We start from the raw sequence: 55,062 nt of genomic DNA on the forward strand, positions 1-55,062 counted from the left end.
TAAGTAGTTGTTAATAAGAGATGGGGTTGGATTGATCTGATCCTATTCCATTCCTAGGCTATTTCTTGCAAAAGAAATAAAAATCATTTATGAAATTTTTACAAAGGATCCACCAAAGTTTCTAAAAATCATTCATTTAGTCCACCAATGAAGATGGAATCATCTTCTTCTCGCTGATAATTTTTTTTTCTTTTCTAAAAGTCGAAACAAACCAGCTTGAAATTGTATGATAATAATTAAAAATTAAATAGATGTTGAGTCATAACTTAACCTTAAGATTTTGACCGTAGGAATACCATTGATATATAATTTAAAACATGAAAAATGTAAACATAAAAAGAAAAAAAAAATACACATTAATTTGCAAACTAAGGAATATATATGTAATTTATTTTCAAAGAATAATTAGTGGGGGTTGGATTCACCAAAATGTCCACAAAAATTGTCTTAACATTTTTATTTTTCCCGATAATGTCAATGAATCATAAAGAGGTGGGGGTTGGATTCGACCATTCTTGTTCCTTAATGCTGATTGCCGCCGCCCCCTCCCAAAAAAACAAACAAAAAAAGAGAGGGTGAAATCCATGTGTGAAATAATCTATAAAGAATCTGATAAATACTAAAGTCTAATATACACGTGAATTAATTAGCCAAAAACAAAAAAAATAAAAAATAAAAAATAATAATAATAAAAAGAAAAAGAAAAAGAAGAAGAAGAAGAAAAACGAGTGATTGAGAACGATTCTTGATTACCACTTTGATCCCCGACAGCTCAGTGCTGCCCAAGTTGAGCCCAAGTTTCTAACGGGAAGAAATTTGGTACCGTTCATGTGGTGACGTGAGCTTCACCAAACGAAAAATAAGTTAAATATGTAAGCGTTCCAGATTCATCGTCACAGAATATTCTGGAAATGGAAATTTCCCTTCACGTCAGCCACAGTGATATATCTTCCGCTTCGTTGATGCATGCACAGAAATGCCACAAAAATACAAAATGAAATCTAGGAATTCCTGAAATAAGGGTAGTTTTGATAGTTTGATTCTTCATAGAATGATCGGTTGGCAACTTGCCATGCATGCAACGCAAGCCGTGCACGCGAAGAAGAATTGAAGAAGAAGTGATGAAGATTGAAGGGCAGATAGAAGTTGATGAAGAAGGGTCGTTGAGCATCCCCTGTTGTCTACCGAAACTTCAGAGCTAGCTAGCTGTTTCCCAGAATGACCCTTCTGGGGATGAAAATACCCAGTACGTTATCAGATTTTGACAATTCTCAGAACCCTCTGTGATGCCAACATGTATTGGCTATTATTCCTCGTGAGGTACAGTAGATCGCTTATGGTTTAAAAGGGTCATGAAGTTATCTCATGTTACATGTAGACGTAGTGCACCATCATCTGAGCCTCTGGTTTCCCTCTTCACCTGGGGGTTAAAATCCCAGAGAAAAGAGGGAATTCAAGGGAGATGGGCAGAGCACCTTGTTGTTCTAAAGTTGGTTTACGCAGAGGTCCATGGACTGCTAGGGAAGATACATTGCTTACTAACTATATCCAAGCTCATGGTGAAGGCAACTGGAGATCTCTGCCTAAAGAAGCAGGTATCTATATATTTTAGTTGATTTCCCTGATCTCAAGACCTCAAATCATTTTATCACTCGTCATGATTTCTTCCCTTTGGCCCCCAGTAATCACAATCTGACCACAAACTTACTCTTGCTCTCTCAAATTCAACTAACAATCATAATCCCTGCCTTTATTATTACCGTTAGTGTCGATCATTGGTGAAGAAAGAAGAAAATGTTGGATAAATGGTGGAACTGCATCTGGGTTACTGTTAGTTTCTTGATTCCTTCATATTCAGAAAACGAATCTTACTTGTTTTGCTTGTTTGTGATTTGGGTGTCCAACAAAGGGCTCCTTAGGTGTGGGAAAAGTTGCAGGTTAAGATGGATGAATTACCTGAGACCTGATATCAAGAGAGGGAACATCAGCCCAGATGAAGAAGATCTGATCATCAGACTCCATTCACTTCTGGGCAACAAGTGGTCTTTGATCGCAGGAAGATTGCCCCATCGAACTGATAATGAGATCAAGAACTACTGGAACACCCATCTCAGCAAAAAGCTTAGGAGCCAGGGAACAGATCCTGATGCCCACCAACACAAAACCAAACGTGGGCCCAGAAAGAGAAAGACCAACAACAATGGCAGCAACAAAAAGCAAAAACAGAACAAAAATGTGGTGGGTTCAAATATTGGAGGAGATCAGATTCATCAGACACAAATGAAGATCTATCTCCCAAAACCCATCAGGTTGAAATCTCTCTCAATGACAAGGAACAACAGTTTCGACTACAACACTACTCTGAGTGGATCTTCCAGTGGCTATAATGGAGTAGTTGAAGGTGAAAATGGAGCTGTTGGTACAGAAGCAGTAGAATTTCCGTTTCCATTACCACCTATTGATCTCAATGACATTGTGAATGGTTGTCATGTTGGATGCGAATCTGATCAAGTGCCCACAAGGGAAAACATGTTTGAGAACCTGTACGAGGATTATCTACAACTCGTCAACACAAAAAAGGAAGAAGAACAACAACAAGAAGAAGATCAATTGCAGTTAGATTCCTTCGCAGAATCCTTATGGGTTTGATGATAGAAATAGCCGTCTAAACTGAATCTGGAGAGAAGTGGAGTCAGATTAGTGGAAGAATTTAGAACAGTATATAGAAGAAACCCATGATTGAGACTTAATTTTCCTTCACATAACTATCATGCCCTGCTCTCTCGCGTTCACCTTCTCTTCCCTGCAACAAAAACTGGAATTTTTTTTATGTTTCTCTTGTCTTTATTTTCATGCCAATATGTACAAGTTTGTATCTGCACATAACTAGTAGTCAATTCTCAGTATGGAATTATAACTATCAAGTTTAGTCAATATTCTGGACAGAGTTGGTATTATTATAATATATTCAGCCTCACACACAATTGAGTCTCGATCGCTTTTTTATCACGCGTTTTATTTCGTACGAGAATTACGCTTGTTATTAATAAAATAATTCAGAGGTAGGACCTCTAGTCAAAGTTCGAAAAGTCGATTTAAAGTCGGGTGCGTGGTGCCACCCAAATTGATCCTTTAAGGTTAAGTTAAACTTAATGGTGTTCTCTTGTTCTGGGGCGGGGACGTCGGTGTTTGACGTTTTGTTTTCAGAGAGAAAATGCATCGCTTTTCTTTTTAGAAAATCTCTTTTGGTTTTTCCGCTCCAGGGGAGACTCTTCCCGACGGAGCTAGGGCTTCCCGGAGAGGCGGTGAGCATACCGAGATTCTTCCCCGAGGACAACAATACATCCTCAAAGGAACCGAAATCATCTCTCGTATTTCTTCAACGGTAATTAATGGAATCCCGAACGAAATCATCTCTTTGCCTTTCATGCATCCAAACATTTCTTTAACGGACGTAGGTAACAAATGCCAATCCATAAAATTACGCTTGGATTGAATTGAATTGAGTTGAATTCCTACGTCGGGTTTCTTAGATGTGGAAAGAAAACTTCACCACCGAGAATTCGGATTCGGAAACATTGTAAAACCACAAAAGCAAATGCGGTGATGGAAAAGTTTTCCACATGGAGATCGAAGATGCTTCAATGGGAGATGTCAAAAGCCATGGGTAGAAGAATATTACTCATCAACGAATTGAAACCAGCGAAGGCGAAAATAAAAACAAGAAGAAGCGGTGAACCTAATTTTGGGGTTTCTCTTCCCCCGATGTGGTTCTGGGGTTTTCACAAAAGAGAACCGTGCTCGGTCATGTCCCGGGAGCATGGAACTACTCGCCGGAAAATGCGGGGTCCGCGATTATTGTCGACATTTCGAGTCGGCGATATTGTGATTTCGCACCGAAATTTTCGGCGACTTTTGGTATATGTCGTTTCGTACATGGGTTTCGTGTCGCCCTCTAGCGACTCAACGATTTTCGCCGACAAATCGCAAAATGTCGGCGACATTTTGTTCCATGCCTCTAGTAGGTCTCTCGTGGGCCTCACACAAAACTTACAGTAAAAAAATGTCCGATGGAGAAGTGATCCAGACTTAGCAGAATTTCGAAATAAACACGGCTATTTCTTAATCCAGCAACTATTAACATTGCACCAGGGCCCATTTGGAGATTTTTCTTTTGTAAGAAATCATCAAAAGATAAATTATTAGAATTTGAATATGAACTTTCACACATTCGCAAAAAAAAAAAAGAAGAAAAAAAGAAAAAGAAATTCCACACATGATCAATTAATCATATCTTACATATTCAATGTGCAAATTGTCTAAAAAAAACCTTAACCTGAAAAGAAAATTGTTAAATAATTTACATGGTATTGTGAATGTGTTGGTCGATGCAACAATGCAACTGATAAATATTGGTCTTGAAGATCAGGGGAAAAGTTTTACCTTATAAAATAAAATAAAATATTAAGCTCAGTCAATCCGTACTAACATATACCCAATTCAAGCATATCTATAACAAAATCAACTGATGCTGTTCCAGATTGGAACAATTATTTCACTCAAATTATGGGGTTACGATTCCTAATTGGATTAGAATTCATCTGGACTGGTTTGATATATTGAAATTGTAATTTTTTTAAACCTTGGTTTAGGTTGAATCAAAATTGGCAACAAACCCGACATCATAGTGGCCCTAAAAGGTTTTGTATTTGGCTCATCTCTTTGGAGGAAATTATACAATGAGTATTCAATAAGTTCTAAGATTGAACCATGTATAATATTCTAATCCAAGAAAATACAATTTGATTAGGTTCAGATCGTAATATGATTTAACCACAAATAGTTATCTGGGTAATAGACGTGTAGGACCTCCACCATTTGGTCAAATACACGAGTCCCATTGAAATCCAGATCTTGGCGGGCCATTCGCCCATCCCCCTCCCCTCTAGATGGATGTCACATGGCCTACCCATGGTACACTGATGGGCAGATGCCTGGCACAGGCGGAGAGGATTTGGACTCGTCCCATTCCCTTCAATCATGTCATCTTTTTGATGGGGCAAACTTGAATATTGCTCATTATATGCGCAACACTTGAATGGTAGAGATTGAAATCTCAACCGAGATTTCGATCTCGACCGTCTATCTCACAGATGGTTGAAAGTGAGACGAACGGTCCAGATAGAAATCTTGATCGAAATTTCAATCTTCACAGTTGGTAGCACAATACTGCACATTAAATGCGCAGCACTGAAGTTGAACCCCTTTTTGACAGGTTGGGTGCACATGCATTTAAGATGTAGGGTTTCAATGGACCTTTTCTTCACTTAATCCGGCCCAACTGGTCAGGACAACCATCCAATCCTATGGACCATTCGTTCAATGTTTTCTCTCTCTCCTCTCCCAATATGGAGCAGAAATTTCATCTCAATGGATCATTAAATTGAAAATTTATGATTGTTTTCTTTGTTGATAGTGTTTGAATTGGGAATCCTTTTACCCAAAGAGGTCAAAAGAATTGGGAATCCAAAGCATGCAATTAGATCCAATCTGAAATCTCCAATTTGACATCTTTAATTTTATGGTAACGATTCTGGCACACTTATTTTGTGCCATTTGCCCACTTTGGCACAGAAATCAGCAAAAACATGTATGGTAAATCGGTTCAACTTTTCTGTGCTGGTTCAGCAAAACTGTACTGAACCAGGCAATTGGCACACTTATGCTGCGCATTAAATGAGCAGCATGTGCAGCGCACGGTCGAGATTTCGATCTCGACCGTGATTTCGATCTCGACCGTCTGTCCCTAAAAACCCTAAATTGGAGCTTCTTGGGCAAAGAAGCAATTCTGTCAAAAATGCGGGGCACAACCTTGTCGTTGACGGTACTTAGGGTTATCGATGTAATTTCATCGATAACCCTAAACTCCTCATCACTCTCTCATCTCTCTGCACTCTCGTCTCTCTGCAATCGACTTCTGCACTCTTGTCTCTCTCAACGGTCATCTTTCAACGGTCATCTCTCAACGGTCATCTCTCGCAGCCTAGATAACCTCTCGTATCTCTCTCGTCTCCCTCATCTCTCACAACTCTCCCAAGTCTTGCAACTCTCTCTCTCGTCTCTCTCATCTCTCCCAACTCTCTCAATCTCTCGACTCCAAAACGAGTCTCTCCAACCGATCGTGTTTGGAAGCATTTCTGCAATCGATCCTCTATTTGGAAGCATCTCTGCAGCCAATCTCTCTGTTTGGAAGCGTCTATGCAACCGATCTATTTGTTTGGAAGCGTATCTGCAACCTATCTCTCTGTCAGAAGTTGAAGCCCTCTTGTGCAAGCAAAGCCCTGTCTATGCATCTGATCGCTCTTCAACCGAAGCCGTCTGCAACCCACTTCTTCATCTTCGTTCAATGTGAGTGGAGGTTATCGATGTTTGCCCTGTCTCTGCAACTGTTCATAGTTTTTTTTTTTTTTGCACATAGTTGTTCTGAATAAGAAAACCTGATTCTTTCTTATTTTTCTGATATTGCTAAATTCATTTACTGTTTACATCGGAGCACAAGGGTGTCATTCCTTTTGACTGAAATGGAATTTTTTTTGCAAGATTTTATGTTCTTGGACTTTACTTTGATTGTTCAATTCTATTGGTTTTGTTTCTGAGAGTAATATGTTGGGATATTGAGACCTAATTGTTTGGTATATGATACTTGGATTTTTCATTTTTATGTGTGTGGCAATTGATTGTTAGATTACAAACAGAGTTATGGAAGGTCTGATGCGTGCGAGACTGAGACACAATTACTTCATGGGATATTGAGATCTCATTGTTTAGTACATGATACTTGGATTCTTCATTTTTGTGTGTGTTGAGATCTTGTGGGTGGCAATTGATTGATGATTAACAGAATTATGGTTCTAAACTAAAAAGATTTCATTTTTATCTTTGTGTTCTTAAAGTTGGTTTTTAATTCTCTTTTTTCCCCTTTTGTTTTACTTTAGGTCAGTTTGGATCTTGGGTATCATTTTTGGGATTTGGTACAAGGTTTGGTTTCATTTGACTCAATGTTCCCATGCATCAGTTTTGTTTTGAAGTTTTGGAAAAAGGACTCAGTTGATGTTTTGGTTGAGTATCCAAATGGGAAGTGAGGAGTATTTATTCAGCTGTTGAAAGCCCGATTCAACAGTCTGATGAGAGCTCTGGTAATCAGCCTTAAAAGCATTAAAAGTGAGAGCTCTGCTAATCAGCCTTAAAAGCATTAGTCTGATGTCATCAGTCTGATGAGAGCTCTGCTAATCAGCCTTAAAAGCATTAGGATTGAGAGAATACCTTGTCTTTTTCCATACTCAACAAAACTTCCTCCATCCCAGAATTTCCTTCTCTATGGTCTAATCTAACCTAAGACCCTTGATGCCATTCGACTTAGGAAAATTAATCCCTTGTTCCTATTTTTGGAGAATCATTGAGCATCCAGTTTGTACTCAGAAAAACAGAGCCCTGATGCAGTAAATGCAGTAAATTTTTATTGAGTCCAAGCTGCTATTAAATTCTCTATTTGTAGAGTTAGGTATCTGTTTATTCCTTGGCAGTGATAGTTTCTATTTTGATGAGAGCTCTGCTAATCAGCCTTAAAAGCATTAGGATTGAGAGAATACCTTTGGTTCATATTTCCTTTCTCTGCTGTATTGTCTTTTTCCACACTCAACAAAACTTCCTCCATCCCAGAATTTCCTTCTCTATGGTCTAATCTAACCTAAGACCCTTGATGCCATTCGACTTAGGAAAATTAATCCCTTGTTCCTATTTTTGGAGAATCATTGAGCATCCAGTTTGTACTCAGAAAAACAGAGCCCTGATGCAGTAAATGCAGTAAATTTTTATTGAGTCCAAGTTGCTATTAAATTCTCTATTTGTAGAGTTAGGTATCTGTTTATTCCTTGGCAGTGATAGTTTCTATTTTGATATTCGAGCATGTGACTGAATTATAAAGCCTGGTGGTTCCTAAAAGTTAGTTTCTACAAAATGTGAGAACTAAAATCAAGGGATAAGTTAAATTAAGAAAACAGCATGAACGATGTTTGTTACCTACGGGGTCTTGTTTCTAAATGGGTCTGAAATCCTTTTAGTGCATAGAACTTAATCCAACAGAGTTAAGTTAACTTTGTCTTGTTTCACCTTTATCTATTAATCCTCTTGTTCAAGTAGTATATTTTACATATCAGATTTCCAGTCTACGATTGCTTCCTTCTTTTCTAATCCCCACTAGATCCATCTAATCGAGGATTGGGTTTTGTGATAAGGATTGGAACTTAATTTGGGTGCTTATTTCTTAACTGGAGCTGTGCTTGATGCAGACCAGAAATCTGTGTGATGGTTATGGTCCTTGTGGGCATCTAAGAGTTTTTATTTCACCATCAATGGAGTGGATAGAAACCACTCTGGCTTTCTGTTGGAAGTATCTTCAAATTCCAACACTTTCTTATGCTGTTATTTTATATGTGGAGAATTACCTAATGAAAAGATACAATATGCCTTTTCTATAACAAAAGAACTCATAGATTATGCTGACTAGCCTACTAATTGTTGCAAAATTATGGAAATTTAGAAGATGAGGGAAAGCTGAAGGACTAAGTTGAAGTGTGGTCAGAAACACATTCTCTGCTTATGAGGGTATCATATGAAGTAGGATAACAGATCAAGATTTGTTTAGCAGTTGATATCTAGAGGGTTCTTTATTGGTTTGATCTCACTCTTGTTTCCTGTTTTAAATGCTGGTACATTGTTTTGAAGAAAAACTTTTGCTCAGTTGTATGCATGTTAAACAGATGATCTTAGTTCTCTCCACCCACCCCCACCCCCACCCCCACCCCCACCCTCTTATTTGATTGTTTCTTCTCATAGTATGTTGCCTTATTTGTGACAGCCAACACAATGCAGTTAACTGCTTTCTCCATTCTTTATTTTGTTACCTCAAGGAGTTGATTAAGGAACAATATGGATGATTGCTTCTCACAAGAAATGCCCAACCTACCTACTAGTATGAATAATATTTATATACTTCATGTCTGGAAAGTTTCCAGTTCATTATGCCTATTCTTTAAGTTAATGATTGTGGATTAGAACCTGAATTATTTTCTGTTCCAAAATTTAAGTCAAGATAAATGACTTGAGTCCTAACGAGGTGACTTTCTTGGGTCTTCTAAATGCTTGCAGCCATGGAGGTTTGGTTATGAAGGAATTGTGTTTTACAGTAAAATGGTTAGAAGATGTAGAGAACATGGTGATGCAGATACCCAAAGAGATTGTTAATGTGATTGTTTGGAGGACTCTTTTGGGTGCTTGTAGCTTCCATGGGAACATGGAGATGGAGAAAGGGTATAGCAGAGATTATGTTCTGTTGTGAGCTTTCTGGAAAAATATTCGAGTCCTCAGCTTTCTCTCCTAATTCAATACTTAATATTTCTGTTTCACATTGACTTTAGGCTCTAGACAGTTTAACAAATGTAAAAATCCCTTTACTGTATATACTTGTAGTTCAAGTTTTTTAAAACATGTATTACCTATCAATGTGTATGAAAATGAGGAATGGAAGAGCTTCGATTGTGTTCTCTTTCCTCCCCCACCGCTCTCTTTCAATGGGTCTGCCTAATTCAAATATTATTCACCTTAATATCCTGTTTCCATCCAAACACTTGGCACTTTAGGACTCTAGACAGTTTAACAAATGTAAAAATCCATTTACTGTATATACTTGTAGTTCAAGTTTTTTAAAACATGTATTACCTATCAATGTGTATGAAAATGAGGAATGGAAGAGCTTCATTGTGTTACTCTTTCCTCCCCCACCGTCATTCTCTCTCAATATATAGAAGTTGGTTGCTCTATCAAATATTATTCACCTTAATATCTGTTTCCAAACACTGTGCAAATTAGAAAAAGACACTAATCACTTAAAAACATTATAATCTCACTTGATGTATGTGACTACCTGTATGAATTGAATCAGCATATTTACGTATTTTTAATTATTTTATATATAAAAAGTGATTAGTCTTTCCTCCATAGTTGTGGGAGTTTTTAATTGTGCTCTTGGTTTTTGCATGAGTAATAAATTCTCTGACCCAAAAAAAAAAAAAATGGTCTTCTTCCACTCCATAGTTGTGGGAGTTTTTAATTGTGCTCTTGGTTTTTGCTTGAGTAATAAATTCTCTGACCCAAAAAAAAAAAGGGCCTTGGGCTTAGACGGCTTTGTTTTATGAGGAAAATGTTCGGTTAAATGACTTTACTTGGTTGTTAGACCAATTTGGTTCACCTCCCACATGCTATCCTCCGCCTCTTCCACCACATACATTTAATTGGAGATCCCACATTCGAAGCTCATGTTCACTAAGAGAGCAGGGGTCTCACTGCCCTAACCCCTCATTCTCAAGTTTGGTGGTTCTATTTTTCATGGTAGAGAATTTATGATTTCTTCATATTTTTCCATCACATAATAGAAATGAGGTCCACTTCTAAATGTTAACAAAATAGATCAGAGATGAGACCCCCAGTAAACCACATATGAATTCCACTCTTATTATGTGATGGAGATCTAGCTAGACTCCTCCCTCCTTCCTCGATCTTTCTATCTAAAAAACAACAAATTGGGAATAAAAGTAATCACAAGAGAAACCGTGAGGAAAGACAAGCATGACTACTTGTAGAGCCTATTGGAAGGCAAAGGTTCATGTAGCAAACCCCATATACTTGAGATTCTCCTAACTTGTGGGTTGCCTATAAGCTATAAACAAATAATCAAAATTTGCTTATGAATAAACATTGTATCCATAAAAATGAATCAAAATCTATCCAATTACCAATAGGATGTAAACATAAAGAGTTGTTCCCACTTGAATATTGGATGCTAGAATTACTGTCTCCGCAATCCACACGTAGTCAAATTTGAATGGTTCGGGTCAAATCTAGATGTGGATGTCAATTCACTCAACTTTGCCAATTTGCCTTGGAACGACGAACACAACCTAATAAATGGGCATCATGATTGCTTAATTGGTAAAACACCTATGCTAAAACCAAACTTGCAGATGTCTCTGCCTTTCCAATTTTTTTTTTAAATTCTTGGTTTTTCCTTTAGTTGTCCTTCTCACCCAGTAACTAGCAGGTCCTTTTTTTTTCCTTTTTCTTTTTTTTAAGGGGGTGTGTGTGGAAAGCATGCAGGTTTGACGATAGAGAGTAAATATGTATTATATGTATTAGTAGAAGGAGAGAAGATAGAGAAGATTGTCAATATAGTCGTTCAAATATTAGGTTGGGTACCTTATTTAGAGCATCTGCTCAAACTGATATCTGTCACTTTAGAGTCAATGTTGTGGTCTGCCCAATAAGAGAAACAGCCAATTTGGGAACCACACTATGCTGAATTTTTCATTTTTTTTTTCTTCTTTCAATTATTTCCTGAGATTTTGGATGTGTATCGTCTGTGGATTTCAAAGGCATAATTCTTATACACAAACAATTCATTTTTTTCCTACTTAATACATGGTTTATCATCAAGACTAGACCTTTCAGTTTCCCTCTCCGACTAATGAATCGGTTGGATTTACTTAGCCAATTTGGCATACCCTTTTATAAAATGCCAATAGTAGCTTGTAAGGCCCAAGAGGCCTCTAATGTCTAGAACACTTTTTGGTGTGGGCGACTGCAAAAGATATGGATTATTTTACCTGGATTCACTGCAAGCCCTTTACTCGAAACCTTATTCCCAAGGTAGTCATAGTGAGCTGCCCAAATGAACACTTGGCCCTTTTGGCAAATAATTGATGGACCTGTAGAGTATCAAACACCTATGTTAAGTGGGAAATGTGAGTGGACCAAGATGGGCTATAGACCAAGAGGTCATCAAAGAAAACTAAAACAAAGTGGCAGAGGTAGGGGCGAAAAACGTTGTTCATCATGGATTGAAAGGTCGAGGGGGTGTTAGTGAGCCCAAATGGCATGAACAATAACTCATAATGACCCTCATGAGTTTGGGATGCCGTTTTGTGGATATCTTCCACCCGTACGTGAACTTGATGATAACTCGATTGAAGGTCCAACTTAGAAAAATAACGGGCTCTCGTGCAATTCATCAAATAACTCATCGATCGTTGGGATGAGAAACCGGTCCTTAATAATAATAGCATTTAGGGACCGATAGTTGACACAGAACCTCCAAGTACCATCTTTCTTCTTAACCAATAATACGGGAGATGAAAATGGGTTTTGATTGGGCCGTATGATACTAGATCTTAACATGGTGGTCACTTGCCTCTCCAATTCGTTTTTTTTTTAAATAAGGGTACTGATAAGGTCGCACCATAAGAGGATGACTTCCGAGCTATAAGGGTATGCTATGGTCTTGGGTATTTGGCAGAGGAAGCCCATTCAGTTCAATAAAAATGTCCTCATAGTCCGTAGCTTCTTGATTTATGGAGCCCAGTTTTCTATGTGGCTCCCTGGTGGCCCATTCATAGATAATAAAAGTAAGGTATCTTGATGGTGGGCTTATGGTAAACCTTTCAGCCCATGATAGTGAATTGGTTTTGCTGAGGTACCTACTAAGACCGTTTTAGTATGAACCACCTTAAAGACAATGGTTCGTTTTGTGTAATCGAACAATATTGGGCCCAGCTGGGCCAACCATTGTACTCCCAATTTCAATTCTGCCCAGACTCAACTTCCCTAGGGGAGGTCTTGGGTTCGCACCTACTCAGTGGCATTAATATAAAAGCTCCCCTCGAGGAAGTAAATCGTGGTGCGCGCAAGGCGGGCCGGATGAACCTCAATTCCAAAAAAAAAAAAAAAAAAAAAAAAAAAAAAAAAGCTTGGACCATCGTGGTATAATTCTGTATTGCATAGGTTTGCACAAAATTGTGTGTGCTACTGCCATCAACCAATATTTGTAGAGGTTGTCCATTAACCTACCCAATAAAACGAAGAGTGGCCAAAGTAGATATACTTGCTAGTGAATGATAGGAAATTTCAGTGGTTAACACAAAATCAATGTTTTCCATGTCAGTTGCATTCGTTATATCACCAGGGCACACAACACCTTCCTGACCGTCGTTGTCATATTCCGAGAGCGGTAGGTGCCGCGATTTACAATGATGGCATGGAACATATTTTTCGTCGCAGTTGAAGCAAAGTCCTTGTCTTCCTTCATTGTTGCATCTCTGTCATCGACAACCATTTAATTGGGATTCTGGTAGTTGCAGGTGGAGAAGAAATTTTCAATTGTACATAACTACTAGAGGAGCTAACTATTGGCAAAAGTCTTGTAGATAATGGTGTGGCATTGCTATATGGGCATTTCGATTCGAGGAATTTTTGCTCCTGAACCCTTGCAAGCATGACGACGTCCATTAATTCCTTCGGTCGAAAAGCCTTGACCTCTCCTTGTATATTAGATCTGAGGCCGGATACAAAAAAAACTAACCAAACAATCGGTGGGTAACCCTTCCAAACAATTAGCAAGCGCTTCAAATTGAGCTTGGTAATCCGCAACTATTGTTGTTTGGGTCAGCTTGGCTAGAGACACTCTTGGATCATAGAAGTCAATCAGTCCTAATCGCATTTCTAATGCTCGAGTAAATGAAGACCAAGTAGTAAATAGTTTGGCCGGCTTACCCATTGGAACCACTGTAATGCAAGCCCTTCCATATGAATTGAAGCTAGATTGAGGCATTGGTCATCTGGAGTTCCATGTATTTCGAAAAATTTCTCAACTCAGAAAATCCATCCGATGGGATCAGCGCCATTGAATCTGGGAAAGTCGACATGGGCAGCTTGAGTTTGGATCGAATTGGTCGATGTGCTCAACTATCAAAGGATCTCTTCAACTTGTCGTGCTCTGGTTCCTTCAGCCATATTCTATAGGTTAGACCAATGATTGATTGGATTGGTTGATGCGCTCAACTGTCAAAGGATCTTTTCAACTTGCCATGCTTTGGCTCCTTCAGCCATATCCTGCAGGTTAGACCAATGATAGAGATATATGAACTTTAAGTTTAAGAGAGAAGAATTGGGAGAGATTTAGACGAAGGTTAGAGATTATTATCCTTCTTACATCATGCTTATAAAGCCTATAATCAGATAATTTTTTGTTTTTTGGGTTGGACCGACCTCTCCATTGAGAAGTCAGTTTCTTCACCTTCCATTGGTTATAATCAGGTAAGTTGTTATATGTCAGCCAAGGATTTTTATTTGCAGCAGCCGTTGCTCGCTGCTGCTAAGGGTCTCGATTGTGCCACGTTAACACAATAGAATCCAATGGTTCAGAAGGTAAGGATGTATTTATAAATAATTTTTTTATCTCTTATACTTAAGATTTAATATTTTTATAAATTTAAAAAATAAATCCCTGGATCTACCCGATCCTAAAACCTCCCCATTTCTCAATGATCATAAGCATGAAGGGTTTGTCAACAACGACAACACCACCGTGTATAGAAGAAATCGAAGAGGAACAGGAAGAGGAGGAAGACAAGTCGGGGCTCACTCTAGTTCAGTAAGGCTGCGTTTGTTTGAAAAGGTGGGGTGGGAAAAAAAAAAAACATGTGAGTCCCATGTGTAGTGGGGTGAGGGAGAATGAAAGGAAATGAAATGGTTTTGTGAAAAAGTGATTGGGGTGGGTCCCACTTTTTACTTTTCCCTAACTTTTCCACAAAGTCCCACCAAATATGTGGGGTTTTAAAATGGCATGGGGTGGGAAAGTTGGACTGCCCATCAAGGATACAAGTTTCTTTTATTCAAGAAAACTTGTCTCCCACTTTCCCACCCCATGCAACCAAGTAATATACTATTTTGGGATTTAAAAGAAAAATAAAAAATTTACACGTTTTTCAAGAATTTTTCCACTCCTGTTTTTCCCACCCCCATCTTTATTCATACAAACAAACGCAGCCTAAAAGAAAGGGCTCGATTCAGGAAAAGGGTCTTTGTCATCATCGTTTGTGTCGCGGTCGACAGCGAAAGATGGGAGGAAACGAGGTTAGAAGTGACAAGGCAGAGAGGAGAATCGTAGGCTCGCAGAGGGAAGAGATCGAGGTGCTGTGTCTGTCACTCCCCTACCACTCGGCCACAGGAGCAGTACTCTGTCACCTCACCTGCCACCTTGATGCAATTGTTGTGCAGCGACCTGCAAATAAAAATCCGTCAGCTAGCACATGCTACCTAGTGAATTAGCAACAGTTGTATCCATATTTCCCTCCAAAAGTTCCCTCATATGTAATCCCTCAAATAGCCAGGTGCACTCTCCTCTCCCAGGAGTCATTGAAGAAGTTGGGATCTGCTGAGATATCGAATCGGTATCTTTTTTCTGGGTAATCACAAGAACTAGGAATTTACCGAACGAGGATCGAGTTGGGCAGAGAACGAAGGATCAGCGAAGAAGCCATCGTACGTGCATCGGTGGTGATGGCGGAAGCTCACACACGGTTGGGAGCAACAGTGCCTTGGAAGCAGCTCCTCCTCAAAGCAATCGATTCCAACGCCAACCTCAAGGATCTTTACTACCTTCAGCTCGTAACTCTTTCTAACCCTTCCTTCCCCTTTCGTTTTTGTTCAACGAAATTAAATCCCTGTTAAGCAAATCTGTTCTTCCCTATTTACTGTTTAAACGTGTCTCTTCGTTTCTTCCCAATTCCTTGTACTTGGGTGTTGATTCGTCAATTTTGTATTTCCAGGCGACGGTACGACCGAATGGTAGACCTGCTAATCGCACTGTGGGTTTCAGGTCGGTTCAACTCTCTCTCTGTCTTTTGAAATTTAAATATATCTGATCTTTTATTTCGATGGGTTAAATTATATTTCAGAGGATTTTTAGAAGGATCAGACAAGATTCAAATCAACACGGACGGCCGCAGCCGGAAGGTATAACTTGTTCGATTTTATGATTTTTTTTTTCTTCTGCTTTTGTATCCCCTAGCCCAGGAGAGTCCCCTCTTTCATTTTGTACGACTATTAATGAAGTTTATTTTGAATTCAAACTCTGCAGATTGAAGATATTAAGCACTGTCCTTTTGCTGAGGTAAGTTGTCTTTGCAACTGATGTATGCCATATACCCCCAGTTTGATGTTTATACTAGGGTTTTCAAATTCTGTGATTGTAGATATGTTGGTATTTCAGCGACTCACGGGAGCAGTTCAGGATCAATGGAAATATCGATGTAATTGATGGGTCAAATGCTGATCCTGTTAAGCTACAGGTAAGAATGGGAGCTCTGCATATTCTACTGCAAATTTCAATCCTGATATGTTGTGTATTTTGCGAAGTTAAACATACGGCTTTCAACAACTTCCTAGGCTGAGGGACGCAAAGATTGGATTTTTCTTTTTTTCCATGTATGCCAGGCCATTTATATAGGATTACAACCTTTCTCACACTTCAAAAGGGGAAGAATGACAAAGAAGTTGGTGGGAGCTGGAGTAAAAGTAGAAAGAATATTTTCATACATGATACATGTCGCATTCTGCATAATGAGTCAGCTGTGGCTCTCACTAAACTTGCAGATTTCTCTGCCTTTCCAATTTTTGATTTTAGATTCTTGGTTGCCCTTCTCACCCAGTAGCTAGCAACATGGTATGAGATAATTGATCTGTACTAATTTGAGTGAATATATTGAACAATTGTTTTAGAGATTCATCGTTCAGACAGACATCAGAGCAAGCAGGTCTTTTTTTCTTTTTTTGGGGGTGTGGGGTGGGGTGTGGAGAGCATGCAGGTTTGAGATAGAGAGTAAATATGTATTAGTTTTAGGAGAGAAGAAAGAGAAGATTGTCAATATAGGTCGTTCAAACAGTAGGTTGGGTACCTTATTTAGAGCATCTGCTCAAACTGATAGCTGTCACTTTAGAGTCAATGTTGTGGTCTGCCCAATAAGAGAAACAGCCAATTTGGGAACCACACTATGCTGAATTTTCAAAAAAAAAAAAAATTTCAATTATTTCCTGAGATTTTGGATGTGTATCCACCATCCTCTGTGGATTTCAAAGGCATAATTCTTATACACAAACAATTCATTTTTTTCCTACTTAATACATGGTTTGTCATCAAGACTAGACCTTTCAGTTTCCCTCTCCGACTAATGAATCGGTTGGATTTACTGAAGCAGCAAAGGGAAAATGCTTGGTTTGCTTGTTCTTTGAAGTCACAGTTGCAATACTTGGGACCTAGCCCAGGTCTCCCATATATCAGGGAAGAATCACCCAATGTGTCTCATTTAGATCCATCTGCCGGCCCTAATTGTGCGTATTGCCTTTTGATATTGGACCCAGAGGAGGTATGCTATTTTCCAGGCTCATTTAGTTTCTCTTCTATCTTTAAATTGTTCCTGTTATCCATATTAATTTATTTTTAGCCATTTATCTCTTTTGCAGGTTGATTATGTAAACTTAAAGAGTAATGAGAGGCTGTTATTTAAGTCGGAGAAATGTGATGAAGGAAAATCTTGGGTTTCTGAGAAAGTAAACCCATAAAACTGTTCCCCTGTGATCCGAGATTGGCTGGATGTACCATGCCACCAGTCCTGTCTGAATTATGCATTGCCAGCATCAGATATTAGGGTTTTATTTTCTCTTTGTTCTTTTTTTCATTTTTTCTTTCGGGTTGGGCACTGGGTTCACCCCTTTTTTTTCTTTTCTTAATTTTCTTTCTCCATGTATCTAAGATTTCCCTTGGAAAAACAGAAAGTTATTTAGGGAAAACATTTTGATTTGTTATTAGCAAACATCGAAAAAGATGTATTTTTAATATTGTTAGGGTCAAAAATTATGGTTCAAGCCAAAGGAACCAGACCAGATTATTGGGTTAGGTCCATGGGCTAAAATCTAGGCCAAAGAGGATTTGCCCGGTAATTTCTCGGATTTGCCATTACAGCTGGCTTCATGCAACTTCTCCGCTGAGAATAAGACAAATATGATACTCAGCATTAAAGGCCCTGACAAGGTTCTCAGCTTAGCATTGAAGGTCCACAAGAGGTTTTAAATGATCTTGTTGACAAAGGAGTCTTTCACGTGGTCCAAGCTTTGCCTTGGAGATTGGATTTATCTTCGTGTCCCCTCAACTATGGACATGTATCACATCAAAGTCAAAGATGATGTTAACTTTTCAATCAACTAACAAATCTCTAGCTGGTGTAAAAATCACTCAAGCAAGTTAGCTTGTTGAACAAGCCACTCCAAGAAACCATCTCCACCCTCCATCTCATCAGCATTCAAAAGTTGTGAAGCATGCTTTCTTTGGAGGTATGACTCAAATTTATAATCTCTCACCAAGCTTGGATGGGGTAAGCTCTGAACATTTCAGCCACAACTCTCTTTAACTTTCTAACCCTTCAAGAGCATGGTCTTCATCAACCCTTGGGGTCGTCACTCCTCAATGGAGTCTTTGATTTACTGGATCCGAATAACTCGATCATCTGAGGTGGCTTCTCATCCTCAAAGGCGGCCCATTTTCACTTTGTTTTGGTCTCAGGAGCAAGAGTTGGACCTAGAGCAAACCGTGGAGCTAAGACTACATTTTCTCCACCAACAAATACATTGTTTGATCATAATTTCATTAGGATCTTAATGAACTAATAACAAAAGTGGCATGGGTTCATTCGTACAAAAATTGGACCGCACTAGATACCATGTTTGAACCATTATCCTGCATCGATTAAATATTGAAACCATATCGAACTGTTTTTGCAAATACCAAAACCATACCGTGTAAATACAATAGGGTTCTGATTTTTGGTTCAAAGTTGGTACCGTACCGAAACCATACCGATTGACACCCTTACTCATGTTCACTAAAAGAGCAGGGGTCTCATTGCCCTAACCCCCTCCTTTTCGAGTTTGGTTCTTTTATTTTTCATGGTAGAAAATTCGTGTTTATTTTCATATTTTTCCATCACATAATAGAATTGGGGTCTACTTCTAAATGTTAACAAAATAAATTAGAGATGAGACCCCCAGTAAATCCCATATGGAACCCACCCTTATTATGTGATGGGAATCTAGACTCCTCCCTCCTTCCTCGATCTTCCTATTTAAAAGGACTCCTCCCTCCTTTCTCAAAATTTCTATCTAAAAACAACAAATTGGGGATAAAAGTAATCACAAGAGAAATCGTGATGAAGGATAAGCATGACTACTTGTAGAGCCTGGTGGAAGGCAAAAGTTCATGTAGCAAACCCCATATACCTGAGATTCTCCTAACTTGTGGGCTGCCTATAAGCTATAAACAAATAATCAAAATTTACTTATGAATAAGCATTGTATCCTTAAAGACGAATCAGAATCCGTCCAATTACTAATAGGATGTAAACCTAAAGAGTTGTTCCCATGTGAATATTGGATGCTAGAATTACTGTGTCCGCAATCCACACGTGGTTAAATTTGAATGGTTCAGGTCACATTCGGATGTGGATGTTAGTTCATTCAACTTTGCCAATTTGCCTTGGAATGACGAACACAACCTAATAAATGGGCATCAGGATTGCTTAATTGATAATAACCAACACCTCCTAGTGAATAAATCATGTATTCAACTCTTTGTGATGCTATATGTGATATTCCCCCCACCACCTAATATTAAATTGTCAATTTTAAAAAAACCTAATAAATGAGCAGGGCAGCCAGGAAGAGTAAAACAAACCTAAAACCAAAAACTAGGAGTTTGTATTTGATAGAGATAGAGAAACTTTAAGAATTGGGAGAGATTTAGATGAAGGTCAAAGATAGATCAAAAAGGCTAGAGATGAGAGTAATATTCCTTGCTTTATTATCCATCTCGCATCATGCTTGTAAAGCCTGTAACCAGGTAAGTTGTTACATCTCAACACACTGCTACCCAGCGAATTAACAACAACTGTATCTATATTTCCCTTCAACAATCCCTCCACTTTCTATCATTGGGATTTTGGCGGTTGTAGGTGGAGAAGAAATTTTCAGAGCTTGTACGATGACTGTCATCCAGGAGCTAACTCTCTGCCGGGGGTCATTGTATATAATGGTGGGATCTCTAAGATATCATGGCCGTTTCGATCCCCGCAGGAATTTCCTTGCTCTCGGTGAACCCTTGCAGAGCATGACGACGCCCATGTAATTCCTTTGCGCATTGAAAAGCCTTGGTGTACCTCTCCTTGTACTAAGTCACGATCTGAAATCGGATACAAAAAGAACTAACCTAAAAATTGGTGGGTAACCCGTGGGCTTCAAAGTTGGAGCTGGGTAATCCCCATGAATTGTTCTTTAAGATGGACATGTGGAATACAGATGCATGGATCATTGAAGTCGAGTAGGTCCAAGCGATTGCCACTTTGCCAATGGGTGCACAAATATGAAAGGGACCAAAGGAGCGCTTTGAAGAGCTTCTAGTTCAGCTTGCAACCACAAAAATTTGGAGACCAGGCTGTAATTCAACCGTACCCTGTCACAATTTGAAATTCATTGTTAGATATGGTGCATTGGTCAGCCTAATGTTTCTTACAAGTTGAGCAAGGATTTTCTGGCGAGTTAGAGCTTCCATCCGAGGCACTCAGCTCTTGCTTCTACTGCAACATTCACTATGCTACTGGGAATATACCGTATTAGGATTGAATGGTGGGTTACCATATAACACTTCAAAGGGGTGGTACCAATGGAGGAATGATCCAGATATTCCCTGGTGTTGTACCAGAGCTGCCGCCCAACTTAGGAATTGAACCCATCTACCAGGTCCATTGGCAATCTTTTGGGCATCAATTATCATTGTCAATTATAAGTCTTTATCATTTTAAATTGTTTGGCATCTATTCCGAGTATTGTTTTTATTGGTGCAACCTCCAAAATCCAGTGAATGAACGGTTTGTCCATTATGGATTATGATCCCAATTTCATTAGTTTGATTTGGAAAGTTTACAAGATAAAGTTGAAAAATCAAGATGAGGTTAAATAATAGTCAATACACATTCCTTTATAACAACAATACTTTATCCTTCTTTTCTCAACTTGTTTACTCTCATTTTTCACACTTCTTTATCTTGGCACCAGAAAGTATTTTCCACTTTATAATTTATTCTCGTAAAATTCAATACCATTGTTAGATTCGACCAAACATGCATTCTTGTACTTATTTATTTTAGGAATAGGCACCCTTTATAATCTTTGTTTATAAAACCTTAGAAAAGGGTCCAAGAGCATTTCAAAATCAATTCTAATCTACCTAGACTATAATTGAAGACAAGTAAATACAATAGATGATTAGAAATTACCTAACAAGGAGTGTGACACTTTACCCCTTGTGTGAGTGTGATGCAATGAGGAATGAATCCCCAAGTGATATGATTTGCACCATCAATAACCTTTCAATAAAAAGCCTTCAATCACCTCAAGCTTTGCTCTAATGAGCTTGCTTAAATACATTGGTATGTTCTTCAAGGTGTGGAGTAAGGGATGAGAGGCATAGAAACATATCAAGTTTTCTTCTAATTTGAGAGCTTGAGAGTGTATGGGGAGTAGTTGATCAATTGTTCAAGGTTCAAGGTCTATTAAATGGGGTAGAATTGGGCTTCCCAATATAAATTAGCTCTTATCCATTGTAGTACCAACATATCCCAAATGCCCCAACCCCCAGTCATGGAACTCCTGCAAACGAGGATCCGATTTTAGTCTAAATTGTGGCGGTCGTATAGAAGGTTGTTCATCAAAATTGGACGTCACGGAATCAAAAAGGTAATATAGCATAAATAGAGATCTTCCTTGACCAAATCAAATGCCCAATTACATACTAAGGATTCACTTCTCTTATAGTGATCTAGCCAAAAAATCAATACTGATTTTTAATTACTTAATTAGATGTAAATTAACATATTTCTAACAACAACAATAAGCCTTGTCCCAACTATGGGCGCTCATGGATTCTTGCCCTCCAATCAAGTGCAAACATAGACTTGAGTTGGGTTTTCATCAAATTTGTCATAACTATCAATCCCTCGCCTTCATACAATCAATTTACTCTCTAACCTGTCCTAAGATCAATCTAAATTAGATCACCCCACCTATATACTATAGGGTCCCTAACTCATTAAATCCTCCCACCGAGTAGGGCCTTCATGCATATCATATATACATATATATCCCTATATATATGTCATATATATAGTCTATACATATATATGCTATATATATATATATATCATATCTATAACCATCGATCTAGCATGCATTGACTTAAGTCCTAATTTGCTAAATCTTCTTGCTTGAGCTTGAATTGATGAACATTGATATTTTATAAACTAAGGGTATTCGATTGTACTCCATTCTTCATGCTCATCTTGACTTAGACTTCATGTCTGGATCTTGGCTTGGTCTTGGCCTTGACTTGGACTTAGGCATTTGACATTGAGTTGGATTTAGTCCACTTGCTCTCATATTGAACTAGACAAATGCAACTCAGTATAGCTTTTAGTAATTCATGTTTGTTATTATCAAAACTAATGAAGGCTGATGTGGCACTGCTGATATGGCATTTTCCAACAGAGTTGTTCAGCCATTAAGTCTTGTGGAGAACCAATCTTGGATGCATGGTTAGTGGAAGCATTGCTAACTGTTGAAGGATCTCTTCAGCTTTCGTGCGCTTCTTTTTTTAGCCATATCTAGGAGGTCCAACAATGATAGAGACGGAGGAACTTTAAGTTTAAGAGAGAAGAATTGGGAGAGATTTAAACTAAGGTAAGAGATAGATTAGAGAGGCTAGAGGCTAAAGATGAGAGTAACATTCCTTGCTCTATTGTCCATCTCCCGTCATGCTTATAAAGCTTATGATCCTTATTGTATTATCCATCTTGCATCATGCTTATAAAGCCTAAAATCGAATAAAGTTTTTTTTTTTTTTTTTTTTGTACAAAGACACTTATATATAGAAAAATTGGGAATGGGATATTACATATGCCACCATAAAGGGTTTAACCCACGACCTAGAAGTCAGGTTCTTAAACATTCTACTAACATTATTTATAATCTAAGTAAATTGCATGCACCTCGATTACATCCTCGAGCGAGAGCTTTGTTGTACGCAAGGATCAAACCCAAGACATCTCTATTGAGAAGTATGAATTTTACCATTCTACCAACCTTACATTAACTACATCTCACCACGTTGCTACCAGGGAATTAACAATAGCCATATCTATGTTTCCCTCCAAGAGTTCCCTCCCTGGCTCCACTTTCTATCGTATATGTAATCCTCAAATACCCTGGAAGGTGTCTTATTATTGAGGTTATACGCATGACTTGATTGCCAGGTGCACTCTCCTCTCTCTCTCTCTCTCTCCCAAGAAGTTGGGATCTGCTGAGATATCGTATCAGTATTTTTTCTGGGTAATCACAAGAACTAGGAATTAACCGAACGAGGATCGAGTTGGGCAGAGGACGAAGGATCAGCGAAGAAGCCATCGCGCATCGCTGGTGATGGCGGAAGCTCACACACGGTTGGGAGCAACAGTGCCTTGGAAGCAGCTCCTCCTCAAAGCAATCGAGTCCAACGCCAACCTCAAGCATTCTTCCTTCCTTCAGCTCGTAACTCTTTCTAATCCTTCCTTCCCTCTTCATTTTTGTTCAACGAAATTAAATCCCTGTTAGCAAATTTGTCCTTCCCTCTTTACTGTTTAAACGTGTCTCTTCCTTTCTCCCCACTTCCTAGTTATTTGGAGTATATTGATTCGTCAATTTTGGATTTCCAGGCGACGCTACGACCTAATGGTAGACCTGCTAATCGTACTCTGGTTTTCAGGTCGGTTCAACTCTCTCTTTCTTCTGAAATTTAAATACATCTGATCTTTATTATTTCGATGGGTTAAATTATATTTCAGAGGATTTTTAGAAGGATCGGACAAGATTCAAATCAACACGGACGGCCGCAGCCGGAAGGTATAACTTGTTCGATTTTATGATTTTTTCTGCGTTTGTATCCCTAGCCCAGTAGAGTCCCCTCTTTCATTTTGTACAACTATTAATGAAGTTTGTTTTGAATTCGAACTCTGCAGATTGAAGATATTAAGCACTGTCCGTTTGCTGAGGTAAGTTGTCTTTGCAACTGATGTATGCCATATACCCCCAGTTTGATGTTTATACTAGGGTTTTCAAAATCTGTGATTATAGATGTGTTGGTATTTCACCGACTCATGGGAGCAGTTCAGGATCAATGGGAGTATTGATGTAATTGATGAGTCAAATGCTGATCCTGTTAAGCTTCAGGTAAGGATGGGATCTCTGCATATTATACTGCAAATTTCAATCCTGATATGTTGTGTATTTTGCAAAATTAACATAAGGTTTTCAAGAACTTCTCGCAAAGATTGGATTTTTATTTTCTTAAATTACAACCAGAAGAATGTTGGAATTAGACAACAAAGGAAGAATGTTACATACCATGTATGCCAGGCCATTTATATAGGATTACAACCTTTCTCACACTTCAAAAGGGCAAAAATGACAAAGAAGTTGGTGGGAGATGGACTTAAAAGTAGAAAGAATATTATCATACATAATACATGCCGCAGTCTGCATAATGAGTCAGCTGTGGCTCTCTCCAAACCTGCAGATGTCTCTGCCTTTCCCATTTTTGATTTTAGATTCTTGGTTGTTCCTGTAGTTGCCTTTCTTACCCAGTGGCTAGCAACATGGTATGAGATAATTGATCTGTACTAATTTGAGTGAAATATATTGAGCAATTGTTTTAGAGGTTCATCGTTCAGACAAACATCAAGACCATGCAGGTCTTTTTCTTCCCCTGCTTTTTTTTTTTTTGTATTTTCTTTTGGGTGGTGGGGGGGGGGGGGGGGGGGGGAAAGCATACATTTATAGCTGTTCAAACAGTGAAAATTGTCTGAACTAGGTTGGGTACCTCATTTATGCCATTACCATATACCAGGTTGAGCTGGCTAATGACTACTCTTAGCCATGCCTTGTCTGTAATTTCTAAGTTCTATTCAGTTCTATTTTATCATACATTTAAATCGTCTACTCAAACTGATATCTGTCACTTTAGAGTCAATGTTGTGGTCTGTCCAATAAGAGAAACAGCCAATTTGGGAACCACACTGCTGAATTTTCATTTTTTTTTTCAATTATTTCCTGAGATTTTGGATGTGTATCTTCTGTGGATTTCAAAGGCATAATTCTTATATTCATTTTCTCCCTACTTAATACATGGTTTGCCTTCAAGACTAGACCTTTCAGTTTCTGTCTCCCTCTCCGACTACTGAATCAGTTGTATTTAATGAAGCAGCAAAGGGAAAACGCTTGGTTTGCTAGTTCTTTGAAGTCACGGTTGCAATACCTGGGACCTAGCCCAGGTCTCCCATGTATCAGTGAAGAATCACCCAATGTGTCTCATTTAGATCCATCTGCTGGCCCTAATTATGCGTTTTGCCTTTTGCTATTGGACCCAGAGGAGGTATGCTATTCTCCAGGCTCATTTAGTTTCTCATCTATCTGTAAATCGTTCCTGTTAATCCATATTAATTCATTTTTAGCCATTTATCTCTTTTGCAGGTTGATTATGTAAACTTAAAGAGTAACCAGAGGCTGTTATTCAAGTCGGAGAAATGTGATGAAGGAAAATCTTGGGTTTCTGAGAAAGTAAACCCATAAAACTATTGCCCTGTGATCCCAGATGGCTGGATGTACCAGGCCACCAATCCTGTCTGAATTATACATTGACAGCATCAGATATTAGGGTTTAATTTTCTCTTTTTTTCTTTGGGGTTGGGCACTGGGTTCGTCCCTTTTTTTATAAATGTATCTAAGATTTCCCTTGGAAAATACAGAAAGTTATTTAGGGAAAAAATTTTGATTGTCATCAGCAAACATCAAAAAAGATGGTACTTTTTAATACATTGTTTCTCTACACTTCTTTCTTGCACGCTTTAATTTATCTCAGTGAACAGTAAATGGTGGAAACGGGCTCAAAATGGCCACAGGTCTCCCCAGAGGGACCTTCGTGCTTGTTTGTGTAGGGTAGGGTTCTTACTCTTGGTGATGACAACACGTTCAAAAGTACCCTCTGACCCATCATGTTTAATTGATCGGCAGACATCCATTGATACTTGCTTGCCTCTCCGAACGGGTGTGAAGATAATGCGACCCCAACCACTCCCCAGATTGGCATGGGCAGCATCATCTCCCTCTTCTTCCTCCTCTTCATGCTCGGTTACTGCATCCGTCTCTGTAAAATCAGAGTTGTCTAAAGCTGGATCCTCTTCATTGGAAATATCCTCATCCCCAGATCCATATAGGTCCTCTGTTTTGATCATCATTAACCCAAAAAGTCACAATTAATACACCTAAAGAATAAATCTAAAATGCAAAACCTATTACTTGGATGCATAAATGAAACTTCTAAAATCGAAGAAATGGTCTCTGTGACAGAAAATGCTTGGGGAAGGCATGTTCACTGTTAATTTGAAATGAAATATGCCACCAAAATCAAAGAATACGCACCATAATCAATCTCAAGATCCTCAGGTCTCCTTTTAGCATGCTGTTCTTTCAGAGTTTCAAATGTCATACCATCAAGTGGCCAGGGTTCCCTGTTATAATGAGAAGTTAAAAAGCACTCATATAAAGAGAGAGATATCATATAAAGTATTAGTCTATCACTCATCTCAAAAATTCAAACATGGCATTGCTATGGAATAGTTACTCACTTTGGCCGCTGCCCTCGTCTCAAGGCAACAAAACAAAATTTCTCATCCTCAAATCCGCGTAAAGGTTGGCCCTTGGACCTCTATAGAGGAAAATGGAGAAGAATTAGGCAACATAAAGCAATGGACTTCTTTCAAGGGGAAAACAGTAAACAACATTGCCCAACAGAACACTACTTTTAAACACAAACTCATTGGACAGATGAACCAAGATACAGAAAATGAGAAGCTACAAAAGACTATGTCTACGTATTGCAACTTCAGCATATAAAACAAGCCCTTGTCGAGTATGACAAGCTGAAGTTAATTAACTATTGCTTCACAGCCTGACTGCCTCGTTCATCCATCAGAACCTTTAATTATGCAACGTTATAACACCCGTCCTCTGGCACCCACGCCAGTCATTAGATGGACAGTCATTGATTTGTTCACTTGGACTCGAAAGTTGGATCATTTGGAATAGGCCAGGCATTATCATAGCTTCTTCTTACTCGTGAAATAAGAAGGGGAAATAATAATTTGGATGGTTTGGCCTAATCCATGACCTGCCACAACCCACCATCTGATACCATGATTCAACTTGATGGTACCAAAGTTGATCCAGTCAACTCTGAATCTAAAAGGTTGTCAGCAGGCCATAGTATTTCTAAAACAGGACAGGACATGCACTTGAGGGAACAAAAAAAATGGCACTGCCCTACTTTCTGATTCATTGTTTTTCACTTCACTGAAATAAAAAGGGATGAGGCATTTTTCAGTTTGACTGCCAATATAGTTTTAGCAACCGCGAGGAGAACAGTAAAAGGGAATGGTATACCATACATTCAGGTCTCTCTTTCAAAATATTTGTGTTGACAGTACGAGCAACCAAAATCCATTACCCGAAAGCAAGCATATGATCAGACTAAACAGCTTACCTTGTATGCACGCTGAGAAGAAGTCCGCTGCAAACGCTGGACAAAATGGCAATATTTGCCAGTTTTCTCCAACGGACAAGGTCCATCATGAGGGCACTACAACAGGAAATGTAAATAACCCATCCACGCATGAAGCTGAAGAACAAATTAAGAAGAAAGGCAGCGATGTTAAGGGAAGATTTGAAACTTACAGGAGCAATCACAAATGCATCGGTTTTGGAAGCCACTGTATCCTTGGAAGCCTCATCAGATCCATCAGATTTGCGACATTTCTTCGAATCCATAAACACATAATTAGTTGAACATTCCTATAACGGATACTGATAAATACCCACACCAAAGTACATGGGAAAAATTACCCTCTTTGCCATCCACAGGATATGAGATCGCATTTGAGATATGATGTTAAATCCATGTGGCGTCCCAGGCTCAACCAGAACCTACCCCAAATATGTCACCTTGTTTAGAAATTAATATGGCAAAGATCAGTCCATGAAAGACTTTCTAAAATACAGAACTGTTATCATTTACAGGTTAATGATTGAAAAACCTAGTTTAACACACATGTATGAGTTATTAATTCAAAATCAACCTCAAACCAGAGAAATCCCAGAGAAAGATATTGGTTGGAGCCACTGAGCCAGGATCAACACAATAAGAACAAGTTGAATAACTAGAACTTTATTTTTTTATCTCGTGTTTACATTTGAAAGGAAAACATAAAAAGGTTAAGAAGAAGTACATACAAGGGGGCAATAGGGTCAACTCTCCCAGCCTCTCCCCCAGTCTCTCCCCTTCTTTGTGAGACAAAAGAAAAACATAAATAGGACAAGAAGAAAGGTATAAAGAAGGGGGTATAGGGCAACTCTCTCACCCTCTCACCTACAGTCTCCCACTAGACCTTCACTGTGTCTCACAGCTTCAACCATAGTTCTTTTCTTCAATCTCTATCCTCCTCTGCTTAGTCACATATATACAGGGGTACAGCAATGATCATAAACTAACATATTTTGAGTACATAATCTGGATATTTAAGTCCAAGTAATAAAGATGACATAAGGTATAACTACATTAGACAAATAAACTAGTCATAACATTGCACCACATGAGATGATACAGATCAAGCACCCTATTTTTCCTTAGAATAAACCTAGAATTGACCGTATAGGTTATGGAGTTCCATAAATAGCTGGAGTTGTGTTATGTTTTAAATAGAGTTAGTTTTCCTTTGTAGGTTAGAACTTTGTAATAGGCTGGTTAAAACCCATATACCCGCAATGTGAAGGAATAGAAAGACAGATTTGAATATTAATAAATAAATTGCTGCCTTTGTGGTTTTCTCCACCGTACCCTTGGCTGGTGAGATACATCCAACTGTGTTGCTGAATAATATCCAAGAGAGTCCAAGGTGAGTAATATCCCACGATTAAACCCTAACCTGGTGAGTCATACACTTGTACCACCTACACACCATTGGAAACCTCCCAAATCCATCACAGCCTATAAACATCATTTCCTTTGTCCTATCAACAGTACATATAAAACCATCCAAGAATAAAGGTATCAATTTGGAACCAAAATTATTTAATGGAACCAAAAGAAATAATATAAATTGAAATCAATAAATCAATTATTATTTGATTCCACTTGAGTTTTACACATTGATTTAAAGGGAGCGGGCCTATGTAACTGTTCCATGGTTATCTCTCTCCTCTCCCCATATGGAGCACAAATGTCATCTCAATGGATCATTGTTTGGAAAATTTATCGCTGTTATCTTTCTTGATAGTATTGAAGTGGGAACACAAAGCAAGCAATTAGATCCGGTCTGAATTCTCCAAGTTTTTCTTTTCTTTTTGGTAAAACTGAACCCTCCAAGTTGACTTCTTTAATTCCATTGCGAGTGACTGAGTTCCAACTACAAAAGGCTTTGGCCTGGAAAGCTTTTTTCTATGAGAAGACTGTTAGGTCAAATGACTCTCCTTGGATGTCAGATCAGATTTGGTTCACCTCTCATACGCTATCCTCTACCTCTTCCACCACACATTTAATTGGGACCCCACATCTGAAACTAATGTTCACTAACAGAGCAAGGGTTTCACTGCCCTAACCCCCTCCCTCTATCTAAAGTAACAAATTGGGGATAGACTTAAAGTAACCACAGGAGAAATTGTAGGGAAAGATAAGCATGACACATGTAGAGGCTGTTGGACAGCAAAGGTTCATGTAGCAAATCCCATTTACTTGAGATACTCCCAACTTGCTGGGTTGCCTGTAAAGCTGTAAATAGATAACCGAAATCTGCTTCTGAATAAATATCGTATCCATACAGGTGAATCCAAATCCATCTGAATAGGATGTGAACTTGAAGAGTTGTTCCCATTTAAATATCGAATACTGGCATTACTACGTCAGCAATCAACATCCAGTTACATTAAATGGATTCAGGTTGAATCCGGATGTCAGTTCATTCTACTTTGCCTTGGAATGATGAAAATAACCCAATAAATGCGCAACCATCAGAGAGTTGCTCAATTAGCAATGATCAACACCTCTTAGTGAAAATGTCATGGGTTCGACTGTCCCTGGTGGTATGTGACCAATACTTCTTAGTGAAAAGGTCATGGATTCAACTCTCCCTGGTGGTACATGTAGAAGTCCAGCACCCCCTAATATAAAGCTAACAGTTCCAAAAAAACCCAATACACAAGCAGGGCAGCCAGGAGTGTAAAACCAAAAACTAGGAATGACTCAACGAGGATCAAGTTGGACGGAGAATGATCAGCGACGAAGGCATCACGCACCAGTGGTGATGATATGAGGAATGCCAGAGGCTCACACATGGTTGAGAGCAACAGCGCCGAGGAAGCAGATCCTCCGCAAAGCAATTGAATCTAACACGAACCTCAAGCTTTCCTTCCTTCAGCTTGTAACTCTTTCTAGCCCTTCCTTTCCCTTCACATATTTGTTCAACGAAATTAAATCCCTATCAGCAAACTAGTTTTTCCCTATTTGGTGTTCAAACATGTTTCTTCCCATTCTTTCCATTCTTTCCATTCTTTCCATTGTTGTTCTTCTTTGTTCTTCTTTATATGGTCATCTAAGCACTTTCTGAGCTTTCCGTATCCATCTTCATCCCTTCCATCCCACTTTCTTGTACTTGGGGTGAATAATATCCTAGTACTAAACCCTAACCTTGTGAGTCATACACTCGTACCACCTACACCATTGGAAACCTCCCAACTCCATCACACAGCCTATAAACATCATCTCCTTCATCCTATCAAGAGTACATATAAAACCATCCAAGATCCACGGCTTCACCCCATTTCATGAACTTTTGGACTCCCCAAAAGACCCAAATTCCGAAGTTTGAGCTATAACCATCAGTTTTGCCCACAACTTGGAGCATTATCCCTATATATCATCCCCTAAGTTTGATCCATGTTTCAGATCAATTGACCACAAGAACCCCCTGTCTGTAACCCCCCATCAAACTCCCTACAACCCTGTGGTTTCAAGAAAACAACTATTACCAGATAATTTGGCTTCAAATTGAACACACGATATTCTGATTTCTTACTACATATATCCCACAATTGTTGGGAAGATTTGACCATCCAAAATCCAGAAGAAATACTCATCTCAAGAACTCCAAAGATCACCCAAAATTTTTTAGAGCTCTATCATTGTGGTTGGTTAAGACTAGAACTTAAAACTCCTCATCCCATCACAACCTTAACCAAAACCAAGAGTCCAAGACCAAATTTGAGATACCACTTTTGCTCTACACGCAAAACCAAAAATTCGACAACTCCTTATTTTCCACACAATTTGAGTTGGTTCTGATCTAGTGATCGTGGAAACTGGCCCTCATTTAATTGAGGCTCCATCATGAGAATTTTTGCTTTCTTCCCAAAAATTCAATCAGCACTATGGAAAATAAGCGCAAACAAAAATGGACTCGATCTTGTGAGTAAAGAAATCATACCAGGACATCTCGCGTAAGATCCCAAAGCTGACGGACGATGGTGATTCTATCTTTCAGTGAAGGAACCTCGCCAAGTACATAAGACTTCATTGATAGTAAAAATAATTAGATAAAACTAGTCAGAACTAGCTGAAAAGGCCACAAATTGATAATAATTTAACAGGAGAGAAAATCACAATTAGCAATAAAGAAAATTATTCAGAAGCACACTACAGTGCATGAATCAGGAAATTACAAGGTCTACAGTAAATACCCTCTATGGTTTATGTTTCTTCTTATATTATATTTGTTTCTGTTTGCCGGTTATTTATTCCCCACTTTTTTGGCACAGAACATCAAAAGAGAGGGAGGTGGAGGAGGGAGAAGAGGGTGCATTAGTTCCATATTCGGCACCTTTGCCCCTTCCGAGGAGAGAAAATTCAGCCCTTATAGGCACGTGGTTTGCAAGCCTTTCTTTCTCAAATTTTTATGTGATTTTAATTTAAAACGAGAGCTTAGAAAAAGAAATATCAGAAAAGTAGAATATTTAGCTTTTTCTGCATTTACTGTTCTTATTTTTTTATTTTTTTTCTTGTTCTTGGTACTTGTGTGAGGGAGGTGGTAAAATTGTCGGAGAACAATTCATTCTTATCTGCTAAATATGATGAACATTGTCTTTTCCCCAGGAATTGCATAGACTCTGATACCGAATCATGCATTTTTCTCATCATGTAACAATTGGTTAAAAGTGCAAACATGACCATCAGTCAGGTTATCCATGATTTTAAGATCAGCTTAAGATTCAGCAGTCATCAGTTCCACCGCAACGACTGAATACTTTTTAAGGGTAAACACATATGTTGACTTATATTACTATTTATTAGGATCCATATGAGACCACAAAACATTTTTTCCCCTGATAAAGAAATTACAAGTACATAACAAAATTATATGGGCTACTCAATCTAATTACTTTTGGAAGTACATAAAATGACTAATTTTTTTGGAACTAGGTCTAGTACCTACCCAGCCATGAAATAACAATAGCAGCTAATCATAGGAAAGAAAGAAAATTTATCATTTAAGAAATTTGTTTTTAGCAATGGTCAAATATAATAGTTGCATTTGTAGTAGCCATAGAAAGTAAAGCTTTATGGAATTTACAGCGACTACAAGGTCATGCTCTCGGTCAGATTTTTCAAGATTTCGTGCTAGCTCCTGAATGCTATCATAGCTTTGAATAAGCGGCAAGTCCTTCTGATCTGATTAAACACCAGCGTAAGAATCAGCATTTTATTCGACCATTTTAAACAATCACACACATCATATTAAAGTAGTAGCTTTTCATACACAAATTGTCAAGCATTTTTCTAGCCAAAATTAAATCATATGCCACAACAAAGCCAGAATACAGCATGATGGAGAGACAATAAGAAAAGAAGAAAATTTCTGAAAGGATCTCAGAGTTGCGTTTTTTTTTTTTTTTTTGGGAGGGGGGGGAGAAGGAATGGCACATTCACTCATTCACAATCACACTCACTGACATTGAACAAGTCCAATCAACTTTCTAGTTTCTACTCGATTATGTTATTGCAAGTATATAAAGAGAAAGACAAAGACTCCTAACTATACTCTAAAAATGAAGCTAACTTGCAATCAAACTTTATCTCCGTGTATTATCAAAACTAGAAACAAAACAAACATCATAAAAGACACAAAGACTAGCTAAACAAAACCAGGTTCAGACCAGTTCATCTGGGTTAGGGTTTCCAAACCCAGTCATACTTGTCCAACCAGTCAAGTGTCACCGCACTACCATGAAAGCTGCCTAAGAGTCTATGTTTCATTCAGCTAACTTCTTCTATTCTAGACTCAGTACTGAACTTAAGCCCAGCTACCAAATTTGGATCCAAGATCCTGCAAGCTGCAACAACCGATTCTTTTTTTGAGGAGAAACTGAAAACATTTTTAAAATACATTTATTAAATCCCTTTCCCAGATTCTGTAGTTTTCTTTGAAACTTGCCCATCCTACATATCATAGGGATTTGATTCCAAAAAAAAAGAGTACTAAGTCATAGGAACAATGATGTTGCGGCAATGTTACCATCTTCAGAATATGGCAGAATCGAAATACTGAAGCTTCTCCAGAACAATGAGCCCTCCTATCCTATCCTATCCTATACTTTAATGGGGCACATCCACCATCTAGGGAAAACGTTAACAAGGAATTCTTCTGCATCAACCTTCCTTCCTAGATGATCATTTTCTTTTATTTTTGTTGACAGGAGCAATTTGGAAAGGTAAAGTCCCTATTGGGTCCTACTAGTCCCCCCCCCCCTCTTTCTTCTTCTGTTAGATTCCTCCTTCCAGTCTGTTTCTGTCTCTCTCCTTTTGCAAAATGTTTTTGGTTTCCTTTCCTAGTCTGATTTGATCTCCTTCAACTGTAAAACTATGAATACCCACTGGGGCTGTGAATAAAGTATTCAGTTCACTCTTGTGAGGAACTATAATACTTTTTGCTTCCGCACTACTGCAGTTTTGGAAGGGATTATTCCAGTTGAAATCAACTCAACTGCATTAAGTATCCATAAGAAGACAGGAATATAAACACCACAGGGACCGCAGCCACTAAGATCTAGTTAACTGAGCCTCACTGGAATCACTTGCACCAAAAGATCACTAACATTTTCCACCTTTTTTATGATATTTTGGGAATTCTGAAGCCACGGGATGATAGGAAACACAATGGTTGATCCATACAGAAAAAATTGATTGAGGTGCTCCAACAAATAAAAATACTTCCAGGATATTGGTAACACATTTTTATACCTAAGGTATGGGAATCATGTACCTATCATTAGATGCCATAGACAAGACTGAAACAAGAAATTCTCAGACCAGGGTAAGTAAACGTAGGATTTGTGACCACTATTATCAATGCTAGACCTTAATCTCACAGGATATCATGATGAACACCAACCGAAAGAAACATGTCACAAGATCAGAAGTAAAGCTGATTACCCAGTAAAAGGCTCTGACCAGCCCGTTGCATCGATTTCGATGGCTCTACCAAATTGATTCTCTCCAATGAATGAGGCCATATTTCTCGTAATGCCCTGCAATGTTAATCGAAGAACAACTTTCAAATGCTGAAAAGGAGAGGTGAGCAATCAAATTCACAATGGCAAATTGATGCTAAGTTGAACAAATCTCCTATTGAAAGAATCAGCAGAAATGTATCGAACCAGCTTCTCACCACAGTACCGAACCAGTCCCAGAGCCAAAATCCAACACTCTAGCTGGAGAAAAACCAGGTAGCCTTCTTCGAACCTACAATAACCAATTCAATGTCATAAAAAAAATTTGGAGTTGAGAATAGCAATAAGAGAGAACCATTTTATTCCTTCAACCTCTCTGAGAACTCTGTGACAAGCAGAGTATACAGCGGGCATGCGAGAAGCAACGTAAGCAACAGTTTCATCTTCTCTGTACTTAAGACCAACGTCTCCATAGGAAGTCTTGATCTTCCATCTCTTTGATTGCTCCATGGACTTGAGAGGATCTTCAACAAGCTCTTTTGAAGTGGAGGCACTCAGTTGGAGATTCACTTCTTTAATGTCACTGAATGACTCGGATAAGCTCAAGACTTTTCTCTTCATATTAGGTTTCTCTTGCTCTGGCACAAATTCAAATTCAAATCGACAAAAGCAACAGCACTCATGCAAATGATCATAAATGAAAGACTAAATCATGATGAACCAAAAAAAAAAATGCTAGCAGAAAAATTCAGATTTAAAATATGCATAACCTCCTACCGCGAAAGTATTTCTTGATTGCTCTTCGAAGTCTAACAGGGACAATGTGAATCCGCTCTGATACCTTTGCTGCAGACCAAAGGGTCTCGGCTGTCAAAACTTTCGGGGCTGTTTCAGGTATTAGGGATGCCATGATCAACTTCCACCAATGAGCTCTAGAGGTACGAGCACCAACTAGTTCTTATCTTATTTAGCAAGTTCGGGAACAGCAGTCATATTTGTATGAATACATACAGCAATAAAACAGCCATACGGCAATAATACTATTGAAAATCTGGCGTGACAAAATACCTGCAGAAATGATGTGTATGAGTTTGATATGGCTGCTCCATAAGCAATAATATGAACTATGAAATAGACACTCACAACCTAATAAACAAACACTACAACATATCAAGTATATAATAATCAAAACAAAAAAGTATAATTAGTTCTACTTATCCCAACATCAGCATCAATCAATCAACACTATAACAAATCATATGGCAGACATACCTGCATGAAAGGAGTAGAACAAGCACTCCTGGTCATGAAAGGAGTAGAACAAGCACTTCTGGTCATGAAAGCCATGGTAATATAATTAAACCTTCTATGGATTCTAATGTTAAATTGAATGGAACCTCTACAATTCTACCAAAAAAAGGGACCTTCGCAAGTTTCTTATAGATCCAAATGCAGCTTTCCTTTATCTTTTATCCATTCTCCCTGGAACTTTGAGGAGATGCATCATTGCAATGCAACACTACACATAAAACCCTACTGATTTGAAGAATATGAACCAATGTAATTTGGATAAAGAAACGGGGTGAGCCCATCATGCTCCACCCCCCCCCCCCCAAAAAAAAGAAAAAACAATGTAGGCCACGAATTGCACAATGAACATAAGTCACAAACAGGACGGACTTCTTGTTCCCCTGCATATGATGACAAATTTTGGAAACTGATTGTCGTAGAAAGACAACGACCCATCACCGCAAGTTCCCCAGATATTTTGTCTCATGTAATCAAGTTTGTGATGGGGACTTGCAACCATGCCGAAAGCTGCTAACACAAGAGTGGGTCTATACCGCTTTCTTTTCTCTCTTTCTTTATTGTAAAAGAAAAAGCAAATTAAGTTTCCCATAACACCTTTGGGGCAGGTAGAAAGTTTCGTCATTGCTATGAAATTGGGAAAATGGGGGAAATATAAGAAAAACAGAAGAATCCCAGTGAGGAGACAAAAACCCATTTGACGAACTTCGCGGAAGAGACAGAAACACACACAACCCTTTTAGACAAGAAATTATGAGATTTATTTACCTGACCTTAACTGCTGTGCTTCTCACAATCCCACCACCAAGAGAGGCCGACACGGAGAAATTGGAGAAGAGGTGAACCGCTAAGGTTGCGTTTGGTTCCGCAATCCCTGGAATCGGCTTCAGAATCATGTTTCTAGGGAATCGTGAGTCTGAGGAATTAGGTTTTGTAGAATCATATTCGTAAAAAAAAATTTGTTTGGTTACCCTAATTCTGACAAGTGAATCTATTTGAAAAACCATTTGGTTACTGTGATTCTAAAAGTGAATCTGTCTGAAAAACTGTTTGGTTACCCTAATTATGTGGGTGGATTCAACCTGAATCACTTGAAAAATTGTTTGGTTACCTTGATGATTCTGTGGGTTGATTCAACCTGAATCACATGAAAGACATCTTTTGCAAGCAATCGAGTCTCCAAGTCAAGCTCTGTGACTGCATTAATTGTCTCACATAGAAGTTCATCCTTGTCCTTAACCTTCTCAAGAGCCTTCTCAGGAGCCTTCTCATGACAGTGCTTCACTCCGTCTTTCAAAGCAACAGAGATATTCTTCAAGGGACTCGCTACTTTATCAATTCCTTTCTTCTTCGACTGTTCAGACTGGTCATCACCTCTTGGCCTACCTCGAGATCGAGTACTTCCATGTGGTGTAGATTGGGTACACGATATGTCAGGTGTATTAAAATCAGGCTAAAAACTCGAGTTGCCAATCTCATTCGCATCCGATTGTATATTGAACTCATAGGCTTCAGGTGAATTCATTTGTGAATCATTCAAGAAATCTCTAGGAGTTGCAACTTCAATGCCAGTTGCAATCTCATTACCTAGGGCTGCAGCAACCTCTAAGTGAATGGGACACACCGAATGGTCCTTCCCACAATTTCAAATTTTAATTCTCAACTTATAAGAAACTATAAAGTATTGTAAACTATAAACTGATGGTTTGTGAACATTAGAAGTTACCTTCACTTCACTCTAGAAATGGGGGGCAGCATCGAATCTCAAATCAGTTGCATTTCATCCTAGTCCACTTTGCTTTTGCAAGTCAGAAAGTGCACGCAACCTACTTTTCCAAATCCTAAAATGATTGCGGCATTGTTCCCAATCATAATTGGACCCATACCTTTCATAGATTTGTGTACTAATGGCCAACCAATGCTCTTTCTTGAGACATTGTCTCCTGCCCTCCCACTACCATGGATTTGTAAGAAAAACTCCAATAGAGAGAGAAAGACACCTCTATAGGCCATGAGGCAATGTCTTTCCCTCTTGACTGGGATGCATTTTGAGAGTCCATCTGGTAAAATCATAATTGAGTGCCAAAAGTAAACAAATACGATGCAATGCTAGTTATGATCAATACTTTCATAGGTTGATATGGTACAAACATAATGGAAGCAATCATATCGTGACACTAGTATTCCAAATCAACTGCAATTCTAACATTTGAAGCAATCATAACTTGAGTTCTGAATACTGCTTTCCCAACTAACACTAATTCCTAACCAGAATTTTCCCAATCTGACCATTAGAAACTTCTCATATTCAAACCATATACACAGTATACCAACCACTTACTTGATACAAGTTGTAGCCTTGTCATACCATTCCAAGACTCTAAATCAGACCCCCTACTAGGTGCCTCTGAATAATTTTAGTTAGTTGAGTCCCAAAATAGTGTTTCAATTTCAATTCGGGATAGCTTTTCTTTTTCTTTATAAAAGGTTGAAGTTTGTTAAATGCTGCTACCAAGAGCTGTGCTTACCTCCTTCACCTCCTAATTTATCCATCTTATTCTCCTCATACTTTTCTTCATTTTCTTCCTGTTCCAGGCCTTTTTTTTCTTCTGTTTCTAGCAATCACAGCAAACCCTCTCTAAGCAGTTGGTTTATTAAACCTTGTTTATAATTAGTGTGATGGTTAAGTGTAAGATCTATAATTTATCATCCTCATTGGCTTTGAATGAAACTCTGCTTGGGGTTACGTCATTCTTGATCCAACCTTTCATTGAAGGAAGGTATATGGAATTAAATTATTGAAGATTTTGCTGGTCTTGTTAGCTGTTAATTTTGTCTAGGAAGAGTTTCTTTTGGTAAATATTGTCTTAATGTTTTGGTCACTCACCTTTTAGTTAGCATCCTTTTTATTTGTTTATATATTTTGTTTTATTTTCAGTTTTTTGGAACATTCGGGTTAGATTGGGTTTATTTTGGTAAAGGGTCTACATTGAGTTACAAATTTAGGTTTTGGGTCTAGTAGGATGCAAAAAAAAAAAAAAATTTAAAATTTAAAATAAAAATAAAATTGAGCATCCCAGTGCATGAAGCTCTTGCTTTTGCAGGAGTGCTATGGGCAAGTGCATGCACCTCTGCCCCCTGCTTTGCAGAAAAGGTTGTTTCCAAGTTTTGATCCCACAACCAGGTTGTATTGTGAAAAGGCTGCAGTGTTTGAGAATTTGGTGATATTTTTCCTTAGATTCTTTGTTATTGCCATATGTAAAAGCTGGCAAAAAGAAGGGTGGCAGTCTGCTGATTACTGGGTGGCTCAAAACAGAGAATCTATGATGGGTTCATAGCTGAATACATCTCCAAAAACATATATGCAAATAAAATTGGACTTATATCCAGCCATTCAACTTCTGAAACTAACAAATTGACATATAAGCAAAAACTCGACAGAAACATAATGCTAGACACTTTCTTCGATTGAACCAAATCTCAGTGGGAATTGTTCATTGGTTAACTGATACGGTTTGCAACTATTCAAAGACCTTGTTAATCATCTTACTAAACTATCTTAAAGTGTTGAGGATTCAAGAGTTACACCACTTTGAAGTTTTGTTCCCCTACAGGACATTAATCAAAATATTGTTAATACCATAACGCCTGCAACTGACATGAAGGACCAGCAAGAACCCCTATATATTGAAATGAAGAGGAAAATAGGAGTTGACATTGGGATATTCTCCATTGAGGGTTTCTTGCCAGATATATACATGAAGAAATGCGTTAACTATAAATAGCCATCCATGAGAAAAGAAAAACAAGACTACAAATTGCCATTTACATGGCAAGGAAATTCAGGATAACTGACACTACGAGAAATATGAAACAGGGAGAAATTTATGAAAATAAAAGAATCGAAACAAGGAAAAAATACCCTTATAACTGCTCTGTTTCTCACAATCTCACCACCAGGAAACGCCTTGAGAAGAGATTAACCACCGCAACTGTTCGGCAAGTATATTGTGTCACCGGAGAGGAAAAAGATGAAGAAGACCAACCGCTTTTGCAAAGACACCGGCTATGGCTGAAGCTTAGTTAGAGAAGAAGAGGGAAAAGAAACGGTCGATTTTTTGCTGGTTCTGCATTTTTTTTCTTGCAGCAGCAGCTTTGAAGGGAAGACACGATCTGCGTTCGAAGACCTGCAGCCACTGGTGTTCGAAGACCTGCAGAGCTTCTGCGACTAGGGAAGGAGATCTAATATTTCTTATTCAGATCTCCATCAACGCAATGGACGCACACAAGATGAAGGTAACCGATCTCTATAGAACGAGAGGATGAAGTTTTGGTAATGGAAGAGAAGAGGAACAGTCGTGACTCGTAACAAACAGGCAGGGTTGAAGCTTACCAGTGAACTCTCTAGGTATATGGGCGCGAGTTACTTATTAACGCCAAAGGGTTTAACGACAGGGAGGGCAAATGCTCGGTGGTAGCCTAGTAGGGTTTTAGGATGCGTTTGTTAAGCACTATTTAAATCCCTTTTTCTCGTTGGATTTGTTATAATAGAATGCCTAATTTTTCTTAAGGAAGAAAAATGACATTTTACATTTGTCTCCTCTACATTTGTCTCAATATTTTGCTTAACTTTAATTATTTCTTGTACCATCATGTGTCCTCCACCATAGTTGATTCGATATGCATCTCCAATAATGGAATTGTTTGCTTTTCTTTGAGTAATACTTCTATAGCTGTTGTAAAGCTCATCATTTAGCCAAAGAACTCTTCTAGTGGTTGAAATCAACATCTCTTAGTGAAAAAGTCGTGGGTTCGACTCTCGCTGAGGCATTATTAGTATCCCATCCCCCGGTTTAATAAAGCCCTTTTGAACAAAAAAAAAGAAAGAAAACTCATCATTTATGTTGTTGAGTTGATAACACTGCACTCTCTAGGTTTTCCGAAAGCCACCAGGCTGAGGCTCATTGGCAATGTTTATAGGGTTCACTTTAAACTTTTAGACAATTGAGAGATAGAGATATCAATACTAGTTTGATGCCTATTGTGTTTTTTCCAAGTTGTCTCAATTTCTTAGGTTCTAGTTTTAGTACCAATTATTACACTTCCTTGTTGCTACTGCTAATTATCATACCTATTGTACTCACTAGTTCTATCGATATGAAAACACACACTTACAATCCCATAATAATGGTTGGCTTAACCCATGACTAATTAAAATTTATATTGTAGTGTATGAAATGTTGTTTTGTCACTGCTAGAGTTGTTGAACACCTCTCACCTACACATAAATGGCGGATAATGCTTGCTATGCGTTTTGATAGTTGTTGTCTGGTTTTGACATGACTAAATGATGTTTGCAATTGTAATTTTACGTTTAATAACTATTAAATGAATTAATACTAATGACATCCTAACTCATAATTTATTAAATAATAATAATTATTAAGTTTTTAAATGTTAGAAAGGAAAAGTCATAATCAAATAATATTAATAAGTTTTTTTTTTTTCAAAACCTTTACAAGAAAAGCCAATTTCAAATATAATTAATTAATAAATAAACAAGTAGTTCATTAAAATTACAATTTTACATATTCTGGGAAATAGATTTAAAAAGACGAAATATCTTATTCATCTTACACTATCAGCAAGTCTAATTATTTTAAATGGAAGTGCTTGAGAAGAATTGCTTCAATTGACGACTACCTTTAATATAGAACATAATCATGTCACGTCAATGGATTTGGATTCCTAAGTTGCAACTTCGCTTGACTCGAGAATATTTCTCTTTTGTTAACCTGTTTCATTTCGAGTTTCGGTTATACTCTTTTGGTTTTCAAGACTCCCAACTGCTCCGATGAGAAGCAACAAGTATGATTAGTTGTAGTTTAAATGGCGAATTAAAACTAACAGATTAACAATTCGTTTTCTCACACCATCCCATGATTTTATTAATAAAACATCACAAAATGTTAAACTACAAGGTTTCCCAAGCCATGTCAAAACAACTGTATAAAAGCTTGTTGCCTTTACGACCACGGACTCACCAAGTGAATAGTAGTCAAAGGGTTCAAGATAGGCTTTTTCAATTGGGAGGATTTTTAAATAAGAGCTATGGGTTGTTGCGAAAGCATTGAATGCTTCTCCAAGAACAAATGCTTCAAACAAGAAAGAAAGCGAAGAGGATTTACTCCAATCATCCAAGGAAATTGATACACTCCATATTGCCATAGGTGTTGGTGTTGTTGTTTGAATCGGTCTTTTGTGTTGGGACTTTTTATTGCATAGTTACATCAGACACCAAATTTGCAAAGAAGATGAAAGCACCTGAAAGAGATTACCACATGCCGAGGTCCAATTTTGAAAGTCATCCTAAGGGTTATCTTTGTGATTTACATTATCGGTACTGATTTCAGATCATTAGCTATTAGTATGTTTGTCAATTTGATTGAAGCTAGCGAAAATTATATTTATAATTAACTTTACTTATCAGGGTCTTATTTTAGATATTTACAGGTGATATTTTTATTTCAGTTTGATTTGTGAGCCAGTTTGAAGTTAATGCAAAATTAAGGATTATGCTTTTTAAGTTTGTTATCTAATGCAATGAAGACAAAGAAATAAGTTCCAACATAACCGGCATCCCTATCCTCGTAAAGCGAAGAAATGAGAGACAACATTAGATTAAGAAAACTTCTGCTACTCTTTTTGTAAGAAAATAAATAATAGGATATTCCCAATTACACAACATATATTCAACTTCTAAGGAGGGAAATTTGATAATTAATATTCACTTTGGATCCAATACAATCACCAATTTCTGAGTCTTTTTGTAAACACTCAACAAACAAATAACAAATACTATATATAGACCAACACCATTGAAAGTATCCTACAAGTCAAGAATTTAATTAGAATAGATGTGAAACAGAATTGAGTTGAATCCCATGAAGGATTCACTATGAATGTCTATGTACAAAGAAGAAAATCTAGAATGCATCTATTTTACTTTCATTGTCAATCTAAAAGATGCTATAGAAAAGGCAATGTCTCATGTTTCTAGCCCATAATAGACATCAGGCTTTCATCTTCAACGTTTTTGTTCTTATGATCATCTCCCCCATCTATTTGATTTTCATTGTCAATCTAAAAAATGTTATAGAAAAGGCGATGTTTCTAGCTCATAATAGACACCAGGCCTTCATCGCTTCATCATTTTTGTTCTTATAATCATCTCTCCCATCACGATTCCTATAACTGTCACATTCTTCTTCTTCTTCAATGCTTCTATCATGTACCAGCAAATATGGTGGTGGTTTGTCAGATCCATCTCTCCTGTATGTTTCCTACTTTAAACCAGTTTTCACATAATCAACACCTGCCATGGCTTGAACTTCGATGGATATCTCGATTTCTCTCTGAAATATGAAAGACATTCAACACTTAACCGATTAAAGTAGTAAATTGTAATGGATACATCTTATGCTACTAATTGAGTGGCTACATGGAAGCATGAAGAAGAACAAAAAAGGCTTGGAATCAAGAGAAAGGTTTTGTTTATTTGTTACTGTTTGTTAGGTGAGATAAATTCGATCCTAATGTAAATCTAAAAGAAAACCCCAAATAAGAGGTGAGAGATTTGATGACAGAATTCGGTCTTGCAACCTACATCTCCGGGGCTTGAGAAAGAAGCTAAATCCACTATAACAAAGGGTAGCAAACCTTACAAGTTTGTGTACAAAAGTTATAGTTGAAGATCGCAACGAAGAGGCGATCACAATAGCATAATCCATGCTCAAATCCATTGTTCGTACATAGAGAGCCATTGCAACGAAAGAACTGTAGCAACGGTTATCCAAGAACCCTAACCTCGTGGGGAAAAAGAAGAAACAAATAGTTTGACAAATTGAGTCATTCTATTGTTCTCAAGAAACAAACCGGTTCAATTTTCATACTTGAAAAGGCACTTTGCAAAATAACTTTGACTTTTTCAAGATAAAATAGCAACCCTCATTGTAAGCAAAAAGGGACTAAGCTCAACTGAAATTTTATTCCGACATGATTGGACTCCTTCCCTCTTTCATAAAGAAAAAAATATTAAAGACATTAAACAAGGTATTATTGTTGATGTGTCCCCACCCCCAAATAAATTACTTAATTACCAAATTATCTATAATTTTTTAAATTACTAATCTAACCTTAGACTTTGCTTCAGATTACCGATGCCTATAACTACTAGCTCTATCAATTAACTGATGACATTGCATCTGTGCATTTTTCAAGAACCCCAAAGTAACCCTAAGATTTATTACTACTTATTCATCTCATTAATATTTGACTATTCAAAATCCAAAATGAGAATAATATAAAGACAATCTCTATTAACCCTACCGCATTCCAATCCAAACCCAAAATCATGCGTGGATTTTGGTTTTTTCTTAGCAATGAATTTCTACAATTTCTAGCAAATCACCAGGTTCTTTAACTGGGAAGCAAACTGTACTACTCTCAACAGCAGCTCTGTGGTTTCTGTACAGTAACACCTTGCTGAAACTGAAGAATAATATCAAAGAAAGGAGAAGAAATACTCACAGTTAAGAAAGGAGTAAACAGGTTGGTGAAAAAAAGAGGGGAAGAACAGTGTCATAAAGAAGGCATCCTTATGTTAGGTGTTCTTCTGTCATTTATCACTCATCAAAGGCAGGAGGTCAGGGCAGGGATGGGATAATCTTGTTCAAGATGCTTTTTTCCAGACAACCCACATAGTAGATAATTCAAGGGATTCATCCAACAGTACTGGCTTGTGCTTGCTAGATGGATACCATCCTTACTGCTAAAGTGCCTTCTATGTTCCTTGTGTCTTATGACTGGATGAGCTTTTCTCTTTTGGAGTAGATGCAAAACCGAGAGATATTCAACACAATTTTTGAATAAAAATATCTTATTTTATTCACAACATCGGTACTTACCCAGTTACCTGCTTCATGGGAAAACAGAAATAGAATTCTAAATTGCTTCAACTACTAGATAAGAATGTATTAAAATCTTTTGAATAACTCAAACAATTTAATTAACTCTTCTGAACCAATTCACAACTAGGATAGCCCCCAAGATAGGTAGCTAATATAATTTTAGAATAGAACAGCTTCCTAACGAATAGCTAAAGAACCCAGCAGCTATTCTTATGGACACCTGAACCCAAAGAACAAAATACAATCCTTGGGACCATAAGGATTCGATATGCCTTGTCTTGCTTCATTTTGGGTGTTTTCAGGGGGAACATACAGGTCCCATATGACTTATTCAAGTATCCAATGCGGGTCTTTGTACTCTAAAAACTTTTTGTCAACAACTTGCTCATCGCAGATGTAGTTATGAATAGCCCAACAAGCAATGACAATTTTGTCTTGAGTACGTAATATAGTTCCTGAATCACTTGAGAGACAAGGCAGAACACCTACAAAGGAGAATGAGATGAAAAACAACAATGTAAATGCTCAGGGCCAAACCCAAGGTCTGCCTAGTTTACAGAAAGAAATCTAACAAACTTGACTTAAAAACAACTGAACAGCAGAGAACTAGAATTAGTTCATCCAGTGGCCTTCTCTTTCTCTGGAAATGTTGGTTGAATGTTTATACATAAGCCATGGAAGAACTGATAGAGATGGCCCTCAAATGGATATTCTAACGAAGACACCATTTTGAATTGCATTGGTTGGTCTACTTGCAAGGTAAAGGAAGTGAAATCAAATCAAAACCAAAATGAAATCCTGCAATCATCACCCATGATCTCACAAGTAATTCCAAACCTTTCAGAATCTGGTTATTAGGTCATTGCTTTTAAAAGAAAATAAGGTCCCAGTACCATTTTCATTTGGGAATATATCATGCCCCACCCACTTTAGATAGTCTAATATAATGTCCCACTCCTGTTGTGAATATATAAACCCTACCCTAATCTAACAGTGTTAACTTGAAACATCATAAACAAATAAAAATACCTTACCCCTCTTATTTTGTTACCCATCTTATTTATGATTCCACATTATCCTAACATACCACCTACCCACCACCTAAAAAATGTAGTAGACACCATGCCTAACCAACATTAGTCTTCCATTGCTACCACCCTGGAAATACCAAGCCATCCTCAAAATCACTAACCCACAAATTTGGCTCATTCATTTTGATAGTTGGCATTTTTTTAACATTTTACATTGAACTGGAATTGGGAATTATATGCCTAACAAGAGGTCCTGTTCCTGTAACCACCTTGAATTGATTAGCTCTCCCTGAGTAGAGGAGGATGAGGAACCAAAATCTGTTGTTATGTACAAGAACTTAAATCTTCATATCTACTTTGGTTCTTTGATTGTTACAATTATGCTCCAGTGACACCGATAATCAAGTGCATAAATTACAAAATACTTCAAGAAACAAACATTCATGCTTAAACCATATCACATTAATAAAGTATTGTGTACACCAAAAAATTAAGATAAGCATAAAAACCTAATGTAAGAATATCAACCTTAACAATTACTACCAACTCACTGCAAACAGTTTCAAACCTATATCTATGTGCTGTCTTATTGTAGAGGTGACTTTCCCAAGTGCAAGCTTATAGCTACTTCCACCCAAATTATTTGGTAATTGAAAAATGTGGAAGATGACCATCAACGAAGTAGAAGTAATTTGCTCTAAAGTACTTCAATCCATTTCCAATCCAAGCTTGAAGGATGAACCTTCTAATTGTAAAGCTTTAGAAGGGAAAGGGATGATTAGCAAAGACCAGGAGAAGAGAAAGAGGCCCATCACATTACAGAAAATAATCCGGCCAAACGCATATGAAAATACATAAGAAGACAACCCATTAAGCTAGCAAGTATAAAACAGAACCACACCCACATTCTATAATCTCAGTAAAGCAACGAGGTAGCCACTCCAATTCCATCAGAAAAGCAAAATAAACGTAATCATCTAAATAGATAAAGAAAAGCAGAAGAAACTCAACCACTAACAAAAATTAAATGAAATAAAACAGGAATTCAAGTTGCAGAAAAATAAATTCATATCATTCTTAGCATTAATTGATACTGTGAATGAGTCCAAAACCCCATTTCCCCAACTTTAGATTCCTCACATCAACAAGGTGAAGATACCAATGCCTAGAACTGGAAACCCTAAAATGATCGCAGACTAACCTGAAGTTGCTGCTTCAGTTGCACAGACACGGCTTCAATTTACCCTTGATCGGTTGCAGAGAGATCGGTTGCAGGTTGCAGAGAGGTGTAGGGCTTGAGAGAGACCTCTTCGGTTGCAGAGATGCCTCTTCGATTGCAGAGAGAGCGGTTGTAGAATCATGATCATAATACTTGTAATTTTTCACAAGCTTATTCAATGCCGGATTGAACTCAACAAGGAAACAGAGTTATCGAGCAGGAAAGAAAATCAAAAAATTATAAAATTATTTTGGTCATTAAAATGATAATTTAATGTATTATTGATTACAAGTGAGGCAAATACAAGAAACTCATTTTTTTTAAGATTAAAAATGTCTATGACCAAATCTGAAAATTATCCTAATTTTTCTTACTTTTGTGAAAGTACTATCTAGATCTGTTTTTTTTTTTGGTAAAAACTATCTAGATCTGTTACCGGCTTAGCATCGTGATTTGGTATTTTTTTCCCTTCAAATATGAGACGTGCAAGTTTTCATCTGTACAAATTACTCTAATTTTTCAAATTCTCTCTGTATATGAAAATTTGTGTTTCGTAGGTAATACACGGGAAAAGAACGTTCATGACAGTTGCAAAATACTAAATAGAGGTACAAATTAAAAACTGACTCTTAAAGTGAAAAACCCCACTTTCATGATCTTTTAGCCTATAAATGTCCGTTCAAAGACTTCAACTCCTTCGAAAAAAAAAAACCCTTCGTCCTCATCTAATAGAAAGTCTTTCAAATGGATTTTCGAGTTGGAACTCCAACACTTCTTTCGAGATTTATAGTTGAAGAGTTTTGAGGTGAGGAAATCAAACAATCAAGCATTGCATTGGGATTTCCAGTTTTCCTTTTCGAGAGTGCTCGTTCAAGTTTCCATTCCATTATCATTGTGTAATTCCGTACGATCGTTATGGTGGGAAGAAGAGTATAAAAGGGAAAGGGAAAGGGAAGGCAAAAGATTGATATCAAGCAGAATCAAGACGGAGGTTATTCTCAAAAAGACAGAATGGGTTATTCAACAAGGCAACCGAACTTAGTATCTTGTGTAGAGCCGAGGTTGCATTAATGGTCTTCTCTCCTGCTAGTAAGGGCTATTCTTTCGCTTACCCTTCTGTTTATTTGGTGATTGATCATTACATGTTATGGGGTAGAAGACTCTGTTGCTGTCCAGAACAATTTTATCTTGAGAACAAAGACGGCAACTCATCCAAGTTACAGAAGAACTCAACTGACAAGAAGGAAACAAAGATATTAAATGGATTGATAGACTAAACGGATCGTGAAAGTTGGGTTTTTCACTTAGAATCAGCCTTTAGTTTGTACCCTCTATTTAGTATATTACAGGTGTCATGCAACAAAAAAATATTCCCTCAAATTCTACATGTTGACTTTTTTAATTGAATTTTTTTTCCCTACTAAACCTAATGAAATCTTAACTTCAATCAGCCGGAATACATAAAAGATAAGAACTATCAAAGCATAGTTGAATTTGACAATAGATCATAACGTCCTAATCCCTTCATTTTGTTTCATTCGTTTGTGATTTTTCAGACTGTTACAGTGAAGGACGGAATGGATTGAATTCGTCTATTTCCACAATTTGGTTGGAGAAACATCAATATAAATGTCTTCAACCATGGCACACTGGTGCATGATAACATACACAATAAGAAGAAACAGAGAAAGTTCCTTCATATTCTTATTGGCATTGACATCCTTTGTCAACCTCTATTGGCATTGACATCCTTTGTCAACCTCTGCCATTGTGTAATTGTCACAATTGGTAAACTACCATCAAAAGCCAAACCATTCCAAAGAGAAAGTAAGAGGTAGTAGATTCCTAGGCTTCAAGCCTATTTATGTTCCTAGAAGATCCAACAATGTTGCGCATCAGCTAGCACGAAAGGCCTACTCGGTTCAGGGCCCGAGTTATTGGCCATGTTCCTTTGAGTGGTTACTGAATTTATGCTCAGTCTCCATCCCCAGCCCTGTTTCTTAATGAAAGCTTGATTGCCAAAAAAAAAAAAAAAGAGCTTGATTCCAATCGAATCTCCTAAAAATGGAAAAAACCATACTTAGGGCTATAAGGGTGACCATTGCCAATAAAACCTAGAATTAGCTGAAATAATTACTGAATGACAATTGAATTACTCAGTGACAATTGTAGCCGTTTAAAATATGAGTAACATAAAGCAGGGATGTCGTGCTTTAAAACCTCCATTTTGGGGTGCCAGTACAATTTGCTCTATCTAAAATTGTGACACTCCATACGGAGTGTAGATTTGCTCCATCACACAGACTTGTGAGCATACCCATCTAAGGCAATTGGCTGACATATCAGAATTGGATAAAAACGTATATCGAAATCAGCATCTAATGATCCCGAGCTAACAATACATGATTCCACAATAAGAACATTAACAGAACCAAAATCACTTAAATTAAAAAAAAAAAAAAAAAAAAAAAAAAAAAAAACCCTGCTTTGGATAGAATTTCTAATGAAACAAAATACGCTCTTCATAAGGAAAAAGTAAAATCACGGGAATAAAATGAATCCTCAATGAGAAAACCTAGTGCGCTCTTATGCCAAGAAAAGAAATGCCATTAAAGCTTTGGTGCAACCATTATCACCATCCCAAGTCTCCAAACAAAAAGGGCAATGTGATTCAGAATATTCTGTTGGGCTTTCCCATGGTACTCTTCAGGTATAAGCAGCGTACCTGGTTCAGGTCAAACGGATGAGAACACGAAAAAGAAACACAAGGGTATTATACCAAACAGTTAAAAGAAACTGGGATGACAAGGGTACTCACGTTTTGCCAATTCTTCTTCAAAAGGGAGACCAGAAAATTGACACTGAGCTGCACATTTTGGAAGATCTGCTTCTCTTCCATGCCACAGTTACCCACAGCAACCCCCATGCAAAGAACTTTCTTAAGCTGGAACTTAACCATGGCCTTGGTCTCATTCACCTTTGACTCAAGAGACTCTTGATGGGAAACCAGAGTTGGAAACTTACCAGCCTTGTTAAGACCTGGACCAAGAAGCCTAGGAATCTGCTTAATAATTGCCTCTGACGCAAGAAAAGCATGGTACTTCTTAGCTAGTTTCTTCACCAGCTTCTTGTTCTTGTTCATTTTTTTCAAAGCCTCAACGTCCATGGACTCCAATCCAATCCTTTCCGCCTACAGTTTAAAGAGGAATAAACAGGGAGGGGGAATAGATGCTCACAGCTACCCAAATAACATTTAGTTTAACATCACACCTCCTCAACATGCTGAGCATCTCCAAGCATGCAAACCTTCATTTTGGGGCGAGGGATGTGAGGCAATTTCACAGAACCACTGAAACGCTTATCTTTCTGTGGGTCATAGTTCTTCAGACCAATTTGAAGCTCTATTGTCTCTGTAAACTTTCGGTTCTTTTCCTTGACAGCGGCCATGACCTGGCCGATGGCCTCCCTCAGAACATCACTCTGAAGCTTACTGCAAGTATGGACATGAACAAGGGGACCAACCAAGGAGTAAGGATGGATTGGCAATGCTATCTCATTTTTTTCCACTCCAGTGAAATGAATAAAATGCATTGAGGAAAGTCATGAAAACAAAAATCAATGCGAAAAGCAATATCCCCTTCAGCATCTATTTTGCAATATTTCTATCCCATCGGAGTAAACCCTAAAGCAATCCTTATTCAAGATTTTATGTCCACAAATTTGAGAAACAAAAACCCTTATATTCACTGCAGTCTCGGAAGGGGATCGGATTTCAAAATCATAGGCGAAATCAACAAAATCATGACGCAGATCTAATCTAGGTGGAGAAGTTATTGTAGCATCAGGAGATGCACTAATGAACTTAAAAATTTACCAGGAAATCATCATAACAACGTTAAACAAAGAAATGATAAAAGAAAAGATTATCGGGTGCATACAGTTAGTCATTCTAAAATGATCTAAACAACGCGAAGAGATGCAAAACTGAACAATAAACTAAGCAAATCTCATAGAATACTCGACTCAGGTTACCAAAAAAACTGTCAAGAAAAACAAACTAGAATCAAAATGAAGTTGAATCAGAAATCTTACCTCATTGTTGATTGCTTTTCTTTCTTCTACAACTAATGATAAAGACCTATTTCAGAAAGGAAAAGGAAAAAGATGTGAGTGTATATGAATCAGAAATAGCAAAGATTTTACACAGCTACCGGAATAAAACTAGTAACGATTGCATAAAATGAATCAAAAGAGATCAGTACGGTACCCTGAAATCTCCCGTGGAGATATTCAATGAGAGACAACGAAGAGTCGGTTTAGGGTTTAGAGACTTACAAAGTGTCTGCAGAGCCGCAGAGAAAGAGAAGGCAATGTAGAAAGAGAGGCGAGAATTTAAAACCCTAGGACCTGTGAATTCCGAATAGGAATCTCAAGTCTCTCAATAAATCCAACGGTGAGCAACACAATCTAGGGTTGAGGAGAACGGTTTATGGGGCGGACCCAGAAACCCATGGGTCAATGCTGCTTATTCTTATTCGGGTCAGCAGAGCTCGGATATTTTTTTCGAACCGAATCACTCGCTTCTCAGACGTTGTGACTTGTGTGAGACTATGGCTTTTCAACCGATTTGTTTCTCAAAATACAAATTAAGTTTTTTTTTGTTGTTAATAAATACAAATGAAATTGCGAGATTGCTCAACTAAATAACCAATACCTTCTTCTTTCTTCTTTTTGATCAAATGCCTCATGGGTTAGACTCTTGTCCTCTACGCCACATAAGGAGGAAACATTCCAACCTACATGGTTGCAGGGGCGGAACCAGGATTCAATATTAGGCCCGAATAATGAAAGTATAGATTGGGGAAACGCCAACGTTTTTTCATCACACGTATTGTGTGGGCCTTAATAAGACTCATTGGAGGTCTCACCTATGAATTATTTTATTATATTAAGTAATAGACCCACATATTTTGTGGGAGCCACACATATTTGACAAAAATAGGTAAATTATTAATAATGACATTTTTTTTCCAACAAGATATAGGTAAATTAGAGCTTCGGTACAAAAAAAAAAATGACTTCAACCATAAAAAGTCAGATGCAAACAAATGGTAACTATAAACATTTTATTTACAATATAAAATCCAAATAACAAAAATTGTTGAAGAAAAAAATAAACAAATAATATAAAATCAAATAAATAATAATAAAAAAATGAGAAAAACAGAAACAATAAATAAATTGAGAAAGAGAAAGAGTAACTAATTGTGGAGATGATTTTTTCCAAAATTTTCCTTAACCCACGCTTATATAAAAGAAAAATAAAAAAGAAGAAGTAAACAAAAGGGAATAAATAAGAAGAAAAGAGGACAGAGGAGATATGAGAGAATAAACAGGGTTTAAGGAGTTAGTTAGAAAAATAAATAACATTTTGAAAATATGTGAGAGAGAAGAAAAGGGAGAATAAATATGGATGGAGGAATTAGTTTTTCTCTAGAGATGACACCCCATTACTTTACTTTTTAAAATTATTTTCAATATTGAGGTGGCCAAATAGTGATATTTTGCATTTGAGAAGATAAAAAACTAGAAAAATGAAGGAAATTAATATATAAAAAAAAATTCAAGAGAAACATAACCAAAAAAAATAAATTCTAAAGGGGGCATGGTTCGACTTTTGATATGTTCAAACATTGTAATTTTAGGAATAGTATCAAAAGACATTTGTTTGGGGGAAGAGGGGTATTTTAGCCTTATAATGAAAAATGTAGATCTAGTAAGAAATTCCTCTTAAAATAAGGTAACTTGGTTTAGTGAAGGAGTATACCAAAACTTATGACCTTTGTGATAATTCATCAAAAAACCGTTTGATAAATCCGTTTTGCCTCGCATGATTTTTGCAACATAAATTGAAATTTATGAAAAGTTTTTGTTTCAAACAATACTTTTGACGCAACAACTAATTTTTGAAGTAAATTGAGTGCAAATTGGAATTATCAAGTGAGACAATTTTAAGAGCTATTTATAGATTTTGGCACTCTAAATATAATAATGACAAATTTTATAAATTATATTATAATATCCAATTTTGTTCACATAAACAAATTTAATCAAATACATACAGATATTGTTTCTACTATAAAAGCTAGTTTTATCAAACACCTAAAAAAATATATTTATGCATCAGAAACATTTATAATTGCTTTTTGGTATTTCTTGAAACAAAAACTCTTGAGTTCTCAAGGCTATTTTTGGTATCAATTCTCTCTATTATGTCTATTTAAAAGAAAAAAGTACAAAAATTCATTATTAGTCAAGAATGAAAAATGATTTGGTGAATTTTGTCAAAAAGAAATTATAGAATAAAAAATAAGTTTTAGTATGTCGAAATAAAAAAATTGTTAGAAAATAATAGTGAACAAGTGAGAAAAGAGAAAAAAATGATTTTTTATAAATGAATATGTATTGACTATTTTACCCTCATCCTAATTATAATATTTTAAGTAAATCTCTGCATAAATGAAGAGAATGAAATTCTCACCATAATCCATAATAGACAAAAAGTCTATTATGGATTTTGAAGGCTTTTATATTATTTTAAATAAAAACAAAACTGACAATAAGTGTCAAACAATTTAAAATAATAAAAATTTCTCATCTGTAACCAAAAAAAAAATTCTCATAATTAAGAATGATAATTGATACATAAAATAGCCAAAGGAGTCATAATTTTTCTAGATTTGTAGGATTTTGTTTTCAAGAAGTTGTAATTTTTTTAAGAAATAATATAGAAATAAAATGGTGGACAAGTACGGGTATTTTTGTCAACTAATGAAGATATCTAAATCTTCTAGTGTTCTCTACAAGATGATACTATTGAGAATGAATAGTGTTACCAAAAAAAGAAAAATGAATAGGAGTAATTTGATTTAGTGAAAATAATACACGACAACTTCAGTTTGTAATTCTATATGGTAGTGTGATGATATGATTATGTGTCAATTTATTCACAATTGCTATGGTACCATTCAAAGTTGTTCAATCTCTTCTTCCATGACCTTGATTGGCTATATTATAATTGTACTAAGGATGCACCAGTTTTTAGTAGGAATACTCCACCCGACTTGAAATTTTAAATCCATGGATACTTGGGTGCAAATGTGGTAAAATATTCATATAGCTTCAACCATGTTTCGCAAGAGGCTATTTCAATATGAAAAATAAATAAAAGTGATGTGAGGATTCTCCCGAAAAAATCCACTAGGATGATCAAATAACCGTTTGTTCGGTTGAGGACATTTGCATAGATCCGGTTTGAAGAATTGCCCAAGCGCTTTTTGGTAAGCCACTTATCAAAGTAATGTTGGCCTTGAGGAACGTCCCTCAGTGAATGCCACGTGGCATTGAGACTTCTCGGCATAGACTTTATGTGGCGTTCAGAATGTCACTTCTCCGCAAAAGTAACACTGCAAGAGATTCGGCTCATCTTTATCCAAACATTAGTCAGTGCATTAAGTTCAACATTAAATGCTTTAAAGTGCATTAAATGCTCTGTGCCCATCAGGAAGCCTCCCATTTGTTCATATCTTTTAGAGTGTTGTTCTCTTACGATTTATCTAGAGATTAAAGGGATAGATGTCACATCTGAGCCCACGTGAATCTGAACTAATCAATTTGGGAGAAGGTGCAACAGGCTCAAAGCTTCTCTAGGAAGATTGAGTTCTTAACTTGGTGATTAAATTATCTGCCACCATCAATCTTAACCCTTCATCCCAATGGAAGAGATCCTACGAATCAAAATTTACTTCACAATAACAAAAGTATGGAGTTGATATATAAGCAAAACATTCGGAAGAGATAAGTAAGCCCAGTTATAATAACTCTGGTATTAATTATCCTGCAAGTT

At 37.4% G+C, this 55,062-nt stretch overlaps 5 protein-coding genes across 8 annotated transcripts; 3 read left to right on the forward strand and 2 right to left on the reverse strand.

Annotated features, from left to right (window-relative positions):
- The first annotated feature begins 1,260 nt into the window (after positions 1–1,260).
- On the forward strand, positions 1,261–2,974 carry LOC149030359 (uncharacterized). Its single transcript, XM_089152833.1, has 2 exons — positions 1,261–1,595; positions 1,910–2,974. The coding sequence occupies exons 1-2, from the start codon at positions 1,463–1,465 to the stop codon at positions 2,647–2,649; spliced, it is 873 nt and encodes a 290-aa protein (XP_089008959.1). The 5' UTR covers positions 1,261–1,462; the 3' UTR covers positions 2,650–2,974.
- Positions 2,975–15,005: 12,031 nt separating this feature from the next.
- Positions 15,006–17,963, forward strand: LOC149030360 (pyridoxine/pyridoxamine 5'-phosphate oxidase 2-like). The gene is made up of 7 exons (XM_089152843.1): positions 15,006–15,555; positions 15,717–15,766; positions 15,846–15,903; positions 16,028–16,060; positions 16,143–16,238; positions 17,145–17,312; positions 17,410–17,963. Exons 1-7 carry the CDS (start codon positions 15,448–15,450, stop codon positions 17,506–17,508), a joined length of 612 nt encoding a protein of 203 aa, XP_089008969.1. The 5' UTR covers positions 15,006–15,447; the 3' UTR covers positions 17,509–17,963.
- Positions 17,964–23,258: 5,295 nt separating this feature from the next.
- LOC149030361 (Pyridoxamine 5'-phosphate oxidase family protein) lies at positions 23,259–25,650 on the forward strand. The gene is made up of 7 exons (XM_089142656.1): positions 23,259–23,574; positions 23,739–23,788; positions 23,868–23,925; positions 24,042–24,074; positions 24,157–24,252; positions 25,286–25,453; positions 25,552–25,650. Exons 1-7 carry the CDS (start codon positions 23,467–23,469, stop codon positions 25,648–25,650), a joined length of 612 nt encoding a protein of 203 aa, XP_088998782.1. The 5' UTR covers positions 23,259–23,466.
- Positions 25,651–25,952: 302 nt separating this feature from the next.
- On the reverse strand, positions 25,953–47,421 carry LOC149030362 (copper ion binding / methyltransferase). 3 transcript variants are annotated; one of them, XM_089142654.1, is made up of 13 exons: positions 47,139–47,421; positions 35,407–35,697; positions 35,002–35,267; positions 34,848–34,921; positions 34,613–34,707; positions 32,754–32,851; positions 31,611–31,694; positions 27,979–28,059; positions 27,811–27,891; positions 27,620–27,715; positions 26,706–26,785; positions 26,500–26,588; positions 25,953–26,299 (listed from the first exon to the last, which is right to left on the reverse strand). In XM_089142654.1, the coding sequence occupies exons 2-13, from the start codon at positions 35,537–35,539 to the stop codon at positions 25,965–25,967; spliced, it is 1,512 nt and encodes a 503-aa protein (XP_088998780.1). In that variant the 5' UTR covers positions 35,540–35,697; positions 47,139–47,421; the 3' UTR covers positions 25,953–25,964. The 3 variants fall into 3 exon arrangements, with proteins under 3 accessions (XP_088998780.1, XP_088998779.1, XP_088998781.1); XM_089142653.1 differs by lacking the exon at positions 47,139–47,421 and adding an exon at positions 39,860–40,443; XM_089142655.1 differs by lacking the exons at positions 27,979–28,059; positions 47,139–47,421 and adding an exon at positions 39,860–40,444.
- Positions 47,422–49,299: 1,878 nt separating this feature from the next.
- On the reverse strand, positions 49,300–51,552 carry LOC149030363 (large ribosomal subunit protein uL1-like). 2 transcript variants are annotated; one of them, XM_089142657.1, is made up of 5 exons: positions 51,492–51,552; positions 51,249–51,294; positions 50,427–50,646; positions 49,975–50,346; positions 49,300–49,881 (listed from the first exon to the last, which is right to left on the reverse strand). In XM_089142657.1, the coding sequence occupies exons 2-5, from the start codon at positions 51,251–51,253 to the stop codon at positions 49,828–49,830; spliced, it is 651 nt and encodes a 216-aa protein (XP_088998783.1). In that variant the 5' UTR covers positions 51,254–51,294; positions 51,492–51,552; the 3' UTR covers positions 49,300–49,827. The 2 variants fall into 2 exon arrangements, with proteins under 2 accessions (XP_088998783.1, XP_088998784.1); XM_089142658.1 differs by having other exon boundaries at positions 51,424–51,525.
- Positions 51,553–55,062: the final 3,510 nt, after the last annotated feature.

Source organism: Hakea prostrata, chromosome 1 (genome assembly GCF_041222555.1).
Source record: "Hakea prostrata isolate BN-2017 chromosome 1, UWA_Hpros_2, whole genome shotgun sequence".
Taxonomy (NCBI): domain Eukaryota; kingdom Viridiplantae; phylum Streptophyta; class Magnoliopsida; order Proteales; family Proteaceae; genus Hakea; species Hakea prostrata.

Coding starts and splice junctions, on each gene's coding strand:
- LOC149030359 (XM_089152833.1), top strand. CDS start 1,463: ATGGGCAGAGCACCTTGTTGTTCTAAAGTTGGTTTACGCAGAGGTCCA. Junction 1,596..1,909: donor ATCTCTGCCTAAAGAAGCAG/GTATCTATATAT, acceptor TGTCCAACAAAG/GGCTCCTTAGGTGTGGGAAA.
- LOC149030360 (XM_089152843.1), top strand. CDS start 15,448: ATGGCGGAAGCTCACACACGGTTGGGAGCAACAGTGCCTTGGAAGCAG. Junction 15,556..15,716: donor ATCTTTACTACCTTCAGCTC/GTAACTCTTTCT, acceptor TTGTATTTCCAG/GCGACGGTACGACCGAATGG. Junction 15,767..15,845: donor AATCGCACTGTGGGTTTCAG/GTCGGTTCAACT, acceptor ATTATATTTCAG/AGGATTTTTAGAAGGATCAG.
- LOC149030361 (XM_089142656.1), top strand. CDS start 23,467: ATGGCGGAAGCTCACACACGGTTGGGAGCAACAGTGCCTTGGAAGCAG. Junction 23,926..24,041: donor CGGACGGCCGCAGCCGGAAG/GTATAACTTGTT, acceptor CGAACTCTGCAG/ATTGAAGATATTAAGCACTG. Junction 25,454..25,551: donor TGCTATTGGACCCAGAGGAG/GTATGCTATTCT, acceptor TCTCTTTTGCAG/GTTGATTATGTAAACTTAAA.
- LOC149030362 (XM_089142654.1), bottom strand. CDS start 35,539: ATGGCATCCCTAATACCTGAAACAGCCCCGAAAGTTTTGACAGCCGAG. Junction 28,060..31,610: donor ATCTTACGCGAGATGTCCTG/GTATGATTTCTT, acceptor TATTTGGGGTAG/GTTCTGGTTGAGCCTGGGAC. Junction 26,786..27,619: donor CTTCTCAGCGTGCATACAAG/GTAAGCTGTTTA, acceptor TTTCCTCTATAG/AGGTCCAAGGGCCAACCTTT.
- LOC149030363 (XM_089142657.1), bottom strand. Junction 50,347..50,426: donor ATGCTCAGCATGTTGAGGAG/GTGTGATGTTAA, acceptor TTTAAACTGTAG/GCGGAAAGGATTGGATTGGA. Junction 49,882..49,974: donor TGAAGAAGAATTGGCAAAAC/GTGAGTACCCTT, acceptor GACCTGAACCAG/GTACGCTGCTTATACCTGAA.